General features: G+C 27.9%; 4 protein-coding genes and 1 pseudogene across 5 annotated transcripts; 4 read left to right on the top strand and 1 right to left on the bottom strand.

Annotated features, from left to right (window-relative positions):
• Nucleotides 1-964: 964 nt before the first annotated feature.
• LOC132935491 (inhibitor of growth protein 3-like) lies at nt 965-6,547 on the top strand. Its single transcript, XM_061002065.1, has 9 exons — nt 965-1,382; nt 1,443-1,514; nt 2,915-3,043; nt 3,100-3,234; nt 3,354-3,431; nt 4,760-4,977; nt 5,839-5,999; nt 6,072-6,201; nt 6,301-6,547. Exons 1-9 carry the CDS (start codon nt 1,349-1,351, stop codon nt 6,403-6,405), a joined length of 1,062 nt encoding a protein of 353 aa, XP_060858048.1. The 5' UTR covers nt 965-1,348; the 3' UTR covers nt 6,406-6,547.
• A 1,135-nt stretch (nt 6,548-7,682) lies between these two features.
• Nucleotides 7,683-21,332, top strand: LOC132932721 (uncharacterized). Of its 2 annotated transcripts, none has more exons than XM_060999087.1 (7): nt 7,683-8,238; nt 18,705-18,862; nt 19,161-19,361; nt 19,434-19,509; nt 19,582-19,644; nt 20,289-20,413; nt 20,604-21,332. In XM_060999087.1, exons 1-7 carry the CDS (start codon nt 8,134-8,136, stop codon nt 20,671-20,673), a joined length of 798 nt encoding a protein of 265 aa, XP_060855070.1. In that variant the 5' UTR covers nt 7,683-8,133; the 3' UTR covers nt 20,674-21,332. The 2 variants fall into 2 exon arrangements, with proteins under 2 accessions (XP_060855070.1, XP_060855069.1); XM_060999086.1 differs by having other exon boundaries at nt 20,472-21,330.
• Nucleotides 8,586-10,232, top strand: LOC132932720 (52 kDa repressor of the inhibitor of the protein kinase-like). Its single transcript, XM_060999085.1, has one exon. The coding sequence runs from the start codon at nt 8,960-8,962 to the stop codon at nt 10,181-10,183; it is 1,224 nt and encodes a 407-aa protein (XP_060855068.1). The 5' UTR covers nt 8,586-8,959; the 3' UTR covers nt 10,184-10,232.
• Nucleotides 21,333-28,716: 7,384 nt separating the features above from the next.
• Nucleotides 28,717-37,256, top strand: LOC132932726 (zinc finger protein 836-like). The gene is made up of 3 exons (XM_060999089.1): nt 28,717-28,778; nt 28,883-29,084; nt 33,543-37,256. Exons 1-3 carry the CDS (start codon nt 28,717-28,719, stop codon nt 35,424-35,426), a joined length of 2,148 nt encoding a protein of 715 aa, XP_060855072.1. The 3' UTR covers nt 35,427-37,256.
• A 5,355-nt stretch (nt 37,257-42,611) lies between these two features.
• On the bottom strand, nt 42,612-59,299 carry LOC132932723 (uncharacterized; annotated as a pseudogene).
• Between the last annotated feature and the right edge of the window lie 493 nt (nt 59,300-59,792).

The raw sequence follows: 59,792 nt of genomic DNA, 5'->3' as shown, positions 1-59,792 counted from the left end.
TCGATACCACGGATATAGATACTATAGTATCTATATCCGTGATCGATACTGACGTACGCGACGTCTTCCGGCCGAATTTTCTCCCACAACTCGGCAACGTGAATACAGCAGCCCATAAAAATTAAAAACAGCTAATTAATTGGGTTTGGGGGTGTTATATACGATTCTCCGTATTGGACAAAAAAAACTCGTAAAAAAATACGTTCAAAACTTATAACGTAAACGACACAAAAGACCAGTTATCAAAACGAATTAGTCGAATTTCGTAAACGTGTTTACTGCTGTCGCTACGTATACACAATGTCAACGACACCTGTCAGCGATCGTTGCCGGCCGGCTTCCGATCGGTAGGTATGATTCCGGTGCGCAGCGGCGGACGCGTTTTTATCGTATGAAATCTGGTGGGCCGTAGTAAAGATATATTTGCTAGTGTGCCAAAACGCATAAGCTGGTCCACTCTGTTGTAGAATAGTGGTATACTGGACTAATACGCTACTGGTTACGGTCATAATAATATTATTAAAAACAAATTGTAGGTAAACTTACCACTTACAGGCTAACGCTTGTAGTTTACCACTAAAGAAGTAATAATCCACAACAGGATAATTTTTGAAAAATACATTTTTTAAACACATTTTTTACGAATATAGGTACCTACGAATAGATTTGTGCAGACTATAGTCGGATTAATGATTTCCAAACATAATACACGGAGTTCTTAAATTTAATAATACACATTACCGCAACACTCATAAAAACCATAATAATTATTGTACATTACGTCATCATGTAAACAATAATCTTAGGTATATAATATATTGTATTAAGACATGATTGATATTTTGGTATTCATTTTTATTCTATCGGCTGTCGGATGATAAGGGCAATTCGATAATATTTAAAAGTGGCTGCCGGCTGAGCACAGTCCAAAATTCATGAATCATGATAATACAAGTAATACGCTTTGATCGGTACCTACCCAAGTTAATTATTTATTTAGTTAAATATTATATTATATGAATCAGTAGGCACTATAATAAGTGTATAACCGAAAATAATTCATCGGAAAGCGGAAACGGTGTTCGATTATATTCACTTAATGACTCATACATACCTGTTGTGAATTTGTATTATTAATCAGTATTTACCATATTTAACAACAACCTATCACTATTAGACATTATAGTAGTACCTAGTATCACTTAAGAATCAGTCGAATCACGTTTATCGCTTTAGTCAGTTTACCGTTTAAATAATACAAAATAATTTAGTCTCGTTTTTATTGAGTTCAAATTAAATGAAAAATATCGGGTACAGTGCTTTGTAGTTATTTCTTGTGACATTAGTTATGACCATGTTCTATTTGGAAGATTTTCTGGAAAGTAAGTTCTTGACTTTATATCAAAAACGAGATTGTACAACCTAATCATTTTTTGTTCAAGAACTTGAACTTTTACCGCAAGAAATCAAAAAACGGACATCAGAAATCGGAAAATTGGACTCCCAAGTAGAAAGTATGTAATTAATTATTTATTTAACAATTTATTCTGTTTTCATTGACAAATTACCAAATTAAAGGAGGTTGTAATCTCAATTCTCATCTTTCACTGTCATTAATAAAATATATTATATTTCACTGTGCTGGGAACTGAGTTTATTATTTTATGGTCACCTACAACAAAAGTTTAATTTTCAATTGCTACCTATATAGGAGTTGTGAAAAATTACCTTTTTCTACTCAGCTGCCCTAAAAGGCATTTCTATGCAATAGTGAGAAGAAAAAGTAAATTTTCAACTTGCTGAACAGTAAAAAACTGTCAAATCAGATAAATATAAATGTTTATAAAACATGCATTTCTTAATTAAATCATCATAATATTTTTGGGTTTTTATTATTAACAATTATTGGTGATTGCTATTTAATTATAATAATAATCTTTATTAATGGAAATATAATTCCAAATTACAGACCTTTATTTTATATATTATTCAATATAAAATATTTATAGCTATGATACCTATATATTAATTTACAACAATTATACAATCAAATCAAAAGGTATACAAAAAATACAAAGTAATACTTAAAAATATAATTTTATTTGATATATCTTAAAATTTGAACAGAAAATTCTCTTAGGATGGACCTACCTATTAAAAAAATCAATATTATCAACATAATTTCCAGCCAACATTAGAATATTTGATGGTGAATTTGGCATGTATGATGTGGTTATATTTTTTATATAAAATAAGTTTTTTTCTCAACAATTTTTTGAATTTATTTTAAAATGTATGTTTTGAAGTATTTCAGGGCAATCAATCATATTATTTATTATTTTGTATAAAAAGTTTGGTTTTATTTGAAGAAAACGGTTTGCAAGCGTAAATATGTTAAAAATGTTTGACTCCACTTCTTAGCCCGAATGTGGAGTACTAAAGACAAAACATTGAAAACATAAGAAACTAATAAAATTATTTATAATTTTTTCTAAACTTTGTATGTCAGTTTTTTTTTTGGGTGCCAGATAAGAAGTGCATATTCAAAATGAGAACGGACAATAGCAGTCTATTAGATATAGAGTTTTATTTGTGTTCCATCATCTAGCAGTGAACATGCTACCGTAGTTACACTATAATATACAATATTGAATACCTATACCTAAGTACCTCTGTTTTATTGTTTTTTTGTATATTATAATGGTTTATTTTATTGTGTTTATCATTAGATGTTATTAAGTAGTAGGTACCTTGTTTTTGATAGTTTAAACATTTTAAATTTTTATAATTTGTTAAAATAACTACAATAAAATAGTACCTAACAAACTATACATTAAAAAAAAAACAACATTTCAATGAAAATTAATTAGAGGACTTTGGCAAGCTAATCATTATATTATGTACTTGATTTCAGAGTCAATGAAATGTATAAAAAATAATGTAGATACTTTATTTTCAAAAGCTGGCACGATGAATCCAGATGATTTGAAAGATAATTTTAAGTCACTAATGAAAGAAGGTGACAAAGCTCTTAAGAAATCTGGTAAACTTTTAAATGATATATTTCGATTATTTTATTCTAAAAAATGTTTATTTTAGATACAAAACTTCAATTAGCCAACGACATGCAAAAACTCTTGTCAAAATACATAAATCGATTGGATCTTGAGTTGCAAGGATTTAAAACTGAATTGGAAGCTGACAAAAGTGGAATCACTGAAATTATTGAAAAAAGTAATAGCTTAATAAATATAATTTTTATTGTAGTTTGTAATGAATTAGTTTTGAACAAATATGATTTATATTACTACCTAACCTTTATTAACCAGTTTTGAATTTTATTTTATTCTTAGGAATTTTAGATTCAGATCAAAGCAATACATCCAGTCATAAAGAAAACGATTATGAAACAAACAGATATCTTTTTGGAGGTAGGTAGTTTATGCATTTGAAAAGTCAAGCTTCGTACCATGTATGTTTCTGCCAGTTCCTGTATTTAATGATTTAACCTTATTATATTTTTTTTTATCAATTATCGTGTAAAAATGTTGATATTTTAAAAACAACATATTTATTGACAATGTTTTATTTATTTATAAATTTAATACAATTTTATGTATATTATTATTTTGCTTTATTCATTTCAAAATTTGTAATTTAATGCATTTCTGATATTTTTGCTTAAGTTAGTTGTATCATTGTTTAGCAATGTAGAATTATATCTTATTTTTATATTCAGTAGATTATCATTAACAATAAATAATTATGATGGAAACAATCACACTAAATAATTGAGTGATTTTATTGGAATCAACTGTTGTAATGTGGTAATGTAATATGTAATTTATGCTCTTATGAAAATTGTGGTTATTATGTGTAGTAATGTTAATTAATTATTTTTTACTTGTCTGTGTAATACTGTTAAACAACCTAATTTAATTAACAGTATTACTTGTTAGGTAAGTACCTAAAAGGTGTGAAAATGAAGGGTCCTTCACAATTTTGATGACATTAAAATATAATCATAAATTTAAAGGAAATCGTTTTTTAGAGTTTTTTTAAAGTTGCATAAAAATAGGAATTAAAACATTTATAACATGAACAAGTTGCCTAGTAATCATAAATTTGTTTTTTTTTTTTTTTATAGGTACCTATACTCTATTTCAAATAAGATCAGGCTTCGGTGGCGACCAGTTTTCGTTCCTCGGCGGTCACGCGCCGTCCCCACTACGGCAGCACATCAGGCGCTGCCACGGAAACAAAGCCACACCCATGTACACAATTCGGCCGCCGAAGCCTAATCTTATTTAGAATAGAGTATACATAAGTTATAATTTTTTCTCCACACATAAATATTACAGTTTACCACCTTACAAGATATTTATTAATTAAAAAGTTTACAATTTATTACTGTTAATAGTAACTTTATTTAATTAGGTCCTATGAATGTTTTTTGTTTTATTTATTATAACACTTTTTACAGATATTAATCATAGCTAAATGCCTAAATATATTTCTTTATAAATAACCACTTTTTAAATAAATTATTTAAATACTTGTTTTATATTTAAATTTAGTATTTTAGTAAATATTTTATAGGTAATTAATTATTACTAAAATACAATAATTAGATAGGTATGTAAATAAATCGATATTACCTTAACTTACCTAGTATACCTGCTGTGTTCCTTTTAGAATAATTCTTTATTTAAAAGAGCGCAGTATTAAATAAACATAATCTTTTATTCTGTTATTGTAGAAACAGAAGAAGTCTTAAATAATGTTAGCAGTATCAATCAAAAATCTATTGAGGTAGCTTCAGATGCATCTAGCAGTGAAGAATTAGTATCATATTTGCAACCTGATACAAATCCTGTTAATTCTCAAATGGCTCCATTTCCGTTATCCTTCACTATGGGGGCTAGTTGCTCAGCAATTTCAGCAGTTGTGTCTGAAGCTATTGTTTCTTCTCAAAAGGTATTATTAAAAATTGCTCTAGAGAAATGTTTACTATTTATTCTTAGCATAGTAAAAGGCGGTTTAAAATAATAAATAATTTACTAACTATTTTATTTTTAATTTATTAACAACTAGTCTAATTTAGTTGGGCAATTAATTATTGAATATTGCTAATAGGTAGTTATTATTTTTTCAAAATTCTTAAATTTATTATTGTTCATAACTTGTTCATATTTTAAAAAGTATTTAAACAGGATATTTGTTAAAAATCTATTCTAGATTCTTAGAAAATTTAAGATTTGTTATTGGTATTATTAATAGATGGGATATAACATGATACTTTTAGTAATTTTTTTTTAATGTACCAAATTGTAAGATATTCATAGATTTTGGATAATATGCGAGGAACTCACAACCTAGGTACTAGTAATAATTATATAATTTTGAAATTTTTAAGATCGTTTTAAAGAAACTTGTTCCTGTATGTTTATTTCTATATTGCCTAAATTTGAATTTTGAATGAATAACCTATATAAATTAAAGATAATAAATGTTGAGCTAATATTCTACTTCTGTAGTTGTCATAACTAAAGTGTATTGTGATTTTTAAGATTTTTAATATGATTTTTAAGTATTAAGTCTCAAAATTGCAATGAACTATTATTCATATAATAATCATACATATCACAACATACACATCACATAATTATGCTGGACAGCAAACTCTTATATGAGCTCTCATAATTTATTGTTCTTAAAATTTGATTTTATATCATTACAACTCACTATGGTAAGTGAATTGAGAAAATTTTCCAAAGATAAGTTTGTCTGTCCTTAACATACTTTAAAATATAAATATTTTTAATGTATTTGTTTCAGCTATCTCGTGGACGGAGGTCAGCTAGTTTAAAAGCATCTTTTGATGCAATTAATTATGACCAAATTATAGACAAATCGGAGTTTTTATCAAAAGCATTTTCCAATAGTAAAGAAATATCAAAAATTATTTCTAGCAGTAACCAAACGAAAAAACATAAAAAGTAAATAGAGTAATATTTACAGCTACATCTTTGATAATTATAATATTGTAATATTTTAAAAAAAAATTGTAGACTTAAAAGAGGAATTGTTTGTAAAGAAATATCAACTGATGAAGATGAATCAAATGATCCTAATGAGCCTCGATACTGTTTATGTAATGGAGTAGCTTATGGTACAATGGTGGCTTGTGATAATAAAAAAGTATGTATAATTATAAAAAAAAATAAATTTAATAAATATTATAAGTGGTCATTTTTAAAAGTATTCAATATTTTAAATAATTCATATTTTTTTTTCTAGTGCCCACATGAATGGTTTCATTATGAATGTGTTGGTATTACAAAACAACCACAAGGAAAGTGGTATTGCCCTAAGTGTATTATCAAACCGAAGAGAAAAAGATAAAGATTTTGTACTACCACATCATTACTTTGTTATATTTTACAACAGATTTATTGCTGTAAAAACATTAACATATTGTGGTTGCTTATACTAATATTTTTGAATATAATTATTGTTCCAGTTATTTATTGTAGGAATATTTGACTACAAAAAAAATATACATTTCTGAAATGAATTTTTGTTGCTTATTATTTTTTCTTAGTTCATATTATCAACATAATATAAAAGGTGGGCAAGTGGGTGCCACTCTGCTGTACAGTAGCTTACAAGTGGGCCACTGTAATGCATGGTGTTAAATTTGAATTCAATGATATAGGTAATATTGTTGTATAAGAAAATGATTCTGAGCGAAGACGGTCAGTTAACCTATTTATTTGGAACCTTGTTTTAAATTTTCAATCCTTAGATATAAAAGTTGAACATTTTATACATTTTTAACTACAAAATAATTATTAAATTTTAAATTTGATAAATTTTGTCAAAAATCGAACTTTAAATACTTATAAAAAAAAATTGTGCCTATGTATTTTTTATATTTTTCAACTGCTAATGTAACAATATATCATAGGCATTGTAGTTTCACTCATTTTTATACAAAAATAAAATTGTATTGACAATTATAGAAAAAAAACTAAGAAAATTTGAAATTGTCCGTAAACAGCTCAACCAAGTCAAAATATTTTGAAAATTTTATGGTGTATAGAAAATGAGAATTGAAACATTCAGTCAAATTTTCATTAATCTATAGTTATCTGTTTTTGAATAACAACAAAATAACAAAATCGCTACATGATAAATCGAGTGAATATCCAATGTTGTAAAAATATGAACTTTAAACGCTCATAAAAATTTAATTTGACTTTCCGGTATAGATTTTTTGTTGACAAAGGTAGACAAACTTATAAAAAATCTTGTATTAAATTATCAAATTTTAGATTTAAAAAGAAAAATTTTTATGAATTTCTAACTCAAAATAATTTGCGTGATTTTTATGTTTTGTCAGTATTTGAACTTCAAATGCTAACAAAAAACTGGATTTTAATATTTTTTAAATTTTAATGTTTTTAATTTCAATTGTTTTAAAGTTACACAATTTAGGTACCTATTAGGTAATCTATTAACAAATCACTAAGCATACAAGGCTTTCAGTCGATGTCTCGGGATGTTTAAATTAATAGTGCATAATATAAGTAATGTATTATATATATATATGTATATGACATATTATGAAAGTAACCTTTTAGATTCTGAGCGATGAACGTATTGATTTTACAATCAGTGCCGTATCCAGGGGGTGGGCTTTTGGGCTTAAGCCCCCCCCGAAATCTCAGGAAAAATATTTTTTTAGTAATGCGTTATGCGTAATGGGTTCATATCACAGAACAATATCATATTATCGTTCATGTCATAGTAATAATGTTGACGACCTTTTAGTATATTATGGTTGTGGTGACGCGGTAGTCTTATCACCACGTCTTACTCACTCCGCTCGCGTTACCGCGCTATACGCGCCCCATGATAATATATTGATAACAATAATCTTATTCGTGATATCACAAATTGTTTTATAATATAATCTGTGGTGATACGTGGTGATACCATCATAAAATAATGCAATACTCCAATATACCTACTATCATTAATTATCAACATCAATTTGTGGCTTTTTGCTTTTTAGTTTTTACTTTATATTATATTTAGTGAAGTGTGTCAGTTTTATTAGTTTATAAAATGAATGAAAACGAAAATGAACCTAAGAGAAAAAAAACCAAAACATTGTATTCATACTTTAGTTCAAATGTAACTACTTCTGCAAATATTTGCATCAATGAACAGGTGAGTTAGGTACTTAAATATACAGTAATACAGTATATTTAATATTAAATTCATACATATATTTATAAACTCATGAATTGTATTATGTATCTACCTATAATATAAATTTTTATGTTGAATTTGTTTTTTAATACCAACAGTCAGTACATAATATGTTAAAATCATGTTATGTAAGTTACCTAGTTAAAAACATGTGAAAACCTAAAATTATTATTAAATAATAAATTAATAATAATTCAGGTATTGTAAAAAAGTTTGTTTAATACTGTTATTATCAAATATATTATTTGTGCTTTGTAATAATATAAATGCACAGATTAGGAAGTAGCTTATTTAAATTATTTTTAATGCTTTGCTAGCTTTAAAATTTCTTTTCAATTAATTTTTAGTTTTTCACCTAAATTATTTAGTTGTTTTTAAAATAGTTAACCAGCTACTTGCTTTTTGGCATTTTGGTTTCCACAAATAAAAATTGCATGATGAATAATATTTGCTATTTTAAATATTTTTGGATATAACAATTTAAATCCAGTAAAATAATAATTTTGGGGCAAACAACCTTATCTATTAGCAGTGTGTAATAAGAGAAGATTTTCTACAATTTGTTCCTGTCCATAGTACTGTAGGATCTGAATTGGCCAACACTATTATAAGTACTTTGACATCTTTAGGACTAAATTTAAAAAATGCTCGAGGGCAAGGGTATGACGGTGCAGCAAACATGAGGTCTGCATTTAGAGGAGTTCAAGCAGTTATAATGAAACAATTTCCAAAAGCACTATACACGCACTGTTTTGCTCATTGTTTAAACTTATGTCTTAACGATGCATCAAAAGTGCAACAAGTGAGAAATGCTCTGGGTGTTGTACAGGAAGTAAGTGCATGTTTTCGTGCATCAGCTAAACGGTCAACTGTACTACGGAAAAAATTAGAATCTAAATCCTTTTCTGGGTTGAAAAAATTTTGCGAGACTAGATGGGTAGAACGACACGAGTCAATTTTAATTTTGGTTGAAGGTTTTATTGAAATAATTAGTGCATTGGAAGAACTTATGTCAATAGAACATGATAAAGCAGTTTTTCCATTACATAAATCTATGTGTAATTTTAATTTTATTATAACTATCTGTATTTTGGAAAAGGTCCTTGGAATAACTTATTTTATTTCAAAATATCTTCAAACAGAAAATATTGATTTATCCATTGCAATAGAATCTGTAGAATTGACAATTCAAAAATTACAAGATTTACGGACGGAAGAAACTTTTTTTTCTATATTTCATCGTGCTTGTGAAATCGCAAAAGAAGTTGGTACATCACCAACCATACCAAGAGTAGTCGGGACTCAAAAACATCGAGAAAATTATGCCATACTCAATAATGACCATGTCTCTTACTACAGACAATCATTATATTATCCATATTTAGATGATATTTTAGCATCATTTAATGAACGTTTTAAAATGAACTCTAATATTTTTATTTCTTTATCTTCTTTATTACCAAGCAAAATTGGTAATTTATCATTTAGTGATATACAGCCAGCTATTGATTTTTATGAAGAAGATTTAAGATCTAATAACCAAAACATTCACATGGACTTATTAAAAAATGAATTTGAATTTTGGAAGCAAAAATGGTCTAATGAAGAAAATAATTTACCAAAAAATGCATTAGACACATTATCAAAATGCCCCGAAGATTTATTCCCACATATAAATATTTTATTAAAACTTCTTGCTATTTTGCCTGTATCAACGGCATCGGTTGAAAGAAGTTTTTCTTCTTTAAAAAGAATCAAGACCTATTTAAGAAACTCTACCGGTGAGGCAAGATTAAACGGATTAGCTCTTATGAATATCCACAGAGACATACAAATTGACACAGATGCTATTTTAAATATGTTTGCGTCTAAAAAGGAAAGGCGTTTAGATTTTAAATTGTGACAATTTAATAATGAATGCATAATACATTAAAAACTATGTGTATATATTATATGTTTTAAATTTTTTCCTATAAAGTTAAGTATGTTAAAGCCCCCCCCGAAAACAAATCCTGGGTACGGCACTGTTTACAATAATGTGTGTTTTTTTATTTTAATAATTTATTTGAATTAAACTATAAATTATTGCATACGAAAAACTATTCTGAGTGGAGACGATGGGTCAGTCACAAATGTAGATATAAATAACTAAATTTAATAAGTAAAAATATTAAAATTAATAAAAATTGAAAATATCTCAAGGCTATAAAGTATAAATAGTGTAACTTTCCGGTAATTTTTTTAGCCTCACCGAGACCAAAGAACAATTTGTCGTCAACAATGTTTCTTGTTCCCCGTCATAAACGGTAACATGAACATTTGTCGACGGCTATGTCAGGAACATAGTATGTTTCATTGCTTCCGGAGAATGTTTCTTGATCTGAATCAAGCTTGAAAAGTATAAAATCTTGTGGGAATCTTCTATTAAAATTTCTAATGTTGGCTATAAAAATGAAAATTTTTATGAATTTCGATCTGAAAAATAATTTTGTCAAAATCAAACTTTAAATGCATATAAAAAATAATGGTGATGCCTATGTATTTTTAATATTTTTGAACAAAATGATATCTTATGAGAACTTACTGCTCTTGTATTACAACTTATATGAAACCTTGCATTACATTTTCAAGATTTTAAGAGTAAAAATTTTTTTATCGACAATATTAAAAAAAAATTAACAAAATTCAAAAATGTCTCATGGCTCAAAAACTCAAAAAAAGTAAAAATACCTATTTTGAAATGTTTGGAAAATGTTTATATAAACATTTGATGAAATTGTTTGGGTTCTGCGGTTATTATTTTTTGAGTTGCACCAAAAAAATAAAATCAAATTTGTTAAAAATTTGTTTTGCGTACAAATTCCCATTTTTTCTGGATTATTTTTGTTTTTTATCATAAAAGATGCTGATGTCTTAAATCGGAGCATTTTTACTACCACAAAAGATGATGACTGACAGAAAAAATAAACATCGTTGTAAAAACAATACATTCATCGAATCCAGCATGTAAAAATAAAATTGACCCGACTTGAGTATAACTATGGTATAACTCTTTAACCCTGTATAGTGTATACGCTTGTATAACTATATACATACGACCTATTGGCTAAGCTAAATTATTTTAATTATATAACAGCTGAATATAACTAGGTACAGTAGATATTACAGTTTTACGCAGATCGGACGTGATTATTTATCGGTCAGTTGTGTAGGGTCACTAGGGTAGGGTGTAGCAGATCATTTTAGTTTTTCAAACACAGTTATAACTCAGAAGTGTCCGTCGAATGTCATGCGAAATTATCAGCTGCAACATCTTCAATGTTTGTGCCTTGTGGTCACTGGTCACAGTCGTGCACCAAGTGCAGTTTGGTTATGATTTGTGAATTATGGTTGCAGCAGTCAGCAGATCTTAAAGAGTTCAATAACACAGGCTCATGGTACTGGTGAATTTTATATTTCTACTGTGGTATAAAGTTGGAAATGTGAAATAAACCAAATGATCGAATAAACATCTAAAAATTTATTGAATGACGGAGGTACAAGCTAATGTAACATGACCTATTGTGTATTTGTGTATACCTAATATAATTTATAGCAATAGGTGCCAACCGTTGGCGTCAGGTTTTAAAAATGTCATCGGCGAACAACTTATTATTTTTTTTTGAAAGTTTATGTACAAATTATTAGTCGAGTTATTGCATTATAGGTATCGTTAATAACTGATAAATTAAAACTGTACCTACCTACATAATTATTATTAATTAAATTTATTAGGAAATAAGAATTAACATTTTCCACATATATCATTCCAAAGAAAAAATGTTCTGTATAAATTTGACGTTGTTAATAAAATTATAAATAATATTAAAACAAAAAAAAAGTTTGTATAATTTACCGAGCTTACATCTCTAGCCGGTAGTACAATTTGTGATCCTACTGTGCTAGTTTATTTGGTCATGAGTGTAGTTTTTTTAGAAAATGTGCTTTGTAAAGGCGCGTCCAGACGGAGCAGCTTTTGCCACGCGGCATGAGTGTGAATACATAAATACATTTTCTGCGGCCTTTTTTGATGCCGCGCGGCATAATTTCCGATCGGCCTAGTAGGCGGTCTACATCAAAGGAAAGCCGCGCGGCTTGTGCCGCTCGCCTATGCCGCGTGTGTGTGGACGTATTTTCGGCAAAGCCGCGCGGCATCAGTACTTATTTTTTTAAGTATTTAAATTATTTTTTAAGTAATTATTAGCAGAACAAACTTTTTTCACTGAGGTAAAACTGATTTTTATTGTAATCTCCAGTGGATACAATTTTTATTTTATCAAAATGTCGATACTGAAGATTTTCTGTTTTCAAAAATACAAAGATCAATAATGATTTTTCAAAAATCTTTAATTTCATGTTTTTTGAGGTACAAAAATATAGATTACTAGCTGATTTCGTGCACTTCGTTGCCCATTAAAAACTACAATATTGTAAAATTAATAGGTACCTAGGTACAATTTATATGTATAGCTACACTCAGAATCTGAAATGTAAACAATTTTCTTTTAATCGAACTTTTCTTATATTATAAAAAAGATTTCATATTCAAATCGTTTAATCATAAATTGTAATTAATTTAACATTTTTGGTATATTTTTTCTGTAGTAGGTCGGATAAAATATAAAATTATGGGTACCCAGTGGCGTCCACGGGGAGGGGAGGCTAACGGGCTGAATCCCCCCCCCCCCTATTGATCGTATTACTATTACTTAAAAAAATATATATTTATCAAGTTTCAACTGTCAACTATAGTAAGCAAGACGTAAATTTCATATACGTCTTATCAGAATGAATTAATTTTTGAAAAAACATTGTATTTGCATACCAATTTTCCTAAAATTATCTGTAATTTTTCGGTAAAAGTATGAACTACTAGTATGAAAGACCTTATATTAAATTTTCTAGTCTTAGCTTATACAAATTTAATATTTTATAAGTTTTGAACTACTTATCAATTATAATTATCAATTTTATAAATATTCAAAAATAATTGTTTTTACCTAAACTTTACATATCGAAAGGGCTATGAAACAATTTAGTAACAATTTAGAAGGACAATATTCGAACATATCATCGACGAACCTAACATCGACGTCCTTGTACAATAAGCCATGTCTATCCGAGGGCGTCCGCAGGAATTTGTCAAGGGGAAGGCAAAATATTTTCCTTTTTACATTTTTTGTCTCACTATCCTATTACTTATTAGTTATAAAGTATTTTTGTGACATATGTTCTTTCATATAGACAAGGAATGTAAAAATATTTATGAATTATACATACATAGTTAGTTAAAACTTAATCTTGCTGCATTAATTTTAATTAATTGTTATGTAATTTTAAATTATCAAATGCATTATTTTTTAATAGATATAATGTTATCGTTGGTTTTATAGTTTTAGGGAATTTATAAAATTAAATATTTCTAGCTTATTCAGTCATTGATACCACAAACTTGAACAGTTGAAGCTATTCTATGAACATTTAATTTTTTTATCAAAAAAGTAAGAACTTGCACTTGCACCAAATATTTTGACTTATTGTAAATTTCACCATAAAATTTTAAAAATATTTTGACTCTTTTTGAGCTGTTTACGGACATTGTCAGATTTCAATTTTTTTAATTTTTTTTTTCTATAAATATTAATAAAATTTTATTTGTTGGGTAAAAAAGCGTGAAAATTTAATATAAGGCTCCTGATATATCGTTCTATTAGCAGTGGAAAAATATTAAAAATACATAGGCACAATTTTTTTTTGTAAGCATTTAAAGTTCAAATTTTGACAAAATGTATCAAATTTAAAGTTTAGTAATTTTTTTGTAGTTAAATATTTATAAAATGTTCAAATTTTATAGCTAATAGGATTGAAAATTGAAAACAAGGCTCCGCGTAAATAGGTTATATATAAATTACTTTATTCACAGTAATATCATCAAATATACTTGGTAATATCATAGACTGACTGACCGTTTTCGCTCAGAATCGTTTTTCTTATACAATGATATTATATCATTGAATTCAAATTTAACACCATCCATTACAGTAACCCACTTGTAACCTACTGTACAGCAGAGCGACATCCACTTATTCACCTTTTTTTATATGATTTTTATAATAAATATATGATCTCAAGTCTAAACCTAAAAGTACAGAAAAAAAATAGTTAATTTTCAGATTAAATAGGTAGTCTAAATAATAAGTTCTGTCTGTTATACTTGTCTACAATCATTTAAAAGTTTAAAATGTATATTTTTAATATTAAAAATAAAAATAATTTAGTGTCTTACGTTTAACATTTAGTATTAACTGCCCCTACTTGCCCCCCGCCCATCCTGCGGACTCTATTGTGTCTAACGTAGGTATTTCTCTCCCATATCCTTTACCAACCATAAACCCGTACTATTACGTTTTCCTGTATTTTTATTCAATTACATTTCAATTTATTTTCATAAATATAAGGTATTTTAGTACATTATACCTAGGTATTATACGAACATTAACTCTATTACTCTAATGAATAATGATCATGATTGTTATACACTTATATCTACATATTGTTTTGAAAATATTCAATAATTGATCTGAACGGAAAAATAAACGGCAGTGACGCGTCAAATGGATACATATAATATGTATACCGGTATTATACCAGTACAATAAATGGTTTGTCCCCACTCCTATTATGATGGACTTTTCCACCCAAGTCCCACATAACAGTTCCCAGTTTCAATGGACTGGCGTCCGTCAGTGCTCAGGAAGGAATCAAGCAGCGTGGTTGTGTGCAATTGTATTAAAAATAAAACATTTTATTTTTTATCTATATCGATTAATAGTTGTTTATAACTTTCTTTGCATATTTATTTATTTTTTAATAATATATAGATTTACTCAGAAAAATGACCGCATTGCCATCGCTGATGTTTATACTGGCTTTCATTAGTACGGTAATGAAATATTTTTTATACGAATAACATTTATTTACCTGTTTCATTGTTATAAGTTATAACTTACTTATACTTAACAATTAAAGTTAGTAGGTACAATAAGTACCTAAGTTTCAGTAGGAGTTTGCATAATATTATCTTCTTAATGTAGGAAAACATATTTGATTCAGTTAAGGATTCAAGGTAACTTTACACTTCATGAAACATTGTAATATACAGATATTATATTATATAATTGTGATCTCTGTACTTTGTAGGAAACTTATTGAATTTTCCATTCTTTTTTTTTATTGTATTAGGTACTTATACATTTCTAAATGCTAATAATTGGTATTGTTATATTTTTTTGGATATCATGAAAAAATATTTAAACATGGTCATCGATTATAATATTATACCTACCTAATGATATATAATACAAAATGATTAATGTTTAGTTACAAAAGCTTATTCCGACAATATTTTAGATTCTGACAGGAACGATGAAAGTATTAATTTGACAATGATGTGTGTTTTTTTTTTATTTTTGTGTCTGTTATTACCTTTTAGGACAGTAAAAGTGCTTGGATTTTCTTCAAAAGTAACTTTTCTGATAGGAAAGTGAATCTAGTTGGTACTTTGGGGGGTCAAAAGTAAAAATTTCCCAGTAGTTTTCAAAAGCAACGTGAAAAACAAAAGAAAATTAAGGAAAAACGGGAATTTTTACGCAAAATCTGTTTTCGAGAAAATCGATTTTGGTTTTTGGTGTAACTCTAAAACAAATTACCGTAGGGACATGACATTTTGAATGAATGTTTATATTAGCATTTTCTATACACCATAAAATTTACAAAATATTTTGACTCTTTTTGAGCTGTTTACGGACATTGTCAGTTTTCTATTTTTTTAGTTTTTTTTTCTATAAATATCAATTAACTTTTATGTGTTGAGTAAAAAAGCTTGAAAATTTAATAGAAGGCTCCTAGGTTATTGTTTCAAAGGCAGATGAAAAAAATTAAAAATTCTTAGTCACAGTTTTTATTTATAAGCATTTAAAGTTCAAATTTTGACAAAATACGGAAAAATCACGAAAATTAGCAAATTATTTTGAATTGAGAATTCATTAAAATTTTTCTTTTTAAATCTAAGATTTGAAAATATAATACAAGATTATAAGGTAGTCTACCTTTATATAAAAAAAAAATGTCTACAAGAGAGTCAAATTACATTTTTATGAGCGTTTGAAATTCATATTTTTACAACATTTGATATACACTCGATATCTCACGTAACGATTTTCTTATTTTGTTGTAATTAAAAAACGTATGACTGTAGATACTTGAAAATTGCATTGAATGTATATATTAGCATTTTCTATACACCATAAAATTTTGAAAATATTTTGACTGTTTACGGACATTGTCAGTTTTCAATTTTTTTAATTTTTTTTTTCTATAAATATTAATAAAATTTTATTTGTTGGGTAAAAAAGCGTGAAAATTTAATATAAGGCTCCTGATATATCGTTCTATTAGCAGTGGAAAAATATTAAAAATACATAGGCACAATTTTTTTTTATAAGCATTTAAAGTTCAAATTTTGACAAAATGTATCAAATTTAAAGTTTAGTAATTTTTTTGTAGTTAAATATTTATAAAATGTTCAAATTTTATAGCTAATAGGATTGAAAATTGAAAACAAGGCTCCGCGTAAATAGGTTATATATAAATTACTTTATTCACAGTAATATCATCAAATATACTTGGTAATATCATAGACTGACTGACCGTTTTCGCTCAGAATCGTTTTTCTTATACAATGATATTATATCATTGAATTCAAATTTAACACCATCCATTACCAGTGATCCACTTGTAACCTAATGTACAGCAGAGCGACATCCACTTACCCACCTCTTTTATTTTTCTTGTGCAGTTTTAATTCAATAATGATATAGTAAGCTGGGTACTAATTTTCATTATACTATTATAACTATAATAGTTCATAATGACTAAGATGACTTTACTTACTCAGATGACTTTTGAATTTTTTAACCACATCGATGAAGCATTTCTAACTAAAAATTCGTGTTAATAAAATATTAATCTATGTAACTAATTTTAGATTCTGAACGGATGAATGTATTGATTTTAATATTATGTTTTTTTTGTGTCTGTATACGATAAGTAGTTGAAATAATTTCGATTTCGAATTGGGTTTCAGTTATTGGTATTTATTTTTTCCGATTTTTATTTCCGTTTTGTTTACCGATCATTTTGGTACCGGTATTGATTTTTTTCGATTTCATTTTCAGTTTCGATATCGATTTCAGTTTTTAATGGTTTTAACCGGTATTCAAAATCGGTATCCAATATCGGTTTCGAGCCCTAAATTTTTAGTTTTGTGTTGTAGGTAGTTTAAAAATATTATTCGTGGGTACTTGAAACTTCTACAGTCTATAATTATATTTTGTCAAAATTGGAACTTCAGACGCTCATACAACATTATTGTGGATTTACGCTCAACTTTTTTTTAACAGTTTTTTAACCGAGCGTACATTTTTTATCGACATTAATAAAAAACTAATTGGTAGGTACCTACTTTTAAAAAATTTCATATGCCTATAAAAAGTTCAAAATGAGTTTAAATATTTTGAAAATGTTATGGTATATAGAAAATATTTATACAAACATTCAGTGAACATTTCATTATGTATCTACATTATTTTTTTTACACCAAAAACCAAAATCGATTTTTTTCGAAAAAATTCTGTTTTTTCCTAGTTTTTATTTCCCGGCGCTTATTTAAACTACTGAAAGTTATAGAATTAGACCTACTCAACTACATTCACACAGGAAAAGATACTGAAGTTAAAAGTAGAAGCATTATTTCAATTACTTATAATGTATACAGACACAAATAAAATTGCCTTTATCACTAATAACGTTCATATTTATAAAATGATGCACGTATACAACGTAGTATAAACGTGTTATTTATGGTAACAGTTGCGCAAACGAAACTGACTATGTTGAATTGGAGAGGATGGACTAATCTTTAACTGATAATCAGTGATCGAAATCATTATTGCATTGAACAAATTAATTTGTCTGTGATATACTGTACCTATGCCTTAAAAATAATATTTTGAACATTATTAAAATTCATATAATAATCGATAGTAGACGTATAACTATCGATGTATTAATTAATCTATGTATGCATGGGAGGCAATTTGAGTGAAAAAAGGTCTAACCTAAATTTGTGAGGCAATTCGAGTGTCACCAATAGAAGACTACTCTTAATATACCTACTTTAAATTAATGACATTTAAATTTAATTAATTAATATTTGTATTCTTTAATTTAAATTTTTTTCAAAGATAATTCAAATTGCCTATAGTCTATACTAAACATCTTAGGGAGTTTAAGGGTGTCCTTTTTAAGTAGATTTAATTTTATAGTTTCAGTGGCACAATTCCACAGCACAACACACTTATATATTACACAGATACAATATTTCTCAATGGTATCCTACAAAGGATTATCCCGAAATAACAAGTTCCGTTAATCAAGATAATAGAACTACATCGACGACTTTAAGTTATAAGGAAGATCAAAAGTAAGTTGACGGATAATTCCTACTTAGGTTTCCTTACTTTATAATATAAGTATAAAAGTTAATTTTAAATTAAACAATATAAATAAAAAATTGTAATGTGTTCCTTTTTGCCATAATATTTGTAGAGTTGTATGTATTTTTCAATTATTGTGCTCATAAATAATACAAATACGGAACAAGCGTGGAACAACATTTTAGATATTTATTTATAGTTATAACGTAGTAAACCTATTCATATAAAAATTTGTTAAATTTCATCGCAAATCCACTGATTTTTAAAATTATTATATATTTTTAGAAATGATTCTGTTACTGGTATTAAAAATATGAGAGCTGATATAGTTTTACCAACAGTTAATTTGACAAATTCTTCATCAATTGTTTTTCCGAATTCGACTGATGAGAAAACTAAAATCAATACATTTATACCTGAAAACACCGTTATTGAGAAATGCTCATTGAATGAAACTTTTTGCATCAAAGTTGAAAATTATCCAAGGTATCTTAACACTGAAAAAAATTACCAACCTAAAAACTAATCTAGCTCAAACTATTATGTTTCTATTTATAGAGAAGATTTATACAAGATTTTTAGAACCAGCAAATTTGCGTCAACTTCTTATCATTATGTAGATGCCAAGGATGAGGTATAAATAATATTTTATATAATGATACCTATCTAATTTTTAAATTATATAATTGCATTTATATTAATTTAGGTAAATGATTTTGAAACAAGAATATTATCAGATGTTGGACTTCAATCATTCTGTCAGTCAAGAGTAAGTACCTACCTATCTACTAACATTAATATTATCCACATAGTGTTATTTATTATCCTATAAATTATACATTATACATTGACCCATTTTTAACTTACTGTATAGCAGAGTGATATCTACTTACCAGCTTTTTTATTTTGTATTTATATAAACGTCCATACCTGTACCAGCATTTTTGGGTTCTGGGTTCGCTTCTCCAAGACCCAAGTAATAATCTGCCAGCTGCCTAGGTTATATTTTCTTATTCCTTGAAATAGCGTCTTATTAATTTGAGCTATGAAATCTAGGTCACCATATTCTTATCGCGGTTATCAATCATCCATCGAAACACGATTTGGATTGTTCCCATCAGAAACTGTGTAATTACTATTATTAGTTATTTTCCACTAGTCCATTATTCTTTCTGATTTATTTGACTAATACTCAATGCTAATACCTATATAGCCTAACATAACCATAGTATTACCACTATTTTGCAAAGAGATAGCCAATTAATTACATTTTCCGCGTATGAAAAGGATTTCCTAAAGTCTAGACTTAAAATATATTTGTATGAATTTTATACATCTTGTACTATTATTTTACCAAGTATATTACTGTAAAACTCAACATTAAATTTGTATTTAACTTAAAATATTTTCTAGACAGAAGTTATATATCCAGAAGCCGGTCTTACGTCAAAAAACGAATGGCGCTATATTGTACAAGCTCCAGCAATTAATGGCAGTGAAATTTTCATTAAACAAGGAATTCTAGTGGAGAAATGCATGTTAGTATCAAATTAATAATGTTTACGATTTTTAATTAATTTAATTATTAATTTGTAGACATCTTGGAGATCCATGCCGATTTGATGATACTTTACCAAATGGATACGTCTCAAGATGTGTACAAAAATATATCTACAAAAGATTAATGTCCATTGAAGGTTCATATCAATTTTACTATGATTATTTTAGATTTCCATCTTGTTGTCAGTGTATGTATAGTATAAATGAAGATATGTTAACAAGAAGAGGTGGAGATTAAGAAAACCGAAGATTTTTTCATAAACAAACTGTAATTTTAAAAAGAAACAAAAAGTGTCTTACGAGACAAATTAAAAAAAATAAGATAGTTAAACAAAAATACAAGTATACCTTTATATTAATATGTTTTTAACCAAACGTTACAATTGTGTACTCTTTATTAAATATTTTGTTTATAAAATATTAAGATAATTATAATTTAGTATAATAATATAATAAATATAATCAATGAATTTCAAATATCTAAAACTAACAAAATATTTTGAAAATTATGTTATTTTTATAGTTAAGTAAATACATAGGTATTAAGTACTAGGTATTATGGATATTTTGTAAACATTTTAAGTTTCTGCGGTCTTTCATTTTTTAACTATACCAACTGCAACAAAATAAAATAGATTTTGTCATAACTGGTTTTGCGTAAAATTTCCAGTTTTCCCCTAATTGTTTTTTGTTTTGCCTAATTATTATAAGTGCTAGGAATTCCTAACTTTTTACTCCCATAAATTACTAACTTCATCCTCTTTGCTACTAGAAAATATATATATTGTAGTTGAAGATTGAAGCATTTTATCAGCCAATAAGCGATGACATACCTACATAAATAAACCTCACTATAAAACAATATTACATTCATACTTCCCATTAGTTACCATTGGTTACATCTTGTAATAACGTAGATAAATAAGTTAAATAAGATAAAAATAAATACGACTCCTGTCGATAGTTATATTAAAATATTAAAATAAATTACGCTATTACCTTCCTCCAGGTGTCCGGAGGGCTCTCGAGATCGGGTATTCGAGAATTAGATCAAATACACCGTACAATATAATTTTATAGAAAAAAAGGCACATAGAATGTATTAACTGCAATCAACATAAAATATTATATTATATGCCTTACCTGATTCGCAGTTGTTTGTAGATAATATTTTAGGAGTTTTAGGTTTTAGAAAAACGAAGTAATACTTCAAATACACAAATTGAATTAAAGAACGCACTGATTATTGCTCGCATAAGAAGTCCAGTTGTCGCTCGTTGAAATCGGTTTTTTTGGGACTTGAGAGGTTGTTACTCTGGTGGTTGGTGCTGACCAGAGAGTGGTAGGTGGCTTTATCAAAAAGTTATTGTGGGCCTGGGAACTAAATTATTCTTTGGCGTCAGTATAAAATAAAGTCACACACATCCTACTTAATACCGTTATAATAAGTGTGTGCCGATATCTTAATTGTCGTTGTTAATGGTTTTATTTGATGCGACCGATTTCTACAAACGACAGTCTGGCCGTTGTTTATTATTCTGTAAAATTTTAGTTTATTATAATGGTGTGTGAGCATATCATTACAACCTTACACATTGTATTAGTACCTAATAGAAAAAATAAGAAATAATTAGTAGCACGTAGAGTTTAGTACTTTTTCTGTATAAAATGGTTGCTATTGGTTACTCGGGCTGACAGTGGCGTACACAGATATTTTCAATGTGAGGGGTTGTATAAAAAAATTATATGCATATTATGTAATATAGGTATTATTTTTATACATCTATACAGTATAAATAAAGTAAAAAAATACCAAAGAGGGGGGCGGGGGCTAAACGAATGTGGCGTGATTAGGTTAATTCAAATTGTCGCGTTTATGGCCTGGAATAAAGAAATTATATCTTAAAACAAATATGAGAGTTGAATGTATGTTTGTAGCTTATAACTATACTATTCTTATAATAACTAAGAAATTCTCGAAACGCTAATAGTTAATATATCTTAATCGTAAATTTGAATATTTAAGAAATAAATAGGACGTGAGGCGCTGAGGTGGATAGTATTAGGTTTGGTACAGATAAATAATCAACAAGTAAATTTGGTTAGTAATACAAGGTAGCCTGACTATATACTATTGTTACCGTATACTGGATGTTCAAATGACTCAATATACAACCAAAAGTGAATGCATCCGTTTTAATGGTAAACATATACCTACCTATCGATGTGGCTTGAGACTTTTAACTAAAAAACTGGCTGTTGTGTAAATTTTGTTTTGTCCTTATTGTAGTGATCCCACGTAGATACAGAGTTAGAGTTTGAAGTGTTTGGAAAGACAGGTGACAAGATAGAGTAATAACATGAGTTGAAATGTTTATTAATTTGTTTATTTGTTTATTTGACACTTTAAAACTTGTTGTAAAATTTGTAAAGAATACAATAACGCTTGTGAAGGTTTGTTAAGTACTGGCTCTCGCAAATCATGTATTACGTCTGATTCTAGCCTATTCATAATTCTCCTATATAGAATTTACCCTTTCCTAATGGTAGTCGTACGGCGTCCAAGAAATGGCATTGTCCCATGCTTGATTAGATTACTCTGTGTTTATTTTATATTTTAGTCGTACTGTGGACATCCTGTTTAACAGATCTTTCGATAGTATGATTCATAATAATGTGTGTCCTAATATATATATATTAATTACTCATCAGAGTATAATATATTAGTATATTATATATTCAAATTATGTTTGGCCCCTTATAATACGCAGTATTGTATGATAATCCTGCCAATTGATTTTTTGTGTGGTCGTTATGTGATTTTGCTACCCCGATGTGTTTAATATAACAAAATTCTAATTTTTGAACTTATAACTTAGGTTATCTATTTAGTGTATTATTGCTAAGCCTTTTCCTGTCCATAATCATAGTATTGGGTTTTAAATATATATTCTATATTCTATATTATTATAATATGCTTGCCTCCAGTACCTAACATTATATAAATAGGATGATTGTAATTTAAGCCTCCTATTATTTATGATTATCTGTTAAACGAAACTTTAAGGGATCACGATGCGCTTGTGGTTTTATGTAACTATAGTATGGTACCTGTTGCTATGTAAAACGTTGGATTTGTCTGTGAACACGTGTACATGTTTTATATTAATTTGGTGACGTGCGGGATATTACGCGCATATAATAAAGTATTGTCTTTTTATGGTTATTTATTACCTATTTATAATTTTATCGTAAGATGTTTAACGTAAATTAAAACATAGATCCATTAACATTAACAGTCAACTTTGCATTAGCGTTTCTGTGATTAACGCCAACCAAATCGTCGTCTGTCGATGGGTTATTTCAGCCTGCTTCATCACCAGACACCAGTTGTTCGTAAGTTCGACTTTTCAGTTAATAGTTATCGTCGTCATTGTTTAGGTTTACCTGAGACCAGGAGTCAGGACTCGTACCAGTATGTAACGCGTAAGTCCACAAGCAACCGTATTAGAGTTTGTGTGCTTGGCAGGCTAGATCGTCTTGTCAACTGCAGTGAACTGCCTACTACTGTGACTAAGGCCGTCTCGAAGAACAATTTATGTGGTAAACCTATTAATTTGCCGACTCAAAACATTTTTTTATCGCTTCGCTCGAAAACTTGATATTATTTTGCATTACAATTTATATTAGTATTTTAAGAACATATTATATACAGTTTTATTGAAGGGCCTGGTGTAGCGCGGAATGGTTGGACGCAGTGACTAATGCATGCTGCGGTCCAAGCATCGTCCGGCGTCACTAGCACCCGGATGGGTGATCACTCTGGTTTCTAGCGACGAATCCTCGCCCCACACGTGTTCCTCAACCAACCAACAGTAATCCCCCAACCCACGAAATGCTAATGACCATAGTTTCTGATAGTTAAGAGTTTAAGACCAATAAAAGAACAAAAATATCATTATTTTAGATTCTGAGCGGGGTGATTTATTGATTTTACAATGATGTATGTTTTTTTATTTGTTTACTAGCCGATCCGTCACAGCTTCGCCCGTGATTGGTTGTTTATTTTGTTTTTGAACGATGATATATTTAATTTTTTATTTAAATTTTATCGTTTAATGTGATCGGAGAGTGAATATAAAAAATGGTTAATGAAAACGTATTGAAATGTTTCTAGCGGTATTAATGGTAAATTAATTTTTATAGCACTTCATTACCCGTAAAAAAACGCAAATCTTAAAAATATTATGATTGTTTTGAACTACTTTTGGGTGAAACATGCTGCAGCCTGCATTAAGTGCAACTCAGCCACCCTGGTAGACAGACTACGTCTGATCGCGGACAAAGGGCAACTCTTTCACCAATCACCTTGGTAGGCCATTTTCAATAATTCGATTTGATGCAAGCTTGTATTTGATCTGCCCAAAAAACCAATGGCAACCGAATGGGAGCTATTAATAAATAAAAATAAAATTTCCAATGTAAACTTCAATGTCCCTGTTAAGCACCTCTTTATAATGCGAATTTTGGCAAATCCTTTATTTATGCACAGTGATATGAGAAGCACCTCTATTCCAAATTTCAAGTTCGTACGTTGCGTAATTATTTAGTTACAGCGATCAGTGACTAAGTGGTATTTTCATAGATAATATATTAGCTATGGGTATTTTGATTTTATATGTATAGATAACCAATATCGACCTTACAATAAACAAATATATATTATTATTTAGTTTATTTTTTTTTTTTTTGGCAGATGGCACCGCTGTTGTAATTTTTGACATCAAAATTTTATACTTTTCCGGTATATTTTCCTAAAATTTTATTACATAAGAATCTTCTCCTGCGACAACAAATTACGAACACACCAAAAAAATAATTAGTGAAATCGGTCCAGCCGTTCACGCGTGATGCGATGACCAAGGGAAAAAGGGATCCATTTTTATATATATAGATTATTTTGTCATTGCGTCTGTCATCACATTATATATCTACTAACCAAGAAACTATAAATAAATAAATGTCAACAATTTGGTTAGGTGTGTGTATAATGTATATAATATACATTATTTAAAATAATTAAAATAATATTAATGTTATGTAAAGTAATATATTAATTGTGGTTATAAAATATTGTTGATTATTTACCATAGACATATTAATAAATGGACTGCGCTTTCCTCACCCCTATCTATCCGATTCTGAAATGTAAATTGTGTGAGTGAGATAGAAACTGTTGGGGACAATCATGAAAGAAATAATAATTATATTTCATTCATGCCATGAAATGTTTGTGATTTATAGATTACAAAACTGATAAGTAGTGATAACCATCATTGATATTCGATGTCACAAATAATATCATGGAATAATTTGAGTATTCAATTATTTCCTCCATGCTTGTCCCCTACTGTTTTTCTCTCTCTCGTCAATGATATTCGATATAATCATTTTCATGATTTCTCTCTCTAAGCGCAGTCCATTTATTTATATATCTATGTTATTTACCCTTCATTCTCCTGCAATGGACACCAATATGTAGTGTTTATTTATATTTTATTTCAAAGTGTCATTTTTAAGTATTTTGTACTGTTTAATAAAATAATTAATAAATAACTTATGTCAAAAACTATGTTCATACTATAAAATATAATATATACATTATATCTAAAGATTATACTATTTAACTATTTAAAGGGCTAGTCATCATGTATAGAAACAGTTAAGCTAAAAACAACAAAATTAATTTTAAAAACAATTAAAATAAATTAGACAATATTCTTAAATTATCTAAATTAAATTCAGATTTTGGTTTCTTACAGTTGGCCATACTGATGTAGTCAGTTCTTATTGGTTGATGAGAACTGATTTCATCCCTGGCCGGACGATTCCGTGACTCCTCGTGGTTTTTGGCATGATATAAACTACCTACATAAAGTTTATTGTAATTCTTAATACCCGTCTGCCGTCTGGCATCTGTGATTTCTCGTTGATGCGGTATACTGGTATATAATAACTTATATTTTAGTAGCTTACAGTTTACATTACGAAAAACGTTCATTTCCGTAATTGTGTTTAAATTTCTGTTTGCTATATTTTCAGCCATCCATTGGAAGCCGAACGCAGCTGAGACAGTCGTTTGAATTGATTTCGGACCTTCTGTATAATCGAACCACAGAATCGGTTATTCTGTGATCAGACATCGGTTTGGAACAAAACCTAGCCCGGGGATAGCTGTATCCGCCACGAACACTCAATACCGAAACTTTCAAAACGTATGCCCACTGATCACTCCACTGTCAATGCACATTGCTCCGAGTCTTTTGAATTGTCAGTATTTGAAATCGATACAAGATTGTGTGTGTTCCATTTGAGTTTCTGGTGCGCAGCTCGACAACCCAGTATAGTTTTCCTGTGCGCGTGATCGCCATCAACTTGTCACCCATTTCCGAGTGACAAAATAGTAAGTTGACCTTACTTGTAACCTAACCTTACTTATATAAGTCACAACCGTTCTTGATTATATTGTTAATTGTTTTCTTATTTGAAATTACTTAGTTTCATTATAGGTAGTTTTATTGAGTTTTTGGTATTGGCGCAGAAGAAATAATTTATAGGTAATTTTTGTTGCAAACGCTATTTTATAGTGTCACTTGAAAGGTACCTTCTGTTATTTTTTTAAAATTATATACAAACATTTCCAATTTTGTTTTATCCTACTTGTTTCAATCGTATAATTAACATATTATTGTACATTATAATATAACAAATTTAAAACATTTGGTCCATTTAAAAATTATCTGATACCATTATGATTATAATATAATTGTGTTAAACATTAGTGTTAGTAAAATTTTAAGAAACAAAATTAAATAAGTACACTGTAACTTCATGTGTCATGTACGATTTGTATACATAATACAATAAATACATAATACGTATTGAGACTGTGCAATATGTTCAACCATTATTCAACTATCTATTTAAAGTCTGGCATCTGTAAAACATAATTTTGGTAAACATTTTTGTTGCTTTACTATTGAGTTTACTTTATTTTACTGGCCCACCTAATATGAATGTTTTTTTTTCAAGATAATTCCCCTGTTATTTATAACTAGGGTTTGGGACTTGTCGCACACACATTGTAGGAAATTGAAATTGCAAGACTGGGCATTAACGAGTTAAAAAGTTAATTTAATTTTAACTTTTTAACTTAACTAGTTACTTTTCGCTTTTCATTAACTTAACTGTTAAATTACTAAATTTCTTTCTTAATTAACGTGATATTAACGAGTTAATTTTTCATTTTAAGAAGTAAGTTAAGTTAATTTATTTTGTTTTTAATTTTATAATATTTCACTATTTCAGTCTATTTTGTTTTCATGTCAAAAAATATGTATTGTAAATTGTTTAAAGTTAAAAATTTATATCATTCTAATCTAACTTATATGGAAATACTTTATGAAGTATTAACACTATATTCTATAATTTAGTTTTGGGTTGGAAAAAAATTAAGTACGCTAGCGTTGTATATTAACTTAATTTAACTAAGTTAAAAAAAAGTGATTAACTTGCCCAGCCTTGGGAAATTGTATGCACATAATTTTCACTTAAAATTACCAAAAAATGCTTCTGTATTAGGTAACTGCCTTTTAATGGTAAAACAATTTTTAATTAGGTACAGAAATTTGATTTATTCAATTTTTTTTTTTTTGTGAACAATAGGGAAAACTATAAACATTATATTACTGTGTATGGCCGATTTCATTTTCCTGAGAAATAAATAAATAAAACATTTTATCGGACAGTCCAGAAGTCAAATAATGAATAAAGGTGATTTACCTATGATCAGTATTTTTTTAATATTGTGACTTCAGTACTTTGCTATCTTTATAAAATATTGAAACTGTCATTTGCTGATTTTAAGTTTACTAACTCGCATATGTAGTTGAAAAATTGTTGCAGATTAGTCAATGTTTTATTGTCTGGACTTCTCCACATTCACAATAATTTGTGTCCTCCTTCTCGTCAATTATTTTTTTTTTTATTCATAGTTTTTCAGGCTCTCCCTTGTTAGGTTAAAAGAACCTTAAATCAAACTACCTATAGGATGTTATTCAGTTTTAACTATCATCAATTGTCCAGATGTATATTATACCTATAAAAAAATTACCATCAAATAGATATGTTTAATAAATTATGAGTTCAAATAAGATTTAGGTAATAAGATTTAATATGTACTTTGAATTAATAAATATTTTGATCTTTAGAACATTCTTAAATGACTTCAATGAAAGACTACCTACAAGTTGAAGTCACTGGTGATGCTGATGCTGTTACCAGGTATTTGCACATAATTAAAATCTTTATACTATTTTCTTCTATTTTTAATTTAATAATTACATTTTATAAAATATACTTAACTTACTACATTTTTAATTTTATAGTGATTTATATGTTGAAAATACTATTGAAAATCCTGCATTGTATACAATTGAAAATAACCATGTTTCTTTGGTATCTGAAAATGTTGAAAAATGTATCGAGCTTGAAACTGAGATATTGGATGATTGCATGTGGGAAAGTAGAATCAAATTTACTAAAGATGTTGCCAACCAAAGTAATATGGAGTTACCCTTGGAATATCAGGTATTATCCTTTTTAAATACGTTTTTCTTGTTGTATGCGGTTTATCGCTTGTTTTCACGTGACATAATAATTATGTTTTCTAGGTACCACATTTTAATTAGAATATCATACATATCGCACCCCTGAAAAAATATAGTGACACAACTTAATAAATACGTTTTTTGAGTTATTACCATAAAAATTTGAAGAATTTGATCCTTTATATTTTGGTATGCTTGACATATTTTATTTATATTATATTAAAGACAGTATGAGCTCAAATGTTTTTATTTCGGCTTAGAATAAAATATGGTTTTCAGCTAGAATATCGACACTTCTTAGATGCGACTTTATTCTGGCCTGACTAATGTTGTTACACAATATTTTTCTAGACAGAATAAAGTCATAGGTATTTCAAAAATAACAGTTTCACTTAGGAAAAATCATTTTAATTTTATTAATATAATATTATTGTATCTATAATAAGAATAACTAATAGTTTTATCGATATTATAATCGTAAACTAGGTACCTACTTATAGAACGCTATGATTATATCATTATCAGTAACTGACTTCTATCGTGGTATTATTATTGTTTTGTAGAAAAATTTGCCAATTTGTGAATCTGATTATAAGAACAATTTTGATAGTAAAAACATTTATCTAAGTCAAATAATTTATTTTTTAGAATTTTTTTAAATATCTTTTTGATTAAATGAATTTGGAACGTAATAACTTTTTTCAAAATATCTTTTTTTGGGAATTTGCTGACATGAGTATATTTCTTAAATTATTTACTAATCATATTATAATTTTAACAATTTTTTTCGTACGTTTAAGTAGCATCATTTTTTTTTCGTCAGTGGTACACCTTGTACATAAGATTGAAAAAAGAAAAATCCTATTTTTTATGACATAACGAAACATTACAAGTCACTTTCCCAACATTTTTATGTACTGGTTTGTGTCACTATTTTTTCAGGGGTGCGATATATATTATACATATTGATATATTTTAATTAATTTATATTTTATACATAAGTTATTAGAAACATTTTATTGTTTTATTCGCTTGAATATATCTGAATAACCCGTGGTGTTTTCATAAAAATACTATTTGTTATACTCTCATTTATGAACTTAATGCAGTAATACAATTAATATGCAATGGATATTATGATTTTATAAGTTTAAAATAAATCAAATTCAACCTTTCAAAAAGCAGCTCGTGAAGAACTATTTTGCAAGCCTCTTACGAAATACATTTACAAATTTACAAACTTTAACAAAAACACATTTTTTGTTACTTAGTTTTGTTACTTAAATTTTTATTTTTACTATATTTAATATTTTATAACATTTAACTTGATAGTTCTATTGGCAATGCTTATTGATTTATGTCAGCAACTTAATCATTTTATTTAAAAACAAATGCAATAAGCAAAGTCCTGAAAAATAATTGATACGGCCATATGCTATGTACTTAAATGTGGTAATAATCAATGCTAATTATTTATTGTGCGGTTCTAACTTATAGATAGTAAATAAATGTCATATAACGATAAATAATAATACAGAATATAAATTGCTCAATTTGTTTTAATTTTTAAGTATATGTACTATTTTTACATGGTATACTATAAATCACCAAATGGTAAATGGGTATTGGGTATATGCCGTATAAATCCCAGACGAAAAGTCTGGGGACAAAAAGTCCAAAAATATTCTATTTAATTTTCATTACTCATTATATAATATATTATACAGGCATATATTTCAATTTATACTCATTTAAAAAATGTACCTTCCTAATTAATTTTCTTATAAAATATTAATATTATATTTTATTTTATTTCTATTTCTTATAATTACCTACCGTTTACAAATATTATACACAATTTAAAAACGATGAGCAAGTTGGTATTGCTCTGCTATACATTAGTTGTCAAGTGGGTTACTGTTATGGATGGTGTTAAATTTGAATTCAATCAAAAGAAGATGGTCAAACAGCATATGATATTACTAAGTATATTCGATGATATTATTGTGAATAAAGTAATTTATTTATACCTATTTACATTGATATTGTTTAAAATTTTCAATCTGCGCTATAAAAGTTGAACATTTTATATATTTTTAACTACAAAACAAATACTTATTAAATTTTAAATTTTGTCATAAAATATATACATATAAATAATAATGTATATAAAAATTGCTTATAAAAAAAATTGTGCCTATGTATATTTAAATTGCTATTGTAACAATATATCAGGAGCCTTGTAATACATTTTCACGCTTTTTGGAACAAAAAATAACATTTTATTGATGTTAATAGAAAAGAAAAAATTAAAAAAATTGTAATTTGAAATGTCCGTAAACAGCTCAAAACAAGTCAAAGTATTTTCAAAGTTAATGGTGTATATAAAATAAGAATATAAACATCCAGTAACATTTTCGTGTATCTAGAGTTATTTGTTTTTGAATTACAATAAAATAAGAAAATTGTTCCATGAGAAGACTATGAACTTCAAACGCTCATAAAAATTTAATTTGACTTTCTTGTAGACATTTTTTCTTTTTTGATTAAAGTAGAAAACTTATGATGAATGTTGTATTACATTTTCAAATCTTAGATTTATAAAGAAAAAAATTCATGAATTTCTAACTCAAAATAATTTGCACATTTTCGTAATTTTTATGTGTTTTGTCAACATTTGAACTTTAAATGCTAATAAAAAAAAATTGTGACTGGATTTTTAATATTTTTCAAATGTCATAATAACAATATACTAAGAGCCTTGTATTAAATTTTTAAGCTTATTTACCCAACAAATATAATTTTATTGGCATTTATTGAACAAATAAACTAAAAAATTGGTATCTGTAAATGTCTAAATGTCCGTATACAGTTCTAAACAAATCAAAATATTTTGAAGATTGTATCGTGTATAGAAAAGACAATGCTAATATAAACAACCACTGAAAATTCCATGCATCGACGGACATCATTTATCCCTTAGGCAACACATTCAGGAGATCTGCTGTAAAGCTCTGAAAGTCCTTCATTAAATACATTTGAATCCCAATCATCAAAAATTCTATTTTTCCCCTTAGTCCGACCTATTTTAGAATATGAATCTGGTATTTGGGACATTCAATTGTCCATAAACGCTTTAATGATAGAGAGGGTTCAACGGAAATTTCTATCATTTGCTGATTTTTTACTAAAAGTATAGTGTCCTCCGCATGATGACAAACCTGTATTGCTTTAAATTTATCTAAACTTACTGATCATAGACGTAGTGCTAATATTTAATTTATGAAAAAGCTATTATTTATCTAACATAATTGACTGCCCTACCCTATTCTCTCAAGTAAGTTATAAAGTTTCGCCACATACCACTAGATATATTCCTTCATTTTAATTCCATTTTCTTCTTCTAATTATTTAGCTAACTCTCCTATTTACCATCTTATGTGGATTGCTAATGAAACCCCAGCCTTCAATTATCCTTAAAAATTGGTTCAACTGGGTCTTTGCTAATATTATTTGAAACATTATTACCTTTAGTTATTATTGGTAGATTGATAATTGTATTATAATTTTTACTACATATCATTTAATTTATTGTTAAATCTACTATATATCTAATTTTTTTTGGGCCAAAGCCTGTATCTTATTAAAAATAAAAATAATAATAATAGTATTAAATATAAGTTTTAAAAAATAGTGAACACATGCATCAATCACTCTACAAGAATAATAATAATTATATTGACCATTATTTTGAATAATAAGTATACGGATATAATATATTAATTTTGTATAAGAAAATTAATTACAATTTTTTAAATGAATATTAATTATATATGTACCTATATAATAATATATTATATTATTAATCTATACTAATATATAAAGAAGAAAAATTGTTTGTTTTTTCCGGGTAATCTCTAGAACTACTTAACCAATTTTTAAAATTATTTAAGGTACCATAAAAAACTACACTATCTCAATGATCTATAGTATATATTGAAAGTGGGGTAAATGCATGGGAAATTTTGAGCATTAGCTAGTTATAATTATAATTTTAAATGAAAATATAGTAAAATATTTTGTATTTTTGTACTTTTTATCTGATAAAATAAATTAGCTCAGACTTGTTGTCCAATAATAAAAAAATTAGCCTTCACTTTTTGTCCAACTTTTTTCAAAACAGACTTTAAACCGCGCTATAAACCTAGCTATAGTTATAAAACACCACTCTTAACAACTAAAAAAAAAAAAACAATCAAAAACAAAATTTATGGCTATTTTTAGTATGGTTTTAAGGGCATTTAAATCTGGGCCCTAGTTATGAGTGGTAAATCACTTACATGTGGTAGATAGCATACATCAAGAATACTTTAAAAGTTTTAAACATATGAGCATTAATTAATTATTTTATTGATAAATTATTTATTTTTTTTCACAGGATGTCACAGATAATATTTACTTGAATCCTGGAAATACAAGTGATAAATTATTTCATTGTAATATTTGTGGAGAAAGTTTTGTTTTAAATTATCTTTTAAAAAACCACTTGGCCGATCACAAAGGACAAGTACATTATAAAACTAATAAATGTAAATTTTGTGGAAAACTGTTTAAGTTAAAATTTGGTTTGAACAGACACATTCAAAAACATCACAATTCCATGTATAATTGCAAATTTTGCGGACTTTTTATTGATTGCTCTAAGTTTATTGAACACAAAAAATACCATGAAAGAAGAGATAGTATTGGATCTATAGTTAGAGACACACCTTATTTCTGTATTAGAAAATCGCCTAATATTGAAAATGGATTGTGCACTGATGATTATGGTCAGACATCACAAAATAAGCTTATATTTACATGCAGAATTTGTAAAAATCCTCCATCTACAGATATACATTCATTTGCATTACACATGAGTAATCACAGGGAGTGTAATATGCATGAATGTATTGTGTGCGATAAAACATTCAACTCTGTAGTTCTTTGGACAGCCCATATGACCTATCATCAACAGCAAATAGATTTAAATGTGTCAACAGTTCAGTTTAATCTTTTCGAAACTGAATCTAATACATTTGACCCTATTAATTCTAGAAACATGGAACCTCAAGTTTTTACAAACTTAAAAGATACAAAATGCAAGACAACAAGCAACACTGATTCTGTGACAATGTCAAGAAACCAAAAAAAAGAAACCAAATCATCGTCAACTAAAAAAACGAATTTCTGTAATTTATGTAATAGGAAATTTACAAAGCAGTGTTATTTTGCAAATCATATGATTATGAAGCATAATATAAATGCAAACACACAAAAACAACTTACATCAATTGATTGTAATGAATCAATCATTCTGTCTGAAAACATAGAGTTGACTAATGAATACGAAAACAAATTATCAGCTCCGGTAAATAACAAAAATAACAATCTGATCAACCGTGTTAATAAAAGCAATAAGAAGAAATCAACATTTTGCGTATTTTGCAACAAACATTTTGCACATCTTGGTGCCCTAACTAATCACATGCGTATTCATGTAGAACATCCCTGTGATGTGTGTGAGAAAAAATTCTCTACTCCGTTCCAATTGAATGTTCACCGAAAGTCACATTCTAAACTAAAGATTGAATCTATAAGTCATAAAGATAAAATAAAATGTCGACATTGCAAAAAAGAATGTAACTCAATATCTCAGTGGAAAAATCATATGTCAATGAGCAAGGAATGTCGTCGCCATTGTAAAAGTTACCTTCCAGAGTTTACATCAAATAATACTGTTTTAGATAAAACGTACTTGAATACTTATGATAATATCGGTTCACAAAAAGACAAGTTAATGGACAAAATTCAACAAAAACCAGCGGTTAAAAAACGAAATAGAAGTAATCACATTAATGATGTTAAATGTGAGTTATGTGGTAAAATATACTGTAATGAATATAATTTAATTCGCCACATATCCATGATTCACAAACAAACTTATAAACCTGTGAATTGTAATGTTTGTGGAATTACATTAAAAAATAAATTTTCTTACGGAGCACATTTAAGAAGTGTACACAAACAATTTGTTAAACATCATGAAGGAACAAACTCTACATATCAAAGAACCGGCGGGCAAAATATATCAGTAAATAAAAAAAATATTATGAAATACATTTGCAAAATATGTAATATGAAGTTTGCTGACAATATTACATTACAAAATCATGCAAAGAGACATACTTTAAATATGTATAAGTGTAATGCCTGTGGTCAGCAGTATGAAACAAACCTTGCTCTAGGTAATCACATTTGGGAAAACCACAGTGATGTCTAATAAATATTAACATTTCGAGAATTATGAGACAAAATGCTTTTCTAAAAATAATTAATTATAATTTTGCTCAGTGTGAACTTTGTTTTCATCAAAAGAAAGAATTGGCATGTTATGTCCCATGATTATATTTTACGTGTTCATATATAGAATTTTCGGCCATTAAAAATGACAATACATTTTAACATCTGTAGTTATTTTAATGTTATTATAATAATATGGAAAAATAACATTAAAATACTTGTGAATTACTTGAATTTCAAATGCATGCTTTTGTACTTTGTTTTATTCTAAAAATGCCTAACTATTTTTATTGTCATAACTACTTCTACAAGTTTTTACTGTACATTTATTGAATGTATTTGGTAGATTAGAAACAATAATTAAGGTATATTTTTTTATTTATTCAATTTAAGTTTTAAGAATATTTTTCGTTAACCATAACTTGTGTTGTATATTCATATTAGTGATGGGTCGAACCTGATTTTATGGTGTCGAACCGAACAATGTTAAAGTCTTGTGAACCCGAAACGCACTATTAACATTTTTTATCAAATTAAAACTTGAACTTTGAATTTTTTTTCTTTTACAAATAAGATTTAAATTATAAACATTTTACTTATATTGTGTATACACCTAGAAATACATAATAAATTATAATAATTATTAATTAACATCCAAAACTATTATTTAATATTTCTGATAACGTTCTCATATAACAGTTATTTAATAAATAATACAAATATACAGCGTTCGGTATGATATTGTTGTAGATATATTAAATTTAAGTTTTAAGATTTTTCTCCATTACTTGGATTAACTATAACTTGTGTTATATATTCATATATTGTCAACCAAGTAATTTATTCAAATACTTATCACATTGTATATTTAACTGGTGGGTTTAATTTAACGATGATGTAATTTTGATTTGTTTATTTTATAATTTAAAATAAAATTTAACTTCCAGCAAAATAATGTTCAACTATTTCTACAATTAAGTTAAGTTTTTACAGTACATTCATTGAATGTACTTAAATATGTATTTCATGTATTAAAAACTATAATTAAAGTATAATTTTGAAGATTTTTTTTCGTTAACCATGACTTGTATTGTTTATTCATATATTGTCAACCAAGTAATTTATATGGGTTTAATTTAATAATGATGTAATTTTTATTTGTTTATTTTATAATTTAAAATAACATTTAACTAGCTGTAAAATATATTTTTAAATAAATATATACATTTTTTAACATTCTTTGAATTTACTATCAATTATTGAAACAGTATCACAGGTAGTCTTAACGATCAAATGGTATATAAATAAACTAATAGCTTACATACATTTTGAATATAATATATATATATATATATATTATTTCCTTCACATTTCTTTATACTCTTATATCAGTTGGACAACTAAGTTCAATTTGACTCTTACATAATGTTCCACAGAGAAAAATTCACCGTATGCTTGATTTACAACTTAAGACATGGATTTATATTTTTATATTTAAAAAGTACAACAATTTAGCTAGTATTGAGTAGTATTTTGAATTAAGTATTAAGTATTAGAATACCTTCTAAGAATTCAGAGAACATATACTTTTCCCAAAACTTTTCTGAATAACTATTTAGAATATTTGTTTAAAGTATTTTATCTGTTTATTCCTATCAAAAAATACTTTTAATTTACAATAATAATTTTTTGCTTTGTTTTTGTCATTATTTTCACAATATTATAAACATTTAAAAATTTTAAATTAAGTAACAACTTAATTTAAATTTGTTTTTTTTTTTTTATTAATTTTTACAGGCATCAACTGCAAGGTTATTATCCTGCGCTACAATTTTTAAATTACAAAAATTACTAATTACTATTATATTTGTACATTTTAAATGAGATGACGCGTTCTGTTTCATTTATGAATTTGATTATATTTTTGGACATCTCGAGAGTGGGTGAAAGTATCTCGGGTCGGCTATTCTAAGTGGCTATGGAAAATCTAAGTTTGGTTGACTAAAAACACTGTATATTAAAAATTATAAACGTAACAATATATAAGCATTTTATTATTAGTTCTCTACTGAAATGTACATAAGATTTTAATATTTTTAATACAAAACGTGTGATCAATGGTAATGGTTACTATTACATTATTTGATTCTCCATATGAAAATACCAGGAAAATTATAAACGTATATTTCAGATTAAATGGCTTGAACTTTTAAACGGTCAGTTTAGTATTAAGGCGCCTGGTGCTAATGTGTAATTTTGTCCACAAAAATACAGTACTGGAATAATGATCTTGTTCTTTAAAATCAACCGAACTTGATAATTATTTTAAAATTTGTCAACGTAGACTCGCTTTAAAACCATCTGGAATTTCAAATATTATATTCTAGATGGATTTAAAGCGAGTCTACGTTGACAATTTTTTTTTAATTTCTGCAATTGTTTTTCTTAGTTCTAATACGCTTTCTTTCTTTTCAGAAATCTATAAAATAAAATATAATTAAAATATAAACTATTTTAATAAGTAACTAATATACAAGGTTTTCCAATTAACTAAGACACTGGTTCTTTCAGAAAATAAATGTTTTTGAAAAAAATATATTTACATAATATTAACTATTAGGTATTACAAAACAATATTTCTATCAGAAGTATTATACCATAAGCCATTTTAGGTTTTTTAACCATTTTAATTAAAACATACATTTTGAATCACATGAGCATAATATTATTTGGAGTATTTCCACATTAATTTGTTGAAATTTTAAATACTTATAACCAGAGCGTGGATTTGTATGCATTAATAACCAACTTTAAAGGTTAGGTTACAAGTTAAAATGTATTTTAAAGAATTTTTTACATAGTACCTTTTACATTGTTTTTATTATCTTCTGACGATTGTTCAGCAGCTTCATTATCTATTGGACTTATGAATTGATCTTCACATGTACTCAATACAGGCACCTCATTAATTGACACTGGCAAAGCATTAAGTGCTAATGATTTGAAAAAAGAATTTTAATTTTAAATTATTTTATAGATTTTAAATACAAATTTATATATAAAGCAGAGACCCGTATGGCGGTATACCTATGTTGATTTTTTGTACCCTATTTTTACTATAAAAAGAAATATTATATCAGAGAAAGACTATTTAAAAGGACATTCTCAAGTCATTATCTTGGATTAACTGATTTAAGAGGAAAAATTACTATTATAAGCATGTTTATCCAACAAAAACAAGAAAGTTTTATATTTTCCGCGGTCATTAAGGATAGATTTTTGAAAATTAATATGGAATTAATTAAAATCAAAATGTTTTAATCCATAATTACATATTACAATTGCAAAACGTTATACGCTTAACGTTATTAAAATATATATATATTAGTTAATATAAAAAAAAAGGAAATAGTGGTTATGAACTAGTGTTTTTACTCCATGGGTTTGCTTTATTCTAATTTATTAAGAGGACGTTATACCCGCATGTGTTGTCTCTGTCTAAGCTCCGTTAATTTAAAAATTAGAGTGAATTGACCTCTTATAAAATCTAAAGGTAAGATTATTATCTTTATTATACAATCATAACTTGCTTTAAAATTAAAATATAATAAAAAGCCCATGAGGTAGTCTCGATAATAATCTTACCTTTAGATTTTATAAGAGGTCAATTCACCCTAATTTTTAAATTAACGGAGCTACATGTGATTTGCTGAGCTTAAAATTTGCTATGTTATGCACTTGTAAGATGGAGACAACACATGCAGGTATAACGTCCTCTTAATAAAACCTTCTTTCTTATATTAAATCGTAACAAGTTTATAATATTGTTAATTTTTTTCTTTTTTTAAAAAAAGTTAAAAGTTATTACATTATATAGCGAAATAAAACCTTGTATTTACCTCAACCATAATAATAGAATGCTAATTAATAGTTAAAAAGTTAATACAAAATAAAATAACAAATAATTAATTTTTATCTTACCATTATCAAAAAATAAGGAATGAACAGCGCCTGGTTTTAATCTGTTCTTTAATTCAGTATTCTTGAAACAATCGGGTTCAAAATGAGTATTACAAACTCTTGTTCTATTTATTAGTATTTTAGCAGGATCTTTCTCTATTCCACATTTTTCTATCCACTTATTTCTCAGCTTGAAATCCTTAGAATAGCCTAAGAGACTAAGATTCTTTGAAAGCCCGTTAAAGCAGTTTTGAACGGAACATCGTAATCCAGATCCTAAAGTATGGTCCTTTAAAATTTAAACACATAATTTATATTAAAAAAATATATTAATATTAGAAACAGCTAGGTTGCCAATTATTAAGTACAAATTAAAATATAATATGAGCTATATACGTATTTTAGTGACATAACATTCAATAGTCTAGTTTGTGTAGAGTCTATATACTTAAGATAGTCTAAAGACTATTTTTTGTAGAAACTAGAGGGTATGGATCCTTCCATGTCTTTGTAACCAAAATAACGAACTACAGAGTACTGGTTGTGAATAACATAGAATCAGAATACTACTCACTACTATAGTACACTTGATAACCCAGCTAACCTTTCCCAACCATTGCAATATTGTTCAGGTGTAAGCCTCATTTGCTGTAAAGTATATGATGCAAAACAAGTTGTGTGTTCAAATTTATTCGTATATTATGATATAATGAACAACCTACACGATGATTATTTTCTTATAGTAAATATACACACAGCTTTTTTTGGGCGTTAGTAGTTGATCATTTTGATTTTATATTTTACAAAATATTGCTTTATATTATGTACGCATTAAAGTATATCAAAAATGTTCAGTTGCTATTTTAAAATAGAAATTCATACCGTCAAGTAAAATGAAAGGGAATAATTATGTAATTTATATATTGACTGCCGCAACAAAAACTGTTGTAACTCATTTTTACAAGAAACTTTTTTTTATCTGGTTTACTATTTTTCTGGATTACCAACGAAACTCATAGTAGCATAAATCAACCAAAGACGTTACAATAGGATGCAATTACTGTGTCTTGGTTGGAAATTCAGAAAAATAGTAGGACTGGTTTTCTTTTCACAAAAGACCATGACACTAGTTAAATGCTTAAATGAATCACAAAGATCCCCGATTAATTACAGTAGATATTTCCTAAAAATACACTAACAGTGGCTAGAAAATATATCCCGAGAGTCTTCCGAAAAGAGTACACGCATTGATGGTCAAACTACTAACTATTTTATAAATATAAGTGGACAAGTATATTACTGATGTCTAATGAGAGGCACTAATTTAGGTACTAAAGAAGAGAAACCAGGAGGTTGAAGACTAAGGCCCTACATATTGAATAAGGAAAGCATGGAAAATCATAAAAAATTAAAGATATTAGACTGTATTGACCATGTTTATTATAAATATTAATACTTATTTACTGACCGACATAGTTTTATTACACTCATATAATAACAGAATGCTAATTAATAATTATAAAATTAATACAAAATAAAATAACAAATAATTAATTTTTTTCTTACCATTATCTAAAAATAAGGAACGAACAGCGCCTGGTTTTAATCTGTTCTTTAATTCAGTATTCTTGAAACAATCGGGTTCAAAATGAGTATTACAAACTCTTGTTCTATTTATTAGTATTTTAGCAGGACCTTTTTATATTCCACATTTTTCTATCCACTTATTTCTCAGCTTGAAATCCTTAGAATAGCCTAAGAGACTAAGATTCTTTGAAAGCCTGTTAAAGCAGTTTTGAACGGAACATCGTACTCCAGATCCTAAAGTATGGTCCTTTAAAATTTAAACACATAATTCATATTAAAAAAATATATTAATATTAGAAACAGCTAGGTTGCCAATTATTAAGTACAAATTAAAATATAATATGAGCTATATACGTATTTTAGTGACATAACATTCAATAGTCTAGTTTGTGTAGAGTCTATATACTTAAGATAGTCTAAAGACTATTTTTTGTAGAAACTAGAGGGTATAGATCCTTCCATGTCTTTGTAACCAAAATAACGAACTACAGAGTACTGGTTGTGAGTAACATAGAATCAGAATACTACTCACTACTATAGTACACTTGATAACCCAGCTAACCTTTCCCAACCATTGCAATATTGTTCAGGTGTAAGCCTCGTTTGCTGTAAAGTATATGATGCAAAACAAGTTGTGTGTTCAAATTTATTCGTATATTATGATATAATGAACAACCTACACGATGATTATTTTCTTATAGTAAATATACACACAGCTTTTTTTGGGCGTTAGTAGTTGATCATTTTGATTTTATATTTTACAAAATATTGCTTTATATTATGTACGCATTAAAGTATATCAAAAATGTTCAGTTGCTATTTTAAAATAGAAATTCATACCGTCAAGTAAAATGAAAGGGAATAATTATGTAATTTATACATTGACTGCCGCAACAAAAACTGTTGTAACTCATTTTTACAAGAAACTTTTTTTTATCTGGTTTACTATTTTTCTGGATTACCAACGAAACTCATAGTAGCATAAATCAACCAAAGACGTTACAATAGGATGCAATTACTGTGTCTTGGTTGGAAATTCAGAAAAATAGTAGGACTGGTTTTCTTTTCACAAAAGACCATGACACTAGTTAAATGCTTAAATGAATCACAAAGATCCCCGATTAATTACAGTAGATATTTCCTAAAAATACACTAACAGTGGCTAGAAAATATATCCCGAGAGTCTTCCGAAAAGAGTACACGCATTGATGGTCAAACTACTAACTATTTTATAAATATAAGTGGACAAGTATATTACTGATGTCTAATGAGAGGCACTAATTTAGGTACTAAAGAAGAGAAACCAGGAGGTTGAAGACTAAGGCCCTACATATTGAATAAGGAAAGCATGGAAAATCATAAAAAATTAAAGATATTAGACTGTATTGACCATGTTTATTATAAATATTAATACTTATTTACTGACCGACATAGTTTTATTACACTCATATAATAACAGAATGCTAATTAATAATTATAAAATTAATACAAAATAAAATAACAAATAATTAATTTTTTTCTTACCATTATCTAAAAATAAGGAACGAACAGCGCCTGGTTTTAATCTGTTCTTTAATTCAGTATTCTTGAAACAATCGGGTTCAAAATGAGTATTACAAACTCTTGTTCTATTTATTAGTATTTTAGCAGGACCTTTTTATATTCCACATTTTTCTATCCACTTATTTCTCAGCTTGAAATCCTTAGAATAGCCTAAGAGACTAAGATTCTTTGAAAGCCTGTTAAAGCAGTTTTGAACGGAACATCGTACTCCAGATCCTAAAGTATGGTCCTTTAAAATTTAAACACATAATTCATATTAAAAAAATATATTAATATTAGAAACAGCTAGGTTGCCAATTATTAAGTACAAATTAAAATATAATATGAGCTATATACGTATTTTAGTGACATAACATTCAATAGTCTAGTTTGTGTAGAGTCTATATACTTAAGATAGTCTAAAGACTATTTTTTGTAGAAACTAGAGGGTATAGATCCTTCCATGTCTTTGTAACCAAAATAACGAACTACAGAGTACTGGTTGTGAGTAACATAGAATCAGAATACTACTCACTACTATAGTACACTTGATAACCCAGCTAACCTTTCCCAACCATTGCAATATTGTTCAGGTGTAAGCCTCGTTTGCTGTAAAGTATATGATGCAAAACAAGTTGTGTGTTCAAATTTATTCGTATATTATGATATAATGAACAACCTACACGATGATTATTTTCTTATAGTAAATATACACACAGCTTTTTTTGGGCGTTAGTAGTTGATCATTTTGATTTTATATTTTACAAAATATTGCTTTATATTATGTACGCATTAAAGTATATCAAAAATGTTCAGTTGCTATTTTAAAATAGAAATTCATACCGTCAAGTAAAATGAAAGGGAATAATTATGTAATTTATACATTGACTGCCGCAACAAAAACTGTTGTAACTCATTTTTACAAGAAACTTTTTTTTATCTGGTTTACTATTTTTCTGGATTACCAACGAAACTCATAGTAGCATTAATCAACCAAAGACGTTACAATAGGATGCAATTACTGTGTCTTGGTTGGAAATTCAGAAAAATAGTAGGACTGGTTTTCTTTTCACAAAAGACCATGACACTAGTTAAATGCTTAAATGAATCACAAAGATCCCCGATTAATTACAGTAGATATTTCCTAAAAATACACTAACAGTGGCTAGAAAATATATCCCGAGAGTCTTCCGAAAAGAGTACACGCATTGATGGTCAAACTACTAACTATTTTATAAATATAAGTGGACAAGTATATTACTGATGTCTAATGAGAGGCACTAATTTAGGTACTAAAGAAGAGAAACCAGGAGGTTGAAGACTAAGGCCCTACATATTGAATAAGGAAAGCATGGAAAATCATAAAAAATTAAAGATATTAGACTGTATTGACCATGTTTATTATAAATATTAATACTTATTTACTGACCGACATAGTTTTATTACACTCATATAATAACAGAATGCTAATTAATAATTATAAAATTAATACAAAATAAAATAACAAATAATTAATTTTTTTCTTACCATTATCTAAAAATAAGGAACGAACAGCGCCTGGTTTTAATCTGTTCTTTAATTCAGTATTCTTGAAACAATCGGGTTCAAAATGAGTATTACAAACTCTTGTTCTATTTATTAGTATTTTAGCAGGACCTTTTTATATTCCACATTTTTCTATCCACTTATTTCTCAGCTTGAAATCCTTAGAATAGCCTAAGAGACTAAGATTCTTTGAAAGCCTGTTAAAGCAGTTTTGAACGGAACATCGTACTCCAGATCCTAAAGTATGGTCCTTTAAAATTTAAACACATAATTCATATTAAAAAAATATATTAATATTAGAAACAGCTAGGTTGCCAATTATTAAGTACAAATTAAAATATAATATGAGCTATATACGTATTTTAGTGACATAACATTCAATAGTCTAGTTTGTGTAGAGTCTATATACTTAAGATAGTCTAAAGACTATTTTTTGTAGAAACTAGAGGGTATAGATCCTTCCATGTCTTTGTAACCAAAATAACGAACTACAGAGTACTGGTTGTGAGTAACATAGAATCAGAATACTACTCACTACTATAGTACACTTGATAACCCAGCTAACCTTTCCCAACCATTGCAATATTGTTCAGGTGTAAGCCTCGTTTGCTGTAAAGTATATGATGCAAAACAAGTTGTGTGTTCAAATTTATTCGTATATTATGATATAATGAACAACCTACACGATGATTATTTTCTTATAGTAAATATACACACAGCTTTTTTTGGGCGTTAGTAGTTGATCATTTTGATTTTATATTTTACAAAATATTGCTTTATATTATGTACGCATTAAAGTATATCAAAAATGTTCAGTTGCTATTTTAAAATAGAAATTCATACCGTCAAGTAAAATGAAAGGGAATAATTATGTAATTTATATATTGACTGCCGCAACAAAAACTGTTGTAACTCATTTTTACAAGAAACTTTTTTTTATCTGGTTTACTATTTTTCTGGATTACCAACGAAACTCATAGTAGCATAAATCAACCAAAGACGTTACAATAGGATGCAGTTACTGTGTCTTGGTTGGAAATTCAGAAAAATAGTAGGACTGGTTTTCTTTTCACAAAAGACCATGACACTAGTTAAATGCTTAAATGAATCACAAAGATCCCCGATTAATTACAGTAGATATTTCCTAAAAATACACTAACAGTGGCTAGAAAATATATCCCGAGAGTCTTCCGAAAAGAGTACACGCATTGATGGTCAAACTACTAACTATTTTATAAATATAAGTGGACAAGTATATTACTGATGTCTAATGAGAGGCACTAATTTAGGTACTAAAGAAGAGAAACCAGGAGGTTGAAGACTAAGGCCCTACATATTGAATAAGGAAAGCATGGAAAATCATAAAAAATTAAAGATATTAGACTGTATTGACCATGTTTATTATAAATATTAATACTTATTTACTGACCGACATAGTTTTATTACACTCATATAATAACAGAATGCTAATTAATAATTAAAAAGTTAATACAAAATAAAATAACAAATAATTAATTTTTATCTTACCATTATCAAAAAATAAGGAATGAACAGCGCCTGGTTTTAATCTGTTCTTTAATTCAGTATTCTTGAAACAATCGGGTTCAAAATGAGTATTACAAACTCTTGTTCTATTTATTAGTATTTTAGCAGGATCTTTCTCTATTCCACATTTTTCTATCCACTTATTTCTCAGCTTGAAATCCTTAGAATAGCCTAAGAGACTAAGATTCTTTGAAAGCCTGTTAAAGCAGTTTTGAACGGAACATCGTAATCCAGATCCTAAAGTATGGTCCTTTAAAATTTAAACACATAATTCATATTAAAAAAATATATTAATATTAGAAACAGCTAGGTTGCCAATTATTAAGTACAAATTAAAATATAATATGAGCTATATACGTATTTTAGTGACATAACATTCAATAGTCTAGTTTGTGTAGAGTCTATATACTTAAGATAGTCTAAAGACTATTTTTTGAAGAAACTAGAGGGTATGGATCCTTCCATGTCTTTGTAACCAAAATAACGAACTACAGAGTCCTGGTTGTGAATAACATAGAATCAGAATACTACTCACTACTATAGTACACTTGATAACCCAGCTAACCTTTCCCAACCATTGCAATATTGTTCAGGTGTAAGCCTCGTTTGCTGTAAAGTAAATGATGCAAAACAAGTTGTGTGTTCAAATTTATTCGTATATTATGATATAATGAACAACCTACACGATGATTATTTTCTTATAGTAAATATACACACAGCTTTTTTTGGGCGTTAGTAGTTGATCATTTTGATTTTATATTTTACAAAATATTGCTTTATATTATGTACGCATTAAAGTATATCAAAAATGTTCAGTTGCTATTTTAAAATAGAAATTCATACCGTCAAGTAAAATGAAAGGGAATAATTATGTAATTTATATATTGACTGCCCAACAAAAACTGTTGTAACTCATTTTTACAAGAAACTTTTTTTTATCTGGTTTACTATTTTTCTGGATTACCAACAAAACTCATAGTAGCATAAATCAACCAAAGACGTTACAATAGGATGCAGTTACTGTGTCTTGGTTGGAAATTCAGAAAAATAGTAGGACTGGTTTTCTTTTCACAAAAGACCATGACACTAGTTAAATGCTTAAATGAATCACAAAGATCCCCGATTAATTACAGTAGATATTTCCTAAAAATACACTAACAGTGGCTAGAAAATATATCCCGAGAGTCTTCCGAAAAGAGTACACGCATTGATGGTCAAACTACTAACTATTTTATAAATATAAGTGGACAAGTATATTACTGATGTCTAATGAGAGGCAATAATTTAGGTACTAAAGAAGAGAAACCAGGAGGTTGAAGACTAAGGCCCTACATATTGAATAAGGAAAGCATGGAAAATCATAAAAAATTAAAGATATTAGACTGTATTGACCATGTTTATTATAAATATTAATACTTATTTACTGACCGACATAGTTTTATTACACTCATATAATAACAGAATGCTAATTAATAATTAAAAAGTTAATACAAAATAAAATAACAAATAATTAATTTTTTTCTTACCATTATCTAAAAATAAGGAACGAACAGCGCCTGGTTTTAATCTGTTCTTTAATTCAGTATTCTTGAAACAATCGGGTTCAAAATGAGTATTACAAACTCTTGTTCTATTTATTAGTATTTTAGCAGGATCTTTTTATACTCCACATTTTTCTATCCACTTATTTCTCAGCTTGAAATCCTTAGAATAGCCTAAGAGACTAAGATTCTTTGAAAGCCTGTTAAAGCAGTTTTGAACGGAACATCGTAATCCAGATCCTAAAGTATGGTCCTTTAAAATTTAAACACATCATTCATATTAAAAAAATATATTAATATTAGAAACAGCTAGGTTGCCAATTATTAAGTACAAAATAAAATATAATATGAGCTATATACGTATTTTAGTGACATAACATTCAATAGTCTAGTTTGTGTAGAGTCTATATACTTAAGATAGTCTAAAGACTATTTTTTGTAGAAACTAGAGGGTATGGATCCTTCCATGTCTTTGTAACCAAAATAACGAACTACAGAGTACTGGTTGTGAGTAACATAGAATCAGAATACTACTCACTACTATAGTACACTTGATAACCCAGCTAACCTTTCCCAACCATTGCAATATTGTTCAGGTGTAAGCCTCGTTTGCTGTAAAGTATATGATGCAAAACAAGTTGTGTGTTCAAATTTATTCGTATATTATGATATAATGAACAACCTACACGATGATTATTTTCTTATAGTAAATATACACACAGCTTTTTTTGGGCGTTAGTAGTTGATCATTTTGATTTTATATTTTACAAAATATTGCTTTATATTATGTACGCATTAAAGTATATCAAAAATGTTCAGTTGCTATTTTAAAATAGAAATTCATACCGTCAAGTAAAATGAAAGGGAATAATTATGTAATTTATATATTGACTGCCGCAACAAAAACTGTTGTAACTCATTTTTACAAGAAACTTTTTTTTATCTGGTTTACTATTTTTCTGGATTACCAACGAAACTCATAGTAGCATAAATCAACCAAAGACGTTACAATAGGATGCAGTTACTGTGTCTTGGTTGGAAATTCAGAAAAATAGTAGGACTGGTTTTCTTTTCACAAAAGACCATGACACTAGTTAAATGCTTAAATGAATCACAAAGATCCCCGATTAATTACAGTAGATATTTCCTAAAAATACACTAACAGTGGCTAGAAAATATATCCCGAAAGTCTTCCGAAAAGAGTACACGCATTGATGGTCAAACTACTAACTATTTTATAAATATAAGTGGACAAGTATATTACTGATGTCTAATGAGAGGCAATAATTTAGGTACTAAAGAAGAGAAACCAGGAGGTTGAAGACTAAGGCCCTACATATTGAATAAGGAAAGCATGGAAAATCATAAAAAATTAAAGATATTAGACTGTATTGACCATGTTTATTATAAATATTAATACTTATTTACTGACCGACATAGTTTTATTACACTCATATAATAACAGAATGCTAATTAATAATTAAAAAGTTAATACAAAATAAAATAACAAATAATTAATTTTTATCTTACCATTATCAAAAAATAAGGAATGAACAGCGCCTGGTTTTAATCTGTTCTTTAATTCAGTATTCTTGAAACAATCGGGTTCAAAATGAGTATTACAAACTCTTGTTCTATTTATTAGTATTTTAGCAGGATCTTTCTCTATTCCACATTTTTCTATCCACTTATTTCTCAGCTTGAAATCCTTAGAATAGCCTAAGAGACTAAGATTCTTTGAAAGCCTGTTAAAGCAGTTTTGAACGGAACATCGTAATCCAGATCCTAAAGTATGGTCCTTTAAAATTTAAACACATAATTCATATTAAAAAAATATATTAATATTAGAAACAGCTAGGTTGCCAATTATTAAGTACAAATTAAAATATAATATGAGCTATATACGTATTTTAGTGACATAACATTCAATAGTCTAGTTTGTGTAGAGTCTATATACTTAAGATAGTCTAAAGACTATTTTTTGTAGAAACTAGAGGGTATGGATCCTTCCATGTCTTTGTAACCAAAATAACGAACTACAGAGTCCTGGTTGTGAATAACATAGAATCAGAATACTACTCACTACTATAGTACACTTGATAACCCAGCTAACCTTTCCCAACCATTGCAATATTGTTCAGGTGTAAGCCTCGTTTGCTGTAAAGTAAATGATGCAAAACAAGTTGTGTGTTCAAATTTATTCGTATATTATGATATAATGAACAACCTACACGATGATTATTTTCTTATAGTAAATATACACACAGCTTTTTTTGGGCGTTAGTAGTTGATCATTTTGATTTTATATTTTACAAAATATTGCTTTATATTATGTACGCATTAAAGTATATCAAAAATGTTTAGTTGCTATTTTAAAATAGAAATTCATACCGTCAAGTAAAATGAAAGGGAATAATTATGTAATTTATATATTGACTGCCCAACAAAAACTGTTGTAACTCATTTTTACAAGAAACTTTTTTTTATCTGGTTTACTATTTTTCTGGATTACCAACGAAACTCATAGTAGCATAAATCAACCAAAGACGTTACAATAGGATGCAGTTACTGTGTCTTGGTTGGAAATTCAGAAAAATAGTAGGACTGGTTTTCTTTTCACAAAAGACCATGACACTAGTTAAATGCTTAAATGAATCACAAAGATCCCCGATTAATTACAGTAGATATTTCCTAAAAATACACTAACAGTGGCTAGAAAATATATCCCGAGAGTCTTCCGAAAAGAGTACACGCATTGATGGTCAAACTACTAACTATTTTATAAATATAAGTGGACAAGTATATTACTGATGTCTAATGAGAGGCACTAATTTAGGTACTAAAGAAGAGAAACCAGGAGGTTGAAGACTAAGGCCCTACATATTGAATAAGGAAAGCATGGAAAATCATAAAAAATTAAAGATATTAGACTGTATTGACCATGTTTATTATAAATATTAATACTTATTTACTGACCGACATAGTTTTATTACACTCATATAATAACAGAATGCTAATTAATAATTATAAAGTTAATACAAAATAAAATAACAAATAATTAATTTTTTTCTTACCATTATCTAAAAATAAGGAACGAACAGCGCCTGGTTTTAATCTGTTCTTTAATTCAGTATTCTTGAAACAATCGGGTTCAAAATGAGTATTACAAACTCTTGTTCTATTTATTAGTATTTTAGCAGGACCTTTTTATATTCCACATTTTTCTATCCACTTATTTCTCAGCTTGAAATCCTTAGAATAGCCTAAGAGACTAAGATTCTTTGAAAGCCTGTTAAAGCAGTTTTGAACGGAACATCGTACTCCAGATCCTAAAGTATGGTCCTTTAAAATTTAAACACATAATTCATATTAAAAAAATATATTAATATTAGAAACAGCTAGGTTGCCAATTATTAAGTACAAATTAAAATATAATATGAGCTATATACGTATTTTAGTGACATAACATTCAATAGTCTAGTTTGTGTAGAGTCTATATACTTAAGATAGTCTAAAGACTATTTTTTGTAGAAACTAGAGGGTATAGATCCTTCCATGTCTTTGTAACCAAAATAACGAACTACAGAGTACTGGTTGTGAGTAACATAGAATCAGAATACTACTCACTACTATAGTACACTTGATAACCCAGCTAACCTTTCCCAACCATTGCAATATTGTTCAGGTGTAAGCCTCGTTTGCTGTAAAGTATATGATGCAAAACAAGTTGTGTGTTCAAATTTATTCGTATATTATGATATAATGAACAACCTACACGATGATTATTTTCTTATAGTAAATATACACACAGCTTTTTTTGGGCGTTAGTAGTTGATCATTTTGATTTTATATTTTACAAAATATTGCTTTATATTATGTACGCATTAAAGTATATCAAAAATGTTCAGTTGCTATTTTAAAATAGAAATTCATACCGTCAAGTAAAATGAAAGGGAATAATTATGTTATTTATATATTGACTGCCGCAACAAAAACTGTTGTAACTCATTTTTACAAGAAACTTTTTTTTATCTGGTTTACTATTTTTCTGGATTACCAACGAAACTCATAGTAGCATAAATCAACCAAAGACGTTACAATAGGATGCAGTTACTGTGTCTTGGTTGGAAATTCAGAAAAATAGTAGGACTGGTTTTCTTTTCACAAAAGACCATGACACTAGTTAAATGCTTAAATGAATCACAAAGATCCCCGATTAATTACAGTAGATATTTCCTAAAAATACACAAACAGTGGCTAGAAAATATATCCCGAGAGTCTTCCGAAAAGAGTACACGCATTGATGGTCAAACTACTAACTATTTTATAAATATAAGTGGACAAGTATATTACTGATGTCTAATGAGAGGCACTAATTTAGGTACTAAAGAAGAGAAACCAGGAGGTTGAAGACTAAGGCCCTACATATTGAATAAGGAAAGCATGGAAAATCATAAAAAATTAAAGATATTAGACTGTATTGACCATGTTTATTATAAATATTAATACTTATTTACTGACCGACATAGTTTTATTACACTCATATAATAACAGAATGCTAATTAATAATTAAAAAGTTAATACAAAATAAAATAACAAATAATTAATTTTTATCTTACCATTATCAAAAAATAAGGAATGAACAGCGCCTGGTTTTAATCTGTTCTTTAATTCAGTATTCTTGAAACAATCGGGTTCAAAATGAGTATTACAAACTCTTGTTCTATTTATTAGTATTTTAGCAGGATCTTTCTCTATTCCACATTTTTCTATCCACTTATTTCTCAGCTTGAAATCCTTAGAATAGCCTAAGAGACTAAGATTCTTTGAAAGCCTGTTAAAGCAGTTTTGAACGGAACATCGTAATCCAGATCCTAAAGTATGGTCCTTTAAAATTTAAACACATAATTCATATTAAAAAAATATATTAATATTAGAAACAGCTAGGTTGCCAATTATTAAGTACAAATTAAAATATAATATGAGCTATATACGTATTTTAGTGACATAACATTCAATAGTCTAGTTTGTGTAGAGTCTATATACTTAAGATAGTCTAAAGACTATTTTTTGTAGAAACTAGAGGGTATGGATCCTTCCATGTCTTTGTAACCAAAATAACGAACTACAGAGTCCTGGTTGTGAATAACATAGAATCAGAATACTACTCACTACTATAGTACACTTGATAACCCAGCTAACCTTTCCCAACCATTGCAATATTGTTCAGGTGTAAGCCTCGTTTGCTGTAAAGTAAATGATGCAAAACAAGTTGTGTGTTCAAATTTATTCGTATATTATGATATAATGAACAACCTACACGATGATTATTTTCTTATAGTAAATATACACACAGCTTTTTTTGGGCGTTAGTAGTTGATCATTTTGATTTTATATTTTACAAAATATTGCTTTATATTATGTACGCATTAAAGTATATCAAAAATGTTCAGTTGCTATTTTAAAATAGAAATTCATACCGTCAAGTAAAATGAAAGGGAATAATTATGTAATTTATATATTGACTGCCCAACAAAAACTGTTGTAACTCATTTTTACAAGAAACTTTTTTTTATCTGGTTTACTATTTTTCTGGATTACCAACGAAACTCATAGTAGCATAAATCAACCAAAGACGTTACAATAGGATGCAGTTACTGTGTCTTGGTTGGAAATTCAGAAAAATAGTAGGACTGGTTTTCTTTTCACAAAAGACCATGACACTAGTTAAATGCTTAAATGAATCACAAAGATCCCCGATTAATTACAGTAGATATTTCCTAAAAATACACTAACAGTGGCTAGAAAATATATCCCGAGAGTCTTCCGAAAAGAGTACACGCATTGATGGTCAAACTACTAACTATTTTATAAATATAAGTGGACAAGTATATTACTGATGTCTAATGAGAGGCACTAATTTAGGTACTAAAGAAGAGAAACCAGGAGGTTGAAGACTAAGGCCCTACATATTGAATAAGGAAAGCATGGAAAATCATAAAAAATTAAAGATATTAGACTGTATTGACCATGTTTATTATAAATATTAATACTTATTTACTGACCGACATAGTTTTATTACACTCATATAATAACAGAATGCTAATTAATAATTAAAAAGTTAATACAAAATAAAATAACAAATAATTAATTTTTATCTTACCATTATCAAAAAATAAGGAATGAACAGCGCCTGGTTTTAATCTGTTCTTTAATTCAGTATTCTTGAAACAATCGGGTTCAAAATGAGTATTACAAACTCTTGTTCTATTTATTAGTATTTTAGCAGGATCTTTCTCTATTCCACATTTTTCTATCCACTTATTTCTCAGCTTGAAATCCTTAGAATAGCCTAAGAGACTAAGATTCTTTGAAAGCCTGTTAAAGCAGTTTTGAACGGAACATCGTAATCCAGATCCTAAAGTATGGTCCTTTAAAATTTAAACACATAATTCATATTAAAAAAATATATTAATATTAGAAACAGCTAGGTTGCCAATTATTAAGTACAAATTAAAATATAATATGAGCTATATACGTATTTTAGTGACATAACATTCAATAGTCTAGTTTGTGTAGAGTCTATATACTTAAGATAGTCTAAAGACTATTTTTTGTAGAAACTAGAGGGTATGGATCCTTCCATGTCTTTGTAACCAAAATAACGAACTACAGAGTCCTGGTTGTGAATAACATAGAATCAGAATACTACTCACTACTATAGTACACTTGATAACCCAGCTAACCTTTCCCAACCATTGCAATATTGTTCAGGTGTAAGCCTCGTTTGCTGTAAAGTAAATGATGCAAAACAAGTTGTGTGTTCAAATTTATTCGTATATTATGATATAATGAACAACCTACACGATGATTATTTTCTTATAGTAAATATACACACAGCTTTTTTTGGGCGTTAGTAGTTGATCATTTTGATTTTATATTTTACAAAATATTGCTTTATATTATGTACGCATTAAAGTATATCAAAAATGTTCAGTTGCTATTTTAAAATAGAAATTCATACCGTCAAGTAAAATGAAAGGGAATAATTATGTAATTTATATATTGACTGCCCAACAAAAACTGTTGTAACTCATTTTTACAAGAAACTTTTTTTTATCTGGTTTACTATTTTTCTGGATTACCAACGAAACTCATAGTAGCATAAATCAACCAAAGACGTTACAATAGGATGCAGTTACTGTGTCTTGGTTGGAAATTCAGAAAAATAGTAGGACTGGTTTTCTTTTCACAAAAGACCATGACACTAGTTAAATGCTTAAATGAATCACAAAGATCCCCGATTAATTACAGTAGATATTTCCTAAAAATACACTAACAGTGGCTAGAAAATATATCCCGAGAGTCTTCCGAAAAGAGTACACGCATTGATGGTCAAACTACTAACTATTTTATAAATATAAGTGGACAAGTATATTACTGATGTCTAATGAGAGGCAATAATTTAGGTACTAAAGAAGAGAAACCAGGAGGTTGAAGACTAAGGCCCTACATATTGAATAAGGAAAGCATGGAAAATCATAAAAAATTAAAGATATTAGACTGTATTGACCATGTTTATTATAAATATTAATACTTATTTACTGACCGACATAGTTTTATTACACTCATATAATAACAGAATGCTAATTAATAATTAAAAAGTTAATACAAAATAAAATAACAAATAATTAATTTTTATCTTACCATTATCAAAAAATAAGGAATGAACAGCGCCTGGTTTTAATCTGTTCTTTAATTCAGTATTCTTGAAACAATCGGGTTCAAAATGAGTATTACAAACTCTTGTTCTATTTATTAGTATTTTAGCAGGATCTTTCTCTATTCCACATTTTTCTATCCACTTATTTCTCAGCTTGAAATCCTTAGAATAGCCTAAGAGACTAAGATTCTTTGAAAGCCTGTTAAAGCAGTTTTGAACGGAACATCGTAATCCAGATCCTAAAGTATGGTCCTTTAAAATTTAAACACATAATTCATATTAAAAAAATATATTAATATTAGAAACAGCTAGGTTGCCAATTATTAAGTACAAATTAAAATATAATATGAGCTATATACGTATTTTAGTGACATAACATTCAATAGTCTAGTTTGTGTAGAGTCTATATACTTAAGATAGTCTAAAGACTATTTTTTGTAGAAACTAGAGGGTATGGATCCTTCCATGTCTTTGTAACCAAAATAACGAACTACAGAGTCCTGGTTGTGAATAACATAGAATCAGAATACTACTCACTACTATAGTACACTTGATAACCCAGCTAACCTTTCCCAACCATTGCAATATTGTTCAGGTGTAAGCCTCGTTTGCTGTAAAGTAAATGATGCAAAACAAGTTGTGTGTTCAAATTTATTCGTATATTATGATATAATGAACAACCTACACGATGATTATTTTCTTATAGTAAATATACACACAGCTTTTTTTGGGCGTTAGTAGTTGATCATTTTGATTTTATATTTTACAAAATATTGCTTTATATTATGTACGCATTAAAGTATATCAAAAATGTTCAGTTGCTATTTTAAAATAGAAATTCATACCGTCAAGTAAAATGAAAGGGAATAATTATGTAATTTATATATTGACTGCCCAACAAAAACTGTTGTAACTCATTTTTACAAGAAACTTTTTTTTATCTGGTTTACTATTTTTCTGGATTACCAACGAAACTCATAGTAGCATAAATCAACCAAAGACGTTACAATAGGATGCAGTTACTGTGTCTTGGTTGGAAATTCAGAAAAATAGTAGGACTGGTTTTCTTTTCACAAAAGACCATGACACTAGTTAAATGCTTAAATGAATCACAAAGATCCCCGATTAATTACAGTAGATATTTCCTAAAAATACACTAACAGTGGCTAGAAAATATATCCCGAGAGTCTTCCGAAAAGAGTACACGCATTGATGGTCAAACTACTAACTATTTTATAAATATAAGTGGACAAGTATATTACTGATGTCTAATGAGAGGCAATAATTTAGGTACTAAAGAAGAGAAACCAGGAGGTTGAAGACTAAGGCCCTACATATTGAATAAGGAAAGCATGGAAAATCATAAAAAATTAAAGATATTAGACTGTATTGACCATGTTTATTATAAATATTAATACTTATTTACTGACCGACATAGTTTTATTACACTCATATAATAACAGAATGCTAATTAATAATTAAAAAGTTAATACAAAATAAAATAACAAATAATTAATTTTTTTCTTACCATTATCTAAAAATAAGGAACGAACAGCGCCTGGTTTTAATCTGTTCTTTAATTCAGTATTCTTGAAACAATCGGGTTCAAAATGAGTATTACAAACTCTTGTTCTATTTATTAGTATTTTAGCAGGATCTTTTTATACTCCACATTTTTCTATCCACTTATTTCTCAGCTTGAAATCCTTAGAATAGCCTAAGAGACTAAGATTCATTGAAAGCCTGTTAAAGCAGTTTTGAAAGGAACATCGTAATCCAGATCCTAAAGTATGGTCCTTTAAAATTTAAACACATCATTCATATTAAAAAAATATATTAATATTAGAAACAGCTAGGTTGCCAATTATTAAGTACAAATTAAAATATAATATGAGCTATATACGTATTTTAGTGACATAACATTCAATAGTCTAGTTTGTGTAGAGTCTATATACTTAAGATAGTCTAAAGACTATTTTTTGTAGAAACTAGAGGGTATGGATCCTTCCATGTCTTTGTAACCAAAATAACGAACTACAGAGTCCTGGTTGTGAATAACATAGAATCAGAATACTACTCACTACTATAGTACACTTGATAACCCAGCTAACCTTTCCCAACCATTGCAATATTGTTCAGGTGTAAGCCTCGTTTGCTGTAAAGTAAATGATGCAAAACAAGTTGTGTGTTCAAATTTATTCGTATATTATGATATAATGAACAACCTACACGATGATTATTTTCTTATAGTAAATATACACACAGCTTTTTTTTGGGCGTTAGTAGTTGATCATTTTGATTTTATATTTTACAAAATATTGCTTTATATTATGTACGCATTAAAGTATATCAAAAATGTTCAGTTGCTATTTTAAAATAGAAATTCATACCGTCAAGTAAAATGAAAGGGAATAATTATGTAATTTATATATTGACTGCCGCAACAAAAACTGTTGTAACTCATTTTTACAAGAAACTTTTTTTTATCTGGTTTACTATTTTTCTGGATTACCAACGAAACTCATAGTAGCATAAATCAACCAAAGACGTTACAATAGGATGCAGTTACTGTGTCTTGGTTGGAAATTCAGAAAAATAGTAGGACTGGTTTTCTTTTCACAAAAGACCATGACACTAGTTAAATGCTTAAATGAATCACAAAGATCCCCGATTAATTACAGTAGATATTTCCTAAAAATACACTAACAGTGGCTAGAAAATATATCCCGAGAGTCTTCCGAAAAGAGTACACGCATTGATGGTCAAACTACTAACTATTTTATAAATATAAGTGGACAAGTATATTACTGATGTCTAATGAGAGGCACTAATTTAGGTACTAAAGAAGAGAAACCAGGAGGTTGAAGACTAAGGCCCTACATATTGAATAAGGAAAGCATGGAAAATCATAAAAAATTAAAGATATTAGACTGTATTGACCATGTTTATTATAAATATTAATACTTATTTACTGACCGACATATTTTTATTACTCATATCTTCATTGTTTATAATAAGTCTAGATGACCGTCTTGGTTTAAAATTATTTACAACAGCATTTCCAATATGTTCCTCTCTGTAAAATTCAGATTCTATGCAATCACTTTCATCATAATAAACCAATTTTCTAGATTTTCAAATAATTGTAAAAACAAAATCTAGTCTGTAATTTTCATTAACTCACTTTATAATATTTTTTTCCATTGGTAAAATTACATAATTCCCAGTTTCAACAACATTACTTTGAGTAACATAACTATAAAAAAATAAAAATACTATTGAAAATTAAAAATTAAATTATAGAGATCCAGAAGTATTACTTAGAAGGAAAACCATTTTGATCATAAGGTTGGAGAATAGTATTTGAAAAAAAAAAATCGCTTTTTTCCTGGCTCTTAGTTTTCTTCTAAAAAATTATCACTGCATATACGTTTCCAATCGTGACAAACGATCAATTCCAAAAACTTATAGCCATTTTCTTCTCATATATTCATTCTTGGGAATTCTATATTAAAACAAATATTAATGAATACACAATAAATTGCTAATGTTAGGTTAAGAATAGAAACACAAAGTAGAAATTATTTAGTTAAATGGGTTCAAAATTATTTCACAGTATCCCGTACCAGGATAATGAATCATGCCAATAATATGATTCAAAAATGCATGTGCGGTTTTTTCACAACAGTTTGAGCGAGTAAATTTTTAGAACCAATTTGATACTCGCTCATGATAAATAACTCCTGGACGATTGACCTTGGTGTTACTGGATGTATTGAAGCACTCTATACACTTATGCATTTTTAAAACGTAGTGTTATATATTATTATCAAAAATATAGTGAAAATAATTAATATACAAGTGCAACCACCGAGACCAATTTGACAAGTCGGATATTGAAGTTATCTTTATCAATAGACAGTTATCTGTATTGTATGCAGTTGGCACTTAGAAAAGAGAACTCGATCAATGGACATGGGTAGCCTCGATCACTCAGTCTTGAAATGTATACGACACCTGTATTCCGGTCTCCTATAGGCCGATGATTGTGTTTTGAGGTGTAAGTTTTCTCGTGGTAGTTAATCCAGTCATCCATAGAATAGTTGGGTGGTTAGGTATCGCGTGTCGTATTTTTTAAAGGTATAGTATGCTTCAAGTATATTACATATGTAATATGTCTACTACAATCTCGCCGAGTACTGTACAAAGCACATGAATGAAACCAAGAAAAACATAAATTTTTGATTTCACAGTCACAAATTTGATGAGATATTATTCGTAATATTAAAAATGAATGTCTGAAAAGTAAATATACCTAATTATTATTATTTAGCCAGACAAACACACACGATAAAAAAAAATAATACTCCATCACGAAAACTACGAAAACAAAAGACAACCAACTTGTGATAAGCGGAACTCCTGTAGCCATAGATAATAAAGATATCTTTATTATCAATGCCTGTAGCCCATGTAGGCTGTAATCACGGTCTTGGATTATAAATCAGTAACGTATACTCATATATACATAAAAATACTAGAGCCGAGTAGCCGACTCCCTATTCCTACTATGTAATAATAATTATGAAGCCGACAAAATGGCCGAAATTCTCTTATCTAAGAGGTGAATGTTTACAAAATGTGAATTATGATAAACCGTGATATGGCGGGAATCTAAAACTATTAAATATGTATTACAATGACACATCATACACTTAAAATTAAGATTAAAAGTATAATTTATTGCAACAAACGATAAATACAATATAGACATAACAAACAAGTTTCAAGTTCGTCCAATAAGCACATTGTTACGTGCAGCCCATTCAGGGATCCAGAATAATGATTTGAAATAAAATAGTAAGTAGTCAAATTAGAACAGTAAATGCAATGTTATTTATTA

This window comes from Metopolophium dirhodum, chromosome 1 (genome assembly GCF_019925205.1).
Source record: "Metopolophium dirhodum isolate CAU chromosome 1, ASM1992520v1, whole genome shotgun sequence".
Taxonomy (NCBI): domain Eukaryota; kingdom Metazoa; phylum Arthropoda; class Insecta; order Hemiptera; family Aphididae; genus Metopolophium; species Metopolophium dirhodum.
The sequence above is the reverse complement of the archived record's forward strand: the minus strand, read 5'-3'. Positions and strand labels throughout refer to the sequence as shown.

Coding starts and splice junctions, on each gene's coding strand:
- LOC132932720 (XM_060999085.1), top strand. CDS start 8,960: ATGAGGTCTGCATTTAGAGGAGTTCAAGCAGTTATAATGAAACAATTT.
- LOC132932721 (XM_060999086.1), top strand. CDS start 8,134: ATGAATGAAAACGAAAATGAACCTAAGAGAAAAAAAACCAAAACATTG. Junction 19,510..19,581: donor ATGTAGATGCCAAGGATGAG/GTATAAATAATA, acceptor ATATTAATTTAG/GTAAATGATTTTGAAACAAG. Junction 20,414..20,471: donor ATTCTAGTGGAGAAATGCAT/GTTAGTATCAAA, acceptor ATTAATTTGTAG/ACATCTTGGAGATCCATGCC.
- LOC132932726 (XM_060999089.1), top strand. CDS start 28,717: ATGACTTCAATGAAAGACTACCTACAAGTTGAAGTCACTGGTGATGCT. Junction 28,779..28,882: donor GATGCTGATGCTGTTACCAG/GTATTTGCACAT, acceptor TTAATTTTATAG/TGATTTATATGTTGAAAATA. Junction 29,085..33,542: donor AGTTACCCTTGGAATATCAG/GTATTATCCTTT, acceptor TTTTTTTCACAG/GATGTCACAGATAATATTTA.
- LOC132935491 (XM_061002065.1), top strand. CDS start 1,349: ATGACCATGTTCTATTTGGAAGATTTTCTGGAAA. Junction 1,383..1,442: donor TTTGGAAGATTTTCTGGAAA/GTAAGTTCTTGA, acceptor TTTTTGTTCAAG/AACTTGAACTTTTACCGCAA. Junction 6,000..6,071: donor CAAACGAAAAAACATAAAAA/GTAAATAGAGTA, acceptor AAAAAATTGTAG/ACTTAAAAGAGGAATTGTTT.